Below are 71724 nucleotides of genomic sequence, written 5' to 3'. Positions count from 1 at the left end.
AGCAAGACAGCTCCCCCAGAAGCACTGTCCTCTGGGCCTCCTCGTACAAAACTGATTCATCCGTTCATCCATCATGCAATAACCCCAGTCACGTATTACGTAAGCCCAAAGGACGTATGTTGTACGTTGCCTACCCAGAAAGCTAAGGTTTGTAGATTTCTCGGCTTCAACTTGACTGGGGGCAGGAGTGGAGTAGAAATGAATGCCACATTTTTCCAAAGTGAATTGTATTTAAAAACCCACATTATACAACATCTGTGTGAATCAGCCTCCCGGGACTCAATGTAAACGGTTGTTGATATAAATAGATGTGCTTTTAAGCAAAGACAGATGTTCCAGCCCAAAATGTTAAGAAAACACATAAAATGGTTAAGTTCAAAGGCATCTTGGCTTCCATCTGTTTTCCCCCAATAGGTGAATCTATGACAGCAAAGGAATGGAAGAGAGAATCTTATGTCCTGTGCCATGGAAATAGACGTGTGAACAGCATACAGTCAAGACCAGCGTCCAATAGCCCGTGTCCTGGTAAGTTCTTACACATTCTCATGGTATTCGTTCATTTACTTGAAGAACATTCCAGAGGCCTCCTGGATGCCGACTGCCCCAGAGTGTTATTTCAGGGAGCACTAAGCGGGAGGCATTGGGAATAAGTCATTGGGAATTTGGGGGTCAGTCGTGCTGACGTCCGTGGAGGAAGAAGTTAGGTTTCTGAAGTCAGAGCAGCCATAGGACCACAGTCCTCCCTGGGAAGAGGCCTGCCTCTTCTCTCTCAGCAGGAACCCGAGATCGGGATACCGATACAGGAATTCCCATTTCAGTGGGGAGGGAACAGTCTCAGTGAGCCTGTCAAGACAACTGAAACCAGGCAGAAAAGGTCATTTATAAATAGAGCAATTCACATTTTTTGCGTGTCCGGCATGGTGCTAGGAAGCATTTTCACATGCATTCATTCCCTTGCTGAATGTGAGTGATGCAGTAAAGCATTTAAGACTCTGAAGGAATTAGAGATGGAGACAAGTGTGGGTTTTGACCATACTACCCTTTATATGGTAAAAAAAAAAAAAAAAAAAAATGCTATCGGACTCTGCAAAGCAGTTTCCCTTTCTTCCAGGAGTGTGTGGCAAAGATCGTTGCCTTTGGAGCTCTGCCCCACCCCGCCCCCGCCCCCGCCCCCCGAAGGAAGCTGTGACTGCTTTGTAGGGGGCTGAGCAATGAGATGGGAGGGCCAGGGGGGTGAAACTGCCTGGAAAGCTGCCCACGGGTCATCTTTGGCAATCCCCTCCCTGCCCAGCCAGTGGACACAGGAGGGAGGGTTGGTGCCTTGAGGGCCTGGCAGCCTTGCTGACCTCATTCAGGTGTGGTCACACTGGCTGACTGAGGTTTAAGGTAGAAAAGGCCCACTTTTTTCCCTTTGTCATGGAACCAAATGACCTGGAACTTGGTTCTTAGTTAAACTGTAAGGAAAGAAAGACAAAACAAAGTCCCAGTTACTAGGTATGGATATTCTTTTTCAGATTCTTTTCCACTACATCTTATTATAGGGTATTGAATATAGTTCCCTGTTTTATACAGTAGGTCCTTGTTGGTTATGTATTTCATATATAGTAATGTGTAACATGTTAGTCCCAAACTCCTAAGTTATCCATCCCTTCCTTCCATTTTGGTAATCATAAGTTTGCTTTCTATGTCTGTGAGCCTATTTTTCTTTTGTATACAAGTTTATTTATATCATATTTTAGATTTCACCTATAAGTGATATCATATATTTGTCTTTTTAATTTATTTTTAATTGGAGGATAATTTCTATATAAACTTGTCTTGGTTTCTGCTATACAACAACAGAATAAACCATGAGACATATATATATATATCTTCCCTCTTGAGCCTCCTTCCCATGAATGGATAAAGAAGTTGTGGTACGTATATAGAGTGGAATATTACTCAGCCATAAAAAGACCAAATGTGACTCAGTTGAACTGAGGCATGTTTCTCTTTCTGACTTACCTTACTTAGTATGATAATCTCTAGGCCCATCCATGTTGCTGCAAATGGCATTATTTTATTCTTTTTATGGCTGAGTAATATTCTGTTGTATTTATAATACTCCATTGTATACCCATCCTAACTCGAATATACTTAGGATATGTATGTCTGACTCTTCGTGACTCTACGGACTGTAGCCTACCAGGCTCCTCTGTCCGTGGGATTCTCCAGGCAAGAATGCTGGAGTGGGTTGCCATGTCCTCCTCCAGGGGATCTTCCTGACCCAGGGACTGAACCCATGTTCCATGTCTCCTGCATTGGCAAGCGGGTTCTTCACCACTGGGGGCACCTAGGAAACCCTCCATTGTTTCTATGTACCACATTCTCTTTATCCATTCCTCTATCAATGGACAGTTAGGTTGCTTTCATACCTTGGCTATTTCCAATTGTGCTGCAATGAATTTTGTTCAGGTCTATGCCCAAGAGTAGGATTATTGGATCCTATGGTGGTTCTATTTTAAGTTCTGTTTTCCATAGAGACTGCACCAATTTAGATTCCCACTGACAGTGTAGGAGGGTTCCCTCTTCTCCACACCTTCTCCAGCGTTTATTGTTTGTCAACTTTTGAATGATGGCCGTTCTGACCAGGGTGAGGTGATAACTCACTGTACTTTTGATTTGCAATTCTCTGATAATTAATGATGTTGAGCATCTTTTTGTGTGTCTGTTGGCTATCTATGTCTTCTTTAGAGAAGTGTCTACTTAGGTCTTTGCCCAGGCATTATTATTTATAGAAAATTACCTCTAGATTGTGTGCACAAGCTGGACAGATTGTTGGGAGTTGCAAGAACATCTTTGCTGTGTTGATACAGTACCATCACCAGTCAGTGGCATATAGATTTGGTCTCTTTGTCCCCAGACATCTGTGAGTATTGGGATAAACTGTCATACTAGTCAAACATTCAGATGTGGCCACAGGTGCTGCCTGATCTGTGCAGACGTGCTGTAGTAGGAGTGGACCAGGCGAGACGTTCACATCCATGTCCTCAGGAGGACACATTTCCCGGCCACCCGTGAAGTCAGGTTGGCCATTCTACCAGGTTCTGGCCAGCAGAAGGTGGGCAGAAGGTCTGGGAGTTACCTGCAGGCTTGGCCATAACACTCCCTGCGTGGTCTCTGATGCACACTCCTTTTCCATCATGACCCTGGAGGTAAGGCGTGAAGATGATGGCTTCACAGGATGTAAGGAGACTGGATCCCTGGGCTCCCACTTGGAGGCAGCTCCCAGGAGAGCTTCCCAGGGGGCATCTGACTGTGGAGGAGGGAAAAGAGATCTTTATGATGTTAAGACACTGAGGTTTGGAGACGCTTACAGCAGCTAGCATTCATTAAGAGCATTTATTATCCTGATGCTTGCATCTAGGTCTAGGAAGCATAGATAGATGCTGCCAAGCAGTATGCTTATAAGTAACTTCTTTTTCAGATTTTTTCCTGATCAGGCTTGTGGTTCAACTCAGTCCCAAAGGATTCCATATGGGAAGAGGAAGAGAATGGGAAGTGAAAGGAGTGAGGTGGTGCTTACTCCAGACCCAATTCACATAAATTCCTAGAACAAAAGGGTCATTCATTTCATTCCCTGATTTTAAGCAAAGCTACACCCTGGTCACCCTTGAGGGGCAGTCTGTTAACCTAGTCTTAAAGAAAGCCAAGCCTGAGAGTCCACAGCCCACCCTAGTAATTCGGTGACTCAAAACTCGGGGACCAAGGGGTTCATTTTAAGAGCCAACCCAAGCCTCTTGGCAGCCATGCCTTGTTCCCATTCATTCTGTTCAATGACGGATAGCCTGTTGCTCACAGTTTCCACACTATATGTCTTCATTTCTTTGCTTACTGACATCGCATGAATGCCTCGTGGCTCTTTCCTCATTAGGTAAAATAATGTGTTGGTCTGAAATTTATTGAATCCAACCAGCCAATGATTGAACCTCAGTCTCTGCCCTCAAGGAGATAAGACACGGGCATAAAAGAGCTGACAGGGTCTTATTATGCTTACTGACACTGCTTCTACTTTGTCCCCTTCTGTTTGCCATGAAGTGATGGGACCCAGTGCCATGATCTTAGTTTCCTGAATGTTGAGTTTTAAGCAGGTTTTTCACTCTCCTCTTTCAACTCTGAATATTCATTGGAAGGACTGATGCTGAAGCTGAAGCTCCAAAACTTTGGCCACCTAATGAGAAGAGCTGACTCATTGGAAAAGAGCCTGATGTTGGGAAAGACTGAGGGCAGGAGGAGAAGGGGTTGACAGAGGATGAGATGGTTAGATAGAATCACCGACTTAATGGACATGAATTTTAACAAACTCCAGGACAGAGTGGAGGACAGGGAAGCTTGGTGTGTTATAGTCCATGGGGTCACAAAGAGCTGGACACAACTTAGTGACTGAACAACAGCAACATGGTTATGTTAACAATGAGTGGGAGGGATCTCCCCACTCATGGGGAAGAAGAGATGGGGTACAATCTCCTTCCCCAAAGAGGCGGGCTTCCAGAGGCCCTAAAAGATGGTGAGAACATGGAAAAGTCAAGAGACAGGTAAGGAAGTTATGAGAAAATTTGGAGGCCAGGGTAAGCATGGGGTGAGATTGTGAGAACCCCAGCTCAGCTGGAGTGGAAACTTGCATTGGGGACTAGCAGGGAAGAGGCTCAAGGGAAAGAAAAATGAGATCTGGTCTTGGAAGGTGTGGTTGGTAGAAAAATGGCCCCCTCAAGGGTTGTTGTAGTTCAGTTGCTCATTTGTGTCTAACTCTTTGTGACCTCATGGACTGCAGCACGCCAGGCTTCCCTGTCCTTCACCATCTCCCAGAGCTTGCTCAAACTCATGTCCATTGAGTTGGTGATGCCATCCAAACATCTCATCCTCTGTCATCCCCTTCTCCTCCCGCTCTCAATCTTTCCCAGCATCAGGGTCTTTTCCAATAAGCTGGCTCCTCATACCAGGTGGCCAAAATATTGGAGCTTCAGTTTTAGCATCAGTCCCTCCACTGAATATTCAGGGTTGATTTCCTTAAGGATTGACTGGTTTGATCTCCTTGTAGTCCATGGGACTCTCAAGAGTCTTTTCCAGCACCACAGTTCAAAAGCATAAATTCTTTGGCACTCAGCCTTCTTTATGGTCCAACTCTCACATCCATACATGATGACTGGAAAAACCATAGCCTGACTATACGGACCTTTGTCAGCAAAGTAATGTCTTCAAGGGTGTCCAAGTCCTAATCCCCAAAATTATGAATGTTACCTTACAAAAGGGACTCTTATAAAAGTGATTAAGTTAAAGACCTTGAAATGGAGAGATTATGCTAGATTAACCAGGTGGAATCTAAATGCAATCACAGAAGTCTTTGTAAGAGGTAGGCAGGAATCTCTGACTCAGAGAAGGACAAATCATAGCAAGAGACAGGTCAGATAAAGAGAATTCAAGGTGTTCTGCTTGAAGACAGGGGAGGGGCCACTAGCCAGGGAATGTGGGTGACACATAGAAGCTGAAAAAAAAACCAAGAGATAGATTCTCTGCTCGAGCCTCCACTCGGAAGGCAGCCCTGCAGACACCTCGATTTTAGGTCTTCTGACCTCTGGAACTGTGAAAGAATAGATGTGTGTTGTTTTGAGCCACTTACTTTGCAGTAATTTTTTACACTAGGTGTAGGAAATGGATACACAGGACTTTAAATCTGAGGCGGGTGAGACATTAACCTGGAAAACAATCAAAGGCTTGGACTTGGAAGGTATGACATCATTATCCTACATATGTACCTCGCAGGAGGTCTCTGTAAGCACCACAAAAACAGGTCCTTGCCTGTACTGGTCTCCAAGGACCCCTGTGTGGAGAACAGGGCCTGCGCACAAATGAAACCCAGGGTTTTCTGGGTGGATGACAACATATATAAGAAAGGCTATAGAGTCTCTAGGAAGTTCTCATGCCCTCCCGCCTGAACTATTTCACCATCCACCTCGGCAGTCACTTGGCCTTTGACCTTGTCTCCGTTCCAACCTGCAGCCGTGTTGACCCTCCGGTACAAGTTCTGGTCCTGTTGTTTTCATTCAAATAAAATTTAAATTCTTTCAGAGACTCGCAGACTTAGAGAATGAGCTTATGCTTGCCAGGGAGGGGGCAGGGGGAGGAGATATTTAGGGAGTTTGGGATGGACATGTACACGCTGCTATATTTAAAATGGATAACCAACAAGGACCTACTGTATAACATACTGAACTCTGTTCAATGATACGTGACAGCCTGGATCGGAGGGGCGTGTGAGGGAGAATGGATACATGTAGGTGTATGGCTGAGTGCCTCCGTTGTTCACCTGAAACCATCATGACATTGTTAACTGGCTATACCCCAATACAAAATAAAAAGGTTTAAAAAATAAAAAAATTAAATTTCAAATATTATTTAAAGTGCCCTATAACATGGCCTCAGATTGTCCCCAGGAGCCGAAACATCTGCACCCACTCAGTTTCCTTTCTGCAAGAATATAATTTCACTGTTTTTCTGCCCTCCCTAACAGGACTGTACCATCCCATTGTACCCTAGAAAGTAAAAGTTACTAACTTTATCTGGAGCTTCCCAGAAAAATCCATTTAAATAAACATCAAACTATTCAACTCTTTAATAGATAGTATCAATGATTATTTATTCTCCAAGGCTCTTTTGAGTATCCTGTTTTAAAACCCTCATCTTGCCATTCATATTCACCCTAAGCCATTATTTCCCGATCCTTATTTCATAATGAAGCTTCCTCCCAGGTTGAAATACCTGCCAAACCTCCAAAACTTTGTAGACATCCAAACTGGACCTTACCCATCAAAAACACCACTTGGACTCTGTCAGGATTATTTGCAAAGAATAGAACAGAAACCATAAGAGAACTTGGCTCTAGGACTGATTTATCCACTAGGCATCTGGAGCTTGAACATTTAGCCCATAACTTTTACAGGGGCCTGTGAAAATGTTTGAAAGCCTGGATGAGAAATTAGGAAATCAAAATGTCTTTGTTGAACGACTGCAAACTGTAATCTATCTCAATTCACCAATTGTTGAATTTTAAATAGGTACAAATTCCACTATGTTTAAAAAAATTTGTAAGGTTGATTTTCTCAGTTTACCAGAATTCTTAAGTATGCACAATAGATTAAATTAGCTACTTGTAGCCAACTCATTTTGAAAGTAGTGTTATTTTTAAAAATTCTTCTCAAGTTATTTTACATTCAAGAAACATTTAAGATGGGAAATAGGTGCATTTTAATGCATGTGATATAATGCACTGCAGTTTCTTCAAAAGGGAGGGAGACTATTAAAACAGGTCTGCTGGTAGATAAACAAGGACCTACTGTGTGGCACAGGGAACTATATTCAATACCTTATAATAGCCTATAATGGAAAAGAATCTGAAAAAGAATATACATATGAATACATACATATATGTTGTGTGTATGTATGTGTATGTAACTGAATCACTTTGCTGAGCACCTGAAAATCAAGTATACTTTAATAAAAAATAAAGATAAATGTAAAAGAAAACAAAAAAAAAAAGATCTGTTAGTTATGGGGCAGAAAGGAATAACAGCATGGCTGACAGAATAAGGACTTGTAATAATAACTGTGATTATTAATAATAACCACCACTTATCATGTACCATCAATTCCTTCCATTTTTAAAAAAAGTGACTTGATATTTACATAACATACATTAGCCATTTTAGTCTACAACACAGTGGCATTGAATACATTCACTAAATGTTGAGCTACCACCACCTGTCTCTAGTTTCAAGTCTTTTTCATCACCCCAGAAAAATACCCCATCAAATGATAACTCCCCCTTCACCCTTCCCCCCACCACCCAGTAACCACTGATTGCTCTCTTTCTCTCTGCATTCGCCATTTCATAGGAATGAAATCATACAATATGTGACCTTTTGTGTCTGGCTTCTTTTTTACAATAAAAACAACATGGGTTTGAACTGTGCAGGTCCAATTATACCAGAAGTTTTTTTTCCAACCATAAATACAAGAGTGCCACAGATCCTTGGTCAATTGAATCCATGGATGTAGAAATGTGGGTAACAGGGAAACATAGATATGAACAACATCATATAAAGAAGGCCAACTATAAGTTACACTTTAATTTTCAAGTCCACAGGGGGTCAGCCCCTTTAACCTCCACATTGTTCAATGGTCAACTGTATTTTCATCACCTCAGCAAAACTTGGTTCCTATTATTTATCACCTCATTATCCCTCCAGTCCCCTCACTCTTAAGCAACCACTAGTCTATATTCTGCCTCTATACAATTGCCTATTCTGGACATTTCATATAAATAAAATCATGCAATATGGGATCTTTTGTAACGGGTTCTTTCACTTAACATAATATTTCCAAGGTTCATCTACGTTGTAGTACTTCATCCCTTTTTATGACTGAATGATGTTCCATTGTGTGTATATATCACAATCTGTTTATCATCTGTTAATGGACATTTGGGTTATTTTCATCTTTTGACTATGATGAGTAAAGTTGCTATAAACATTCATGTTCATGTCTCTGTGTGGACGTACATTTTCATTTCTCTGGGTCCATGCCTAGGAGTGGAATTGCTGGTTAATACAGTAACTCTTTATTTAACCATTTGAAGAATGATTCCTTTCATCTTCACAATAGTAATATGCTGCTGCTGCTGCAGCTGCTAAGTCGCATCAGTCATGTCTGACTCTGTGAGACCCCATAGATGGCAGCCCACCAGGCTTCCCCATCTCTGGGATTCTCCAGGCAAGAACACTGGAGTGGGTTGCCATTTCCTTTTCCAATGCATGAAAGTGAAAAGTGAAAGTGAAGTCGCTCGGTCGTGTCTGATTCTTAGCGACCCCATGGACTGTAGCCTACCAGGCTCCTCCGTTGACAGGATTTTCCAGGCAAGAGTACTGGAGTGGGTCACCAGTGCCTTCTCCAAATGGCAATATGAAGAACTGGAAATAGGTATGATCACGTGCCCAAGGTGACACACCAGTAAGACGTAAGGCCATAATTTAAAATTGGATCAACCTGAGTCTAAGGCCCCTGCCCTTCCACTCCCCTGAGACTCTTTCTTATCAGTACACAAGAGAAAGATTACCGTGGGAGGAACTCATGAGTCATGCACAGGGCAGGACTGGAAGGAAAAACTGGCAAGTATTTGAGCTGCCCAGGTGTGTCCTGAATGCAGCAGGCAAATGTGGATGGAGGGCAGATCCTGGAGCATGCTCAGAGTCAGGATGGTAGTCAAAGCCAGGTAGCCAGGGTTAGATGAGTTTTAAGGACAATGTGGCCAACACATGTCATTAGGGTCCTTTAGGGACTAGGGTAATAGTGGTGGCCAAGAAGGGCCAGGTTCAAGAACCCATACTGGGGAACAGACCTGAGAAAAATGAGCAGCCCCATGGGCTTCCTACATTACTTTAATGATTAGATTAACAGTCTTACTGCAAAAGATACATGAATAAAACACAGACAAATATAAAAGAAGCAACAGTAACCCCCATAGTCACAGCCACAGTGGGGGCAGCAATTAAGGAAACTAAATAAAGTTGAAAAATCTGTGTGACCAGCCAGAGAAAATTTGTGAACCTGTTGAGATATGTGGACTCTCACCCATGTGCACACAAAATTTTGCAATGTCAGGGGTCCCACTGATTTCTTTGAAGATCTAACCTGCCAACTGGGATCCCAAGTTTATTTATGTTGCTGTTTTTCCTCTTGTATATTAAGATAGATATTTAATTCATTCATTTTCAGCGTTTTCCCCCTTCAAATATGAGCATCCAAAGCTATGACTGTGCTTCTAACTTCTGCTTTAGCTGCATCCCCAATGTTTTAATATTTAGTATATTCCTCATCATTCAGTTGCAAATATTTTCTAACTTTCATTATGATTTCTTCTTTGACCTTTTGATTTGGTTATCTATTGCTGCACTGAAAAAAAATTTAGTCGCTTAAAACAGCAATCATTATATTTCCTCTCATGAGTTTGTGGGTCATGAATTTGGGCAACTTTCAGCTAGATGACTCTTTTGCTCCCCTAAGTGTTGACTGAGGTAACTGGTGATATTCAGGTGGTAAACGGACTTATCTGGAGGGTCCAAGACAGCCTCCCTCACATGTTTTGCATCTTGAGAGGCCTTTGTAGGCTCAGGGTGAGACTGGTGTGTCCACACCAGTACTCTTGGGATGTCTGGACTAATTCAAGTGGGCTCAGGGTTCCTAGAAAGAATGATCCAGGAGGAGGAAAGCTGCCAGTCTAAGATTCAGACCTGGAATCTGGCACAGCACCACCTCAGCCATATTCTGTGGCTCAAAGCAGCCCCAGAGACCTCCCAGATTCACTGGAAGGGACACAGACCCTGCCTCTGGTTGGGAGAAATGGCAAGGAATTTCTGGTCATCTCTCTGGGCTGAATTGTGTCCCTCTAAATTCATATGTTGAAACTCTAACCTCTAGTACCTCATTTTGGAGATAGATTCTTTAAAGAGGTAATTGGGTTAAAATAGGGTCATTATTTTTTAAAAGACCCTGATGCTGGGAAAGATCGAAGGCAGGAGGAGAAGGGGACAACAGAGGATGAGGTGGTTGGATGGCATCACCGACTTGATGGACATTCACCAACTTGAGTTTGAGTTAAGTCTGGGAGTTGCTGATGGACAGGGAGGCCTGGCGTGCTGCAGTCTACGGGGTCGCAGAGAGTTGGAGGTTCAAGAGCGAGGGGGTGTATGTATCCTCATGGCTGATTCACTGTTGTACAGCAGAAACAAACTATTACACAACACTATAAAGAGATTATCCTCCAACTGAAAATAAAGTTAAAAATAGGGTCAATAGGGTGGTCCTTAATTCAATTTGGTCGGTGTCCTTTTTCCTTCTTAACTTAGTTTGCAAGTTTAATGCATGTTTAGAAGAACAGAATTTCTAAGTAGGTCAACCAAACCTTACGGTACGGCTGACTTACAATTATCCTGGGAAAAGTTGTCCAGACAGATCACACTATACTGCTTGTTACTTTACACAGAAAGTGTATAGCGTATAAAATCTATATTTTATATAGTGTAATTTTTTTGGCTGGTGTCCTTTTAAGAACAGGGGATTAGTACACAGACACATAGCCAAAAAGGTGACCAGGTGAAGATACAGAAAGAAGACAACTATTTCCCAGCCAAGGAGAGCAACCTCAGGAAACACCAAACTTGCCAACACGTTGATGTTGGACTTCTGGCCTTCAGAATTGTTAGAAAACAAATTATTGCTGTTGTTTGGGTTTCTTTCTTTTTTTTTTTTTTTTTAAGAAACCTAAGGAACTGTTAGAAATAACACCGGAACAACACTAACAGGTAAAGTAATACCAATTATATAGAAAGCAGTTCTAGCAACAGGAATCATCCTATTAATAAACTGTGACATTCTGAAGCAGAATTCCCCTCCCATCAAGTTCTAACAAATATAGTTATGACAGCTGATACAAAGAGAATAGCTAACAAAGATGGCAGCATCAGGCTGAAGCCCATAGGGGAAGTTTAAAAAGAACCGGCAACAAGCGTAGGAAGACAAGGACTTTTTCCCCATGTATTCAAATATATTCAGGATTTTGACTCAGTAGGAGCAGTGACTAACTGCTTTGTTTTTCTTGAGAATTAGGTCATAACAAGAGGGTTACATGATCTAGCTTCTAGGAAGAAAAGTTGTGAATTCCTCAAATTAATGCCAGGAGACATCGTCTCTCCTTTCTGGCAATTCTGAAGGAAAGTACAGACAGCTGTTTTTGTTGATACTCAATGTGAAATCTAGCTTAGAATCATGGTGCTCATTCTACATAATAATAATTATTCCTCTGCTGTTTTGAACTATAGCTCCCTTTAAAGACATAAGGAAGGATCTTCCATATACTTATATGTGTTATCTAATTTAATCTTCTCAACATGTTTACATTTTGTTTTTATTATTGTACTTCTTATGAGAAATGTAAAGCTCAAAAAGGCTAAGTTCTTTAGCAACCCTAAATACTCATTGGAAGGACTGATGTTGAAGCTGAAGTTCCAGTACTTTGGCCACCTGATGCGAATAGTCGACTCTTTGGAAAAGACCCTGATGTTAGGAAAGATTGAGGGCAAGAGGGGAAGGGGAAAACAGAGGGTGAGATGGTTGGATGGCATCACCGACTCAGGGGACATGAGTCTGAGCAAGCTCTGGGAGATGGTGAAGGACAGGGAAGCCTGGCATGCTGCAGTTCATGGGGTTGCAGAGTCGGGCACTTAGCGACTGAACAATGGGGTCATCTGCCTATTTAGTGGTCGAGCAGAGGGGAAAGTCTAAGTTAGTTGAAATTCTAGGATTGTCAGTAGCAAAATCAACTCTGGGTAACTCAAGCAAAATAATACATGTAGTAGTCAGGGTTTTCTGGAGAAACAAAACCATTAGGATATACAGTTATAAGTTATAAGGGGAGATCTCTTAAGGGAATTGACTCACACAATTCTTATATTCCCAATTCATATGGGCTGAGAGTCCCACAATATATCATCTACAAGCTGACAAACCAGAAAAGCCCATGGTATAATTTGGTCTGAAGTCCAGAAGTTCTGATGTCCAAGGATAGGAGAGATGGATGTGCCAGCTCAAGAAGAGAGAATTTCCCTTCCCTCTGTTCTATTAGGGCCCTTAGTGGATTGGATGATGCCTGCCCATATTGGTGAAGGAGAACCTCAGTCACTCTACTGAATCAACACTAATCTCTTCCAGAAACACCCTCACAGACACACTCAGAAATAATGTTTTATCAGCTATCTAGGCATTCCTTTGCCCAGTCAAGTTGACCCACAAGATTATGTATATAAATAAAAGAAAATGCATATTGATTAAACTAACTATCCAGTGAAAGGGTGTAGGAAAGGATAAATTTTTGATGCTTAAGCCACTGAGTTTGTGGTGAAAACCATAGCAGATAAGAATACCATCTTTGATCTTAGGATTGTTAGTCACTCAGTTGTGTTTGACCCTTTGTGACCCCAAGGACCATAGTCCTCCAGGATCCTCCATCCATGGGATTTCCCAGGCAAGAATACTGGAGTGGGTTCCCATTTCCTTCTCCAGGGGATCTTCCTGACCTAGGGAGGTAACCCAGGTCTCCTGCGTTGCAGGCAGCTTCTTTTCCATCTGAGCCACCTCTGGGCATCTATAAATTATGTGTAACTATGTTTCTTCAACTCCAATTATCCAGCCTGTAAAAGTAACCACGCCATATTTCAAGGCTGCACTTGCCTTCTGAGATGGCCCACACAGTTTGTGGAGTGTGTCTCTGTCTAAATAAATCCACTTCTTACCTATCACTTTGTCTCTCACTGAATTCTTTCTGTGATGAGACATCAAGAAACCAAGCTTCATTAAGTCCTGAGACCAGGTATGTGATCTCAGTTGGAAGACCGTGGGTTTTGGCTGGGTTTGAGTCCTGGCAATGTGGGTTCAAGTCCCAGTCTGAGGGGAATGGTTTCAGGTTTGTGGTCCTTCTATACCTGCTGGGTCAGGCAAAGGGACTCAAGAGAGGCCAACTTCCTTGCTACTGCCAGTTAGAAATAGTCTTTGCTTTTCTCACTCCGACAGTTTTTGTTTATTTTCCACACACATTTAGCTGTTTTGATTATTTTAATCACCAACTTTCAGTTGTTTTTTAACATGTAATGAAGTCTGCTATTTCTCAACAGATGGTTTTTTCCCTCACCAATTTCCACAATGAAGAATTTGCTCTCAACATGGACTCAGCAAAACTTCTTTGCATCTCCACTCCCCTTACCTCACAGCCCTCTTCTAACTTGGCTTCCTGACAACAGGCATCCCCCCTTCACCTGTTCTCTATATAGTGGCCACAAAGATGCTCCTAGAATGAGAATTTGCTCACCTCACTGCCTTGACCCACCACCTCCAGCCCAGTCCCCACCTCTGAACTTCTTATTGTGTACTTAGGAGACAACAGCTAAGTCTACACGGATTTCATTGTGTTGTGTATAAATCTGTGTTAATTCCCCTGAGAAAGGTGAGAGCTTCAAAAGGTGAAATTGACAGGATCATGGCTGTTTCTGCATAATAGCTGATGGTACCATCTGAAGCCAGGAATGGAGCACTGAGCCAAGTGCTGGCGTTCAGATTCGCCTCCCTGGCTCCCAAAATCTGACACGATGGGAACTCGAAGAAAGATGTCACAGTGTAACCAAAGTCAGACCTCCCTGGGAGGGAGGCCTGTCAATGGGCATTGCTCATGCTTCTGGGGAAAAGGCCAGGATGAAGAATCTGCCTGTAGGAAATGGAACTAATATTCAGAACATGCTGGTGGTGCTTACACTGGTTAGGGGAGGAATGGGGATGGAGCAAGGTGGCCTTGAAATTTGCTAAAGTTCCTTTCTGCTGTTGTAGCTACCCTGAGCATATCTTTCACCACCCACTGCCAGAAGCCTTCCTGGGTCACTTTGCTCAGAATGGAACCTTGTCTGAGGTCAGGGGGCTTCCCAGCTGGCACCAGGGGTAAAAAACTTGCCTGCCAATGCAGGAGACATAAGAGATGAAGGTTTGATCCCTGGGTCAGGAAGATCCCCTGGAGGAGGGCATGGCAACCCACTCCAGTATTCTTGCCTGGAGAATCCCACGGACAGAGGAGCCTGGCGGGCTATAGTCCATATGGTAGCAGAAGAGTCAAACATGACTGAGGTGACTTAGCACACACTCGCTGAGATCAGGAAGGTCCTTCCTGTGAGGTGACACTAAGGATGAGACCTGCAGGAAGGGTCCTGGTTAGAAAGGAAAACTCTTGTCCAGGATTTCCAGCTTTACTGACCAAATGGCTGCAGGGTTCTGGTCTACCACTTCCTGTCTGAAATCGTAGATAGAAAACGTTTAAATGTAAGGGATTAATTTGGCATATTAACTTGAGTGTGCGTTAGTCAAATTTAGTTCTCCAGGAAAAAGACAGAGGAACTTCTCTCTGGAAGTTATCAGCCCAATCAAGTCCTTAGAGAGGAAGGCTTTCAGGACTGTAATTCTTTTTCACCCAGTGGCTTACATTGGGCATGCCAGAAACATCACTCATTGCTAACCAAGCAGCAGGTTAAATCAAAATAGTTTCTATTTACACAACTTCAAGAACGCCTTCCGAGAAGGATGAAACAGGCTTTGTTCAAAGTATTCGCTCCAGCTGGCTCTGTGCAAACATTGTCTCATTAATCTTCCCCAGGACAGTAAAGGGAAGCTCAGAGTTGCTTTTTATAAGTGAGAAACAGGCTGAGTGCCTGAGTGGCTACCCATAGCCTGGGGGCTGTAATCTCTCATTTAAAACAGTAGGTTGATTCACACCATTGTCTAATACAATTAAAGTGAACACTTAAAAAATCATTTCTGAGTAGGACAGAACAAAGACCAGAAAAGAATACTTTATGGTTTCTTCTCAGTTTCCCATGTTTATTATGTCCTACTAGATTCTCAAATTTCTGTCAATCTAATAGGTTCTCAAATTAGAGAAGTAAACAGTCCTACAAAAGCATAAAATCCTACAAGAGCATAAAATCGCAATGAGGTATCATGTCCCTCAACAAGAAAAAAAGTCCTCCATCTTTAAAAAGTCTACAAATGATAAATGCTGGAAATGGTGTGGAGAAAAAAGAGCCCTCTTACCATTGATGGAAATGTAAATTGGTACAGCCACTACAGAGAACAGTATAGAAGTTCCTTAAGGCACTAAAAGTAGGGTTCCCGAATGATCCTACCATCATTGGGCACATATCTGGAGAAAACCACCATTTGGAAAGATACATGCACCCCAATGCTCATTGCAGCATTATTTACAATACCCAGGACATGGAAGCAACCTAAATGTCCATCAACACGAACAGATAAAGATGTGAGACATGTATACAATGGAATATTACTCAACCACAAAAAAAGAATGAAATAGCACCATTTGCGGCAACATGAATGGACCTAGAGATGATCAAAGTGAAGTGAGTCACACAGGTGAAACCGAGCAGGACTCCGGGGGGCCCCTGGGCACAGAAGCCTTCCTGCGTCTCCCATTCCTGGTTTGTAGGGAACAGATTCCAGCCTCCATGACCTTCCCTGAGTTCTGAAGGGCAGATTTCAACAGCTGCTCATCAGGGAAGGGAAGGTAGGGAGAAACAAGGAGGAAGCAACCAAGAGTCAACAGTGCAGACTTGGGGCAGGTCCTGGCTCTACCCCACGGGATACACATAATGCTATCTTTGAGGTATTTACATATCTAAACCCCCCAACAAATGAAAGATGTAGCATTCTTCGTTCCGGAGAAGAGCACCTGAAGTCAGAGTAGAGGAACTAGAGAAACACATCAAGGGATTATTTGAGGCCAGATTAAGGAGTGCAGGCCCTGTACACACCCTAATCTTACCAACAACCTTGAACCATCGCTGCAAAACGGGTCAGCAAATCCTCCCCGGTAGGATACACGGTTTAGAGGGGCACAAGCCTGTTGTGTTCCCCTTTGTCTGGCAAAGCAACAAAGCTCTTCTTCTCTACTTCACCTAACACTCTGTCTCCAAGATTCTATTTGGCACCAATGCACAGAGGCTGAGTTTTTGGCATCAAGGAGAAACACAAACATCATATGATATTGCTTATATGTGGAATATTTTTTAAAAAAAAATAGACAAATGAAATTATTTACAAAACAGAAAAAGGCTCATAGACATAGAACACAAACACAGTTACCAAAGGAGAAGGTTGAAGTGGTAGGGGTAAATTAGGAGTTTGGGATTAATGTATACACACGTCTAGATGTAAAACAGGTAACCAATAAGAACGTACTGTATAGCACAAGGAACTATACTTAATATTTTATAATAACCTATAAGTGAAAAGAATCTGAAAAAAATAGATGTTTGTATCAATATATTTATCACTCAATCACTGAGCTGGTGACACTAACATATAGTAAATCAACTGTGTGTGTGTGTGTGTGTGTGTGTGTGTGTGTGTGAGTCACTCAGTCATGTTTGACTGTTTGTGACCCCCATGGACTGTAGCCCCCCAGGCTCCTCTGTCCCTCGAATTATCCAGGCAAGAATACTGGAGTGGGTTGCTCTGCCCTCCTCCAGGGGATCTTCCCGATCCAGGGATCAAACCCAGATCTCCCACATTGCAGGCAGACTCCTTATCATCTGAGCCACCAAGGAACTCCCAACTATACTTCAATTAAAAAGTCACAGAGAGAAAGAGAGAAAAGCATAAAATCAAATCATTTGTAGATGCAGTGCAATCAATGAAAGCATTTGTGTTTCCTGCACAGATTGGGCCAAAACACTGTAGCCTGGTCTACAGACTTGGTGATAGATAGGTAGGTGGATAGATGATAGATATCAATAGTCAGGGTGGCTACCACCCCGCACAACACCGCTGAGGCAGGTGCTATGATCTCCATGTTACAGCTAAGACCCAGAGATGGTCAGCACCTAGCCTAAGTTCACACAGTTAGGAAATGACAGAGCTAAGATCTGATCCACGGCAGGATCTAATCCACGTTGTCCAGCTGCCTCTCAAGATAGACCCAAAACAGAACTCAAGCTCTGTATCATGGGAACAGGGACTGGGTTGCTACCAAATTGAACCACACTCTAGTGCACTGCAGACTAAAACATACACTCTCAAAAAATAAATCAATACATATTAAAAAATAAGCCAGCCTTTGGCGTATTAAAAGTGGCTGTTCTGGGGCCACAACTATTTCTTTTAAAGCTGGGTCCTAAAATTCAGTTTTTATCGGTTTCAAATCCCACATGTGGCAGTTTAAGCCTGCTCAATTAATGAGTTAAACAAGGAGGCCATCAGCCTGATACAGCTTCATGAAATGGCAGCTTCATAAGTAAACTAGAACCTCAGCCTGTAGATGCCTCAAGGTTCTGAAATCTAAAGCTAAGGACAACCAGTCAGAGACAGTCAGCGTTGCCTCTACCTACAACCAACCAGTGGTTCCCCATCTCTGTCTCCACAGGTACCCTCTATGTACATGTCTTTCTTCTCTGGGGCCTGTGGGTGAAGGGCTGCTAACCATTTCCAGTTGGGTCCTGCCCAATTTGAATAGATTTTTGCTTAAAGAAACTAAAAAAAATTCAATGTGCCTTATTTCATCTTTCAAAGTATATCCCAAAGGTATATGTTAAAAAAAGATTAAAGAGACGATTTTGGAGGAAGATGTGGGAGGAATTGGGAGATTGGGATTGACATATATACACTATAGATGCTCATGCTCAGTGGCTTCAGCTGTGTCTAACTCTTTGTGACTCTCTGGACTGTAGCCCACCAGGCTCCTCTGTCCGTGGAATTTCCCAGGCAAAAATACTGGAGTGGGTCACCATTTCCTACTCCAGGGAGTCTTCCCCACCCAGGAATCGAACTGGTGTCTCCTACGTTGGTAGGCGGGGTCTTTACTGCCGAGACAACAGGGAAGGTCATACACTACCAATATTATGTATAAAATAGATAACTAATGAGAAAGTGAAGTCGCTCAGTCATGTCTGACTTTTTGTGACCCCATGAACTGTAGCCTACCAGGCTTCTCCATCCATGGGATTTTCCAGGCAAGTGTACTGGAGTGGTTTGCCATTGGTACTGGAGTATAGCTCAGGAAACTCTACTCAATGCTCTGCAGTGAGCTAAATGGGAAGGAAATTCAGCAAAAGAGGGGATATATGTATACACGTATAGCTGATTCACTTTGCTGTGTGGCAGAAACGAACACAACAATGTAAAGCCGCTATACTCCTATGAAATTAAAAAAAAGGGAAAGAAGATAACTTAGATGATACAAGCACATTTATTTAACACTTTGTGAAGCAGACAGTCTCCATTAGGAAAATGACAAAATGGGACAAAAGGCAGGAGGCTTGTACATAAGAACGAATGAAAGCCAAGGACCTGAGTGTAGAACCCAGTGTGGGCTTGGCGCTGGGGAGTGGCTGACTTGAGACACCGTGTTTCTGGTCAAGCAGTGCATTTACAAGGCCACCAGGCTTATCTGTTTCCACGTGCTGACATGGTCCCCACTGCCGCCCCCCGCCCAACAACCACAGCATCTCCATCTGGGGCCTGGTTATTTCAACAATTCCGAAAGCTACAGAGTTCAGCAGTCAGCTTGGGCCTCCCGGCGAGGGGTTTGGAGGTTCCAGTGGGACTCACGTTATCTTCCCCTGTGAGGGCCAAGCCAGATGCCTGGGAGCACAGCCGGGTTATGGTCTCTGCGTAACTTTCCTGAAGTTTTTCCTGAAATTCCTGCTCATCCTTTTATCAAGATGGGAATTTTCTTATAAACTTTATAGGTTAGTGACTTTGTAATACATTTATTTTTTCTACTGCAATCTGTCCCTGACATTCATTCAGTAAATATTTATGTGTATGTATGTATGTGCTCAGTCGCGCAGTGTTTTCCAACTCTTTGCGGCCTAGTGGACTACAGCCCGGCAGACTTCTCTGTCCATGGAGTTTTCCGGGCAAGAATACTGGAGTGGGTTGCCACTTACTGCTGACCCAGATCTTCCTGAACCAGATATTGAACCCGCGTCTCTTCCTTTTCTTGCATTGGCAGGCAGATTCTTAGTGCCCCCTGGGAAGACCGAGAGTAAATACTTACTGACCATCTCCTACCTGCTGTGGAGAAGGAAGTGATAACTCACTCCAATATTCTTGCCTGGAGAATCCCACAGACAGAGGAGCCTGACGGGCTACAATCCATGGGGTTGAAAAGAGTCAGAAATAACTAAAGTGATTCAGCATGCACGCATCTGACGGGTGAATTGATGCAGGGAGAAACAGGAACAAGCATCTTTAAGAAGCCTACATGTTCTCATTCACCGTATTATACCACTGGGAAAAACCTAGTGTATCTGACTTGGTATATCTAGAGTGTTCTTATGAAAATGCTAAATTCAGTAAGGGGTCTGAGCCCTTAGGATACACGGAAGATGGGCATTAACTTTGTCAAACAAAAACAAAAGCAAAGCTTCTCATCTTACATATCCCCACAATACTGAACCAATGCAGGAAGCCTGACGTCAGGGTATTAGATGAGTGTCTCCAATCATAGGTGATACAGATGAGTGAATGTCACCTATGAGAATGTCCAGTTCTTGGGGACTTCCTTGGTTGTCCAGTGGTTAAGAATCTGCCATCCAATGCAGTGGATGCTGGTTCAATTTCTGGTCAAAGAGCTAAGATCCCACGTTCAGTGGGGCAGCTAAGCCTAGGCGTCACAACTATCGAACCCATGGGCCCTGGAGCCCATTAACCACAGCAAGTGGTTGAGCCACAACTAGAGAAAGCCCAGAGCCACAGTGAAGACCCAACACAGCCCAAAACAAGTCCAGAGACATAAGCATATTTAAAGGCCATGTCAATAGAAATAAGCCAATGGCTCTTTAAACCACTAATATTTAACATTAGCATTAAACATAGTGTAAAATTAGTTATATATTCTAACTTTCAGCTAGGTCATTTCTCTAGTTTATAGCAATGACTTTTTTTTTAAGTTGTTATTCATATCGAGTCCTCTCACAAGACAGTAATTACAGGCCCAGATTTTCTCCATCTATGCTTAATTATAGTACAGCTTTAAAAGCACGCTTCCCTGATGGCTCAGTGGGTAAGGAATCCGCCTGCAATGACAGGAGACACAGGAGATTCAGGTTCGATCCCTGGGTTGGGAAGATTCCCTGGAGGAGGAAATGACAACCCACTCTAGTATTCTTGCCTGGAGAATCCTGAGCAGAGGAGTCTGGCGGGCTACAGTCCACAGGGTCACAAAGAGTCAGACACGACTGAGAGACTGAATTTAGTTTTTTCAGTTTAATCTTTTACAAGCAAAGTGCTGAAAATTTGAAAAGGGAAACGTGAAAATGAGTTATTTTGTAGAGTACAGTGCATTAAATGTCACCCTAAACTTACTCCAAAGTCTCAGTCAACATGGTAAATATTTACCAATTCAAATTTATGATGGCTGTAAAAGTCTTATCAACCAAATTATTTTATTATATCAAAAAATGTCCAAAGGAAAACAAGGAAGTCAAATCTTAAAATGTAGGTCCTTAGTCAAAGCTGTTTGTTGAAAGAATAAACTTCAAATCTCTGGAGCTGCTCTTCCTAATTCTAATAACAACTCATTTCTTTCTCTTGCAGTGCCCCCTTCCCCTGTCCCCAGAAGCCCCTCTACCTTGTCCCCATGTGGCTGATTTTACGTTTTACAGTCTAAAAGGGGGAAAGACCACCCTGAGAGACCAGAAAGGTCATGGATGAACATAACAGGTCTTGTGCACCAGCTTAGAGATCCAATTCCCTGGACCCCAATCAGCTGGTGCAGGGGTCAGGGGGCTACAGGGACACCACCTTCCCTCCAGGTGGTGAAGTCTTTGCTTGCACAATCCCTGGTGGGCTCATCGAGTGAAGGACACCATATGGACTTTTCTGTTTCATTTCTGTTTGTGTCATCCGTCTTTGATGGAGTTCAGTGACTCACTCCCAACGCAGTCAGGACTTTCTACATCTTGATAACACCTAGATGACTAATGCCTGCAACACTGGGGGAGCTCAGAGAAGGCACTCTTTGTTCAGACCACACTCAGTCCAAGGGCCTGTCCTTCCAGGAATCGAAATCAAATGGTGACAATTAGCAGCTATGTCTCCACAGTCCCTGAATGACAGGAGCTGACCCATTCACACTAGCTGGCTGTGATTAAGCTGACTTGGGGCCTCCTGGGACTGATGTTGAGGTGTGTCAAATGCATCTGTCCAGGACAAAGATGCCCTTCTAAGTGTGACCAGCTGACACAGAGCAGCTCATTACCTCTCCTCCTTCCATCAAGATTCGGCTTAAACCACCTCTGTTCCACTCATCAAAGGGAATAATTACTGTTAATGTAATGACTCTTCTTATTGTACACAAGTCTACACCTAAAATACACAAGCCTTTCAGAAAGCACAAAGGGACATTGTGCAAACCAGGGCCCAGTGAGATGGATGGACTAGTAAACATGCCCTTGACAGATGCGCTCCGAGGGCCTGTATGGCTGACCTTGGGCTGTGGGTGGCCATTGCATTGGTACTGTATTTATTTCAAAAGTTGTGCCTTCATTTTGAGAGTGATTAAGTACCTAGACATTTGCATTGCGTTAAAGTGACCAAGCAACAAATAAACCTTCTGCTGGGAGAGAATCTCGGACTCAGGTAAGAAGTTGTGCATCCCGTCCTCAGTAAGAGCTACTGATCAGCTGTGAGACCTCAGAAACTCACACTGGGACCCTGTTTTCTCATCTGAAATGAGACTGGAAGACACCTGAGTGGTGGTTCTCAAAGTGTGCTCCAGGGTGGCTATGGGCCCCTGAGCCTTTTTCCCGGCATCTGTGAAGTCAAAATTTATGTAGATAGTTGTTTATTTCACTCTCAATCTTTCACAATTGTCTAATAGAGCTTTTCAAAGGCTTCATGATATGTGATATCGTAAGGGATTGAATTCAGAAGCAGATGAGAAAGTCCAACTGTCTTCTGTTAAGCCAAACATTAAGAAGATTCTCAAAAATGTAAAACAATTGTGTGTTTCACACTAGTTTTTTGTTGCTTTAGAACATAGAGCCGTCTTTTATTAAGAAATGTGATTCAAATGATCATATAATAGGTTTACTGTCATTTTAAAATAAATACATACTTTAACACTTTTCCACTTTGATTTTTAATATGCTAAAAATGTATAGGACCCACATAAATGAGAAATTTTAGAATGTAAAGGTGTCCTGAGACAAGATTTGACACCCAGTGCACTAGATCTTAGTGGGCCTTTGTCTCTCACAATTCGGGTTTCCTTGCCTCTCTGTCCTTTCTTTTCTCTTTACCCATCATGCACTTATCGTCATTTTATTTATTTGTATATTTTTTTGCTGCCCCACATGTGGGATCTCAGTTCTCTGACCAGGGATCAAACCTGCACCCCCTGCATTGGAAGCCCAAGAGTCTTAACCAGTGGACCATCAGGGAAGTCCTGCACTTTAGGTCATTTTAATTACTAAACACTTCACTTCCTTGTTATGCTTCTTATTTGTCATGTGTATTCCCTTGCTCTTACATAAACTTCATGAGGACTGAGATATTTGTCAATTTTGTTCATTAGTGTATCCCAAGTTGGGGATCCCTAAAACTGGGGCTAGCACATGGCAAGCATCTGATAAACATTTCTGGATGGGAAGAAGAGGGGAGGGAAAGAAGGGGTAATAACCCTTCCAGTGTCTGTGTAGTTGATGAGGCAGGTGGCACTATCTCTGTTTTATGGGAGAAACTTGGGCATCAGAAGTGAAGGGCCCTACTTAAGACACCATGGTGGTTGGCAAAGCCCAAACTTCTTATCATCACTTCTTCTGTCCCAGGGCTCTATAATCTGATCCTGGAAAGCAGCTCCTTCCCCAGTAGAACCCAGGGGTATCTGAGCCCCCTGGACTTGATATTCACAGAGAGCCTGAGTCCCACTGACCCTGAAAGATGCTCGGGTCCCCAGGAGAGAACTCAGAGCCTTTTGGAAGAGGTCAGCAGGAAGGCTTGGATCCACGCAGTGTGAACGGATCCAGGCCCTGAAATCTACCGAGAGCCTTCGTGTTCAGGGCAGTGACACTGGCCAGGCCCCATTCACCAGCCCTGGCATGTTTCCAGTTATGCAGAATATGCCCTCTGAGGACCACCCATGGCTTTGGTTCCTAGTAAGTCCATGACTCAGTAACCACAGCCACAGACCAGGCCTGGTTGCCTCTTCTGGAAACCTCTGGGAAGGAAGGGGTGGTCTTGCAACCAGCCAGCCAGGATCCTGATACCCACTGAACTGGTGGAGCCCATTTCAACCTCAGCCTCTCCAGCCTGCAAGTGCCTGCCTGTGACCCCTGTAAAAGATCCTGGTGCTCCCTTCACCCAAGGAGGTTCGGTGGAAGGGGACTCTCTGGGAACATAAGGAAGTTTAGTGTCTCTGGGGAGAACCATTGGCAAACCAATGACAAAACTGACCATTACAGCCCAGGAATTAAGATCCAGGAGTCGTCTTAGAGATCCAGTGAGGGTACTATAAGGACTGTGTGCAAAATAGCAGAGTTCTCATGACCCAATTACTTCCTAAGTTGCCCACCTCCAAATACTATCTCACGGGGGACTGGGTTATGAATCTGGGGGCCACACAAACACTCAGACCATAGAGATGATGATTCAGAAAGCCCTCAGTGCATTTCAGTTTACTCCCCTCTGTCTTTCCCTACTCTTGGCTGGACCTTGAGTCTCATGGGGTAGGTGGGAGGGTTAGTGGGAGAGGAGGCTGGCAGTGCAAACAAAAGTCATGCCAAGCTGTTTAGGTTTCATTTCAAGAGCAGTGCTCCAATACTTTGGCCACCTAATGTGAAGAGTTGACTCATTGGAAAAGACTGGGAAAGACTGAGGGCAGAAGGAGAAGAGGCCGGCAGAAGATGAGATAGTTGGATGGCATCACCAGCTCAACAGACATGAGTCTGAGCAAACTCCAGGAGATGGTGAAAGACAGGCAAGGCGGGTGTGCTGCAGTCCACGGGGTCGAAAAGAGTCAGACACGACTTTGTGACTGAGCAGCAATAAAAGCAGTGCATATCATACATTAGCACACCTATATGGAATCTTGGGAAATGGTATAGATTAACTTATTTGCAAAGCAGAAATAGAGACACAGACATAGAAAACAAACGTCTGGCTCTCAAGGGGGTAGGAGCTACCTTGGTGACTCAATGGTAAAGAAGCTGCCTGCAATGCAGGAGACGAGGGCTCAAGATGTGGGTTCCATCCCTGGGTCTGGAAGATCCCCTGGAGGACGAAAGGGCAACCCGCTCCAGTATTCTTGCCTAGAAAATCCCATGGGTAGAGAAGCCTTGGAAGCTACTGTCCCTGGGGTTGCAAGAGTTGGACACGACTTAACAACAAACCCACCACCACCAAGGGTGGGGACACGGGGGAGGCAGGGATTGGGAGACTGGTATTGGCTTGTATGTCCTAGGTATAAAATAGATAACCAATGAGAACCGACTGTAGAGCTCAAGGGACTCCACTCAATGCTCTGTGGTAACCTGAATGGGGAGAAAATAAAAAAAAAAGAAAGGATATATGTATATGTACAACGGATTCACTTTGCTGTATGGAAGAAACTAAAATAACATTGGAAAGTAACTATACTAAAATAAAGCCGAGAGAGAGAGCAGAGCAGGGGAACAACATAATCAGACCAACAGGTTAGGAAGCACATCACTTTGGGCTGCCTGGTGTAGTACTGGCCGAGACGAAGGAATCAGAGGGAGGGCACCTGATTGGGAATGATCTGGCTGATGCTATGGTGCTCATCCCTGTTAGATCAGTAAAAATCAGAAGAAGAGACAGAGAGTTAGGGAAATTTCAGAGCTAGAATCCACAGTTTCAGTTGCAGATTGATTTGGAGAGAGCAAGAGATAGAAGAGGTTGAGGAATATCCCTGGGCAGCTGGAAAATAGCCTGGGGGAGGGACATATCTCAGGATTTATTGACAGTTGAGCCTAAGTCCCAACATCACTGAGCCATCAAAACCACCTTGGACCACCTTCCCTGAGTGTTTTGCCAGGGAAGAGTACATTGCTATCTCATTTTAACTCCTGTATTTGTTGTATCATGCTTCTGACACATTTAAGTGTCCTCATATGTAAAAGAAGAGAATGAAAAAGCCAGCTTAAAACTCAATATTCAAAAAACCTAAGATCATGGCATCCAGTCCCATCACTTCACAGCAAATATATCGGGAAACAATGAAAAAAACTGAGAGACTTTATTTTTCGGGGGCTCCAAAATCACTGCAGATGGTGATTGCAGGCATGAAATTAAAAGACGCTTGCTCCTTGGAAGGAAAGCTATGGCAAACCTAAACAGCATAATAAACAGCAGAGACATTACTTTGCTGACAAAGGTGCTTATGGTCAAAGCTATGGCTTTTGCAGTAGTCATGTATGGATGTGAGAGTTGGACCATAAAAAAGGGCTGAGCTCTGAAGAATTGATGTTTTCGAACTGTGGTGTTGGAAGACTCTTGAGAGTCCCTTCGACAGAAAGGAGATCACACCAGTCAATCCTAAAGAAAGTCACTTCTGAATATTCATTGGAAGGACTGATGCTGAAGCTGAAGCTCCAATACTTCCGCAACCTGATGTGAAGAGCCGACACATTTGAAAAACCCTGATGCTGGAAAAGATTGAAGGCAGGAGGAGAAGGGGACAATAGAGGATGAGATGGTTGGATGGAAACATTGACTCAATGGATGTGAGTTTTGAGCAAACTCTGGTGGATTCTTTACCACTGAGCAGCTAGAATTTCATAAAAGCAGGTTACATTGGTGGGAACTAGTGGACTTACTCAGTTCAGTTCAGTCGCTCAGTCGTGTCCTACTCTGCGACCCCATGGACTGTAGCACACCAGGCCTTCCTGTCCATCACCAACTCTGGGAGTCCATCCAAATTCATGTCCACTGAGTCGGTGATGCCATCCAACCATCTCATCCTGTTGTCCCCTTCTCCTCCCGCCGTCAATCTTTCCCAGCATCAGGGTCTTTTCAAATAAGTCAGTTCTTCACATCACGTGGCCAAAGTGTTGGAGTTTCAGCTTCAACATCAGTCCTTCCAATGAACACCCAGGACTGATCTCCTTTAGGATGGACTGGTTGGATCTCCTTGCAGTCCAAGGGACTCTCAAGAGTCTTCTCCAACACCACAGTTCAAAAGTATCAATTCTTCATTGCTCATCTTTCTTTATAGTCCAACTCTCACATCCATACATGACCACTGGAAAAACCATAGCCGTGACTAGATGAATCTTTGTTTGCAAAGTATTGTCTCTGCTTTTTAATATGCTATCTAGGTTGGTCATAACTTTCCTTCTAAGGAGTAAGCGTCTTTTAATGTCATGGCTGCACTCACCATCTGCAGTGATTTGGAGCCCAAAAAAATAAAGTCTGACACTGTTTCCACTGTTTCCCCATCTATTTCCCATGAAGTGACGGGACCACATGCCATGATCTTAGTTTTCTGAATGTTGAGCTTTAAGCCATCTTTTTCACTCTCCTCTTTCACTTTCATCAAGAGGCTCTTTAGTTCTTTTTCACTTTCTGCCATAAGGGTGGTGTCATCTGCATGTCTGAGGTTATTGATATTTCTCCCAGCAATCTTGATTCCAGCTTACCGGAAAAGCAGAAAAGGCAAGTGTGACAGATCTTATTTGTTCTTCAGTAGGATATTTCACCCAATGTCTTAGATCTTCCCAGGCAGTTATACAAAAAAAGTTAATCATCCCTAGGTTATTGTCACCTAGAGGGAGAGTCCTAGTGACATACCTAGTGACTCTTAGTCACTATTTGTTCAAGGACTTCCTTATCAAGGTAATAGGTGACTCAAAGTTGTTAGTAATGGAAGATACTTTGGATGGGAAGGCTTGGGAGTCATAAAGATCTGAGACAGGAATGGTGCCCTGAATTCAGCCAGATTCAGTCATTGATTCATGCACTGATTTATTCATTCATTCACTGAAGGCATATTCATCAACACTTAGAACACATCAGAGGTTGTCAAAGGTGTTGGGATATAGCAATAAGCAAAACGGACAAGGGTTCTGCTCTCCCTGAGCTTGTGTTTCAGTTTACAGCAGAAGCTCTGTCTTGGAGACCAGAGGTAAAGGAAGGAGGGGAGTCTGGTGCAGAGAAGGACAGGGACCAGGAATATCTCAGGACCCAGCAGTGACCCTGGCCAATCTCCACCAGACCATGGGGCTCCCTATTGGTGTATCTTTAGCTCCTGTCCAGAAGTCTATGGGGCCAGACCAGTTCTCTTCCTGACTCAGGAACAGGGACTGGATCGGATTCTGAAGCTGAGGGGCTCAGAGACCCCAACAAGGAGAAATTAAGAACAGGGGAACCAATGAAAACCTTCTGGTTTTCTTCTAATCTTTGGGCCATTGACCCCTTCACGCCATTATCAACTTGTAATTGATCTGAATTCTAAGCTCTTATTCTTTTTATTTTGATGATTTTTTTCACATGAATAGGAGATGGTGCCTCACCTCTAAGACTGTACTTAAGATTTCAACATGTAGTTATCACCATAAATGCACATTGGCCCCACTGGCTGGAGTGTTCAAGAAAGCAGTTTCATGAGCCTCCATTTCTCGTTTTCTTGTCGAGAAGGTCAGAGATACAAGTCACTGCCTAATTGAACTTTTTTTACTCTTTATCCTATGTTTTCAATGCACTCAAAACTTCCTTACTCCTACTGAGACCCTTCACTTTCTTAGAAAGATTCCCATCCCTTAACTTCAGCCCTGGTGGCTTATTTCTCTTCTTTCAGCATCTTGTCTCAGAAAAAAAGGTTGCATGAGTTTCCTGTGACTTCTGTACCACAAACTCAGTGGCTTGAAAAAGTAGACATTAATTCTCTGACAGGTCTGGTGGCCAGAAGTCCAAGATCAAGGTGTCAGCAACTTCTGTGACTTGGAGCAAGTCATTTAAACTGGAAATAGTACTGCTATCCAAAATAAGTAATTTCATAGGAAGTAAGCCTAGGAAAATCATAAAGTAGTATGTAAACACAAGGTCTGCCACTATTCTGGTTTTCATTGTTTCAGCAATGTACTATAAATGGCCACTGAACAACTAAAAATTGGGCTAACATATGACCCAACAATCCTGCTCCCAGGCATATACTGGACAAAATTCTAATTCAAATAATACATGCACCCTAATGTTCATTGCAGCACTATTTACAATAGCCAAGACAAGGAAGCAGCCTAAATGTCTATCAATACAGGAATGGTTAAAGAAGAGTGGTATATATGCAATGGAATACTACTCAGTCATGAAGAAGAATAAAATAATGCCATTTGCGGCAACATGGATGAACCTAGAGATTACCATACTAAATGAAGTCAGACAGAGAAAGAAGACTATTCACTTTCTATGTGAAATCTTAAAAATGATATAAGTGAACTTATTTACATAACAGAAACAGACTTGCAGGCTGCAAAAAGGAGCTTACGGTTAGCAACAGAGGAAAGATGGGGCATGGGAAAGATAAATTAGAAGTTTGTGATTAATGCCTACACACTACTGTATTTACAATAGATAACCAACAATGGCCTACTCTATAGCACAGGGAGGTCTACTCAATAATCTGTAATAATGTAAATGCTAAAAAATTTGAAAAAGAACAGATATATGTATATGTATTAATATCAATATAAATGAATCAATTTGCTGTTACACCTGAAACTAACTCAACACTGTAAATCAACTAAACTCCAATATAAAATAAAATTTAAAAACATGAACGATTTCACATAATGTATTTATTCCTTTTTATTGGTAAAACTTTTAACAACTGTATCCTTACGTACAAACTAACGTTATACTTGTTCCTCAGAAAGGTGATAAAAATTCCCTGGAATTCCCTGGAATTCATGAGTGTCGTTTACCCAACAAATATTTATTGAGTACCATGTTAGGATTGTTCTGCAGAAAAGTAGTGCCTGAAATTGACACAACCCTGCCCTACTGGAATAGAATTCATGCAGGGGAGAAGAAGAGTTGTTGTTCTGCCGCTCAGTCGTGCCCGACTCTTTGTGACCCTATGGACTGCAGCACGCCAGGCCTCCCTGTCCATCACCAACTCCCAGAGCTTGCTCAGACTCATGTCCTTCAAGGCGGTGATGCCATCCAACCATCTCATTCTCTGTCGTCCCCTTCTCCTCCTGCCTTCAATCTTTCCCAGCATCAGGGTGTTTTCCAATGAGTTGGCCCTTTGCATCAGGTGTCCAAAGTATTGGGGCTTCAGCTTCAGCATCAGTCCTTCCAATGAATATTCAGGGAGGGTGAACAGGGTAAAAAAGGAAAATGTCAAAGGAAAATTACATAACGACAAGGGCTTTAGGGGAAAAAAAAGCCAGGCTGTGTCAGATGAAAAATGGATTAAATTTTAGACGTGGGAAGAGGTTTCCCAGGAGAGGGAGGATCCTGTCTGGTGTTTGGAGGAGGCCAGCTGGTGCCCTGAGGATCAGCAGGACTGGGGCAAGAGGAGAGATCTGAGAGATGGAGGCCTCAGAGTAGGGAGGGGAAGCTGGGGGGGCCTCAAGTTCTTCCTCTGAGTCACCGTGGGCCACTGGAGGGCTTCAGCTGAGGAGAGAAGGTCTGACAGATGTTTTAACAGGATCCCTCCGGCTGCTGTTTTGAGAACAAATACAGTGTTTAAAAGCCTTTAGAAATAAGTATTCAAATGTGCAAGTCATACTGACAAATCATTTTTAAAATGTCAAATTATATATGCAGCCAATTAAGCCAACTATACTCCATTCCCCTTGGGGGCTTGGTGTGCAGTGACTGCAAATGTCGGGTAGTATATGCAGCCTGTTGCTTGTGTGGGTTGCCCTAAGGGACCTTGGAAACAGCCCTTTCCAGGGGACATTTGAGACTGGCCTGCTGGCCTCAATCTTGGCTGCAGACAGGTATGCACGGTGCCTTTGGAAAGCCCCAGGGCACAGTGGCCAGGGTCCACACTGGCCAAATCATAAAGTCCACCCACATCAAGCTGCAGAACAAGGAGCATGTGACTGAGGCCCTCTGCAAGGCCAAGTTCAAGTTCCCTGGCTGACGGGAGGTCCACATCTCCAAGAAGCAGGAATTTGCTAAGATTAACATGGATGAACCTGAAAACATGATGGCAGAAAAGCGGCTCATCCCAGATGGCCAAGGGGTCAAAGTGAAAAGTGAAGTCTCTGAGTCAGACACGACGACTCTTTGCACCCCCGAGGACTGTGGCCTGCCAGGCTACCCCCTCCATGGGGTTTTCCACTCAAGAGTACTGGAGTGGGTTGCCACTTTCTTCTCCAGGGGATCTTCCCGACCCAGGGATTGAACCCGGGCCTACCCGCATTATAGGCAGACACTTTACCATCTGAGCCACCAGGAAAGATCTGAGGGGTCAAATACATCCTTAATTATGGCCCCTCAGACCAATGGTGGGCCTGCACTCATGAGAGCCTTGGTGCTTTCCCCTGCTCACTCACGCTCACCACTAAATCCTACTTCCCTGTCAAAATAAAATGTCAAATTATGCCAACTCTACCTCAATAAAACTGAAACGAATGAGTGAGTGAATGAATGAATAAAAGGTCAATTTTTTTTTAATTAAACCAGATCAGGTGGTTCTTGTGGGGAAATAGTTTACTTGTTGTTCTATACAAACACCAAAGTTGAGGGTGAAAATAAAGGAACAAGACACAGTCAGCTAGTTTCCTCAAATATTCTTCTCCCTCATTATTGAGTGTGTTCAAGCTCAAAGAGGGAAGGGCTTCCTTGATCTCCTCCTCTCTCCCCAACGAGGAAGACACAGCTGTTCCTGGGGTGGCCCACTGCTGGGACAGCCACCGTGGGAGAAGGGCAGAGGAGACCTGAACGCAGCCCTGTGACGGACCGTCTGGCACAGGCTGGGGCACCTCCTACCCAACTGGCTTTCTGTCTTCCTCTGCCACTCAGGCTGGTCCAGGAAAAGAGCATCACCAGTCAGCCCTCTCTAGGCGTTAAAGATGCTATAAGACTCAATCACAGGCCAGATGTTTCACAGATAGCTGCCAACAGAAACCAAACGATTGGATATAATAAAATATATTTTGGCCATAAAGAAAAACGAAATGCTGACACAGGTTACAACCTGGATGATCCTTGAGAAGAGTAGGCTGAGTGAAAGAAGCCAATCACAAAAGATTCTTGCTCCTTGGAAGAAAAGCTATTATGACATACCCAGACAGTGTATTAAAAAGCAGAGATCGTCACTTCGCTGACAAAGGTCCGTATAGTCAAAGTTATGGTTTTTCCAGTAGTCATGGACAGATGTGAGAGTTGGACCATAAAGAAAGCTGAGCAGTGAAGAATTGATGCTTTCAAACTGTGGTGTTGAAGAAGACTCTTGAGAGTCCCTTAGACTGCAAGGAGATCAAACTAGTCAATCCTAAAGGAAATCAATCCTGAATATTCATTGGAAGGACTGATGCTGAAGCTGAAGCTCCAATACTTTGGCCACCTGATGGGAAGAGCCAACTCATTTGTAAAGATCCTGATGCCAGAAAAGACTGAGGCCAGGAGGAGAAGGGGACAACAGAGGATGAGATGGTTGGATGGCATCACTGACTCAATGGACTTGAGTTTTGAGCAAACTCTGGGAGATAGCTAAGGACAGAGAAGACTTGTGTGCTGCAGTCCATGGGAACCACAAAGAGTGATGGAGCAACTGAACAACCAAACAAAAAATGGTACACTTCTGCTCATGGGAAAAGCCCAGAATAGGCAGGCAGAAAGCAGATTAGTGATTACACAGGGCTAGCAGGGAAGAGAAAGGCTGAAGGGGTGATGGCTAATGGAAACAGAGCTTCTTTCTGAGGTGAGTCCTAAACGTGACTGGGGTGATGGCTGCACATATGTGTGAATATTCCTAAAACCACTGGACCATATACTTTACATGGGTCAATTTTGCAGTATGTGGATTATATCACAATACAGGTGTTTAGGTGAGTTTGTGTAGTATGTAGCTTGAAAAGACCAAGTCAGACTGACACAGAGGCTCTGACCTGCTGCCTTGGGAGCAGGGGGCTGATGGTCACCTGTCTGTTGTGTGTTCTGTGTGATAGAAGTGCCCTCTGGCTCCCTGCATGTGGGGAGTCATGGGAGAAATGTCTCACCAGGGACTGGCTACATAATTTACAGAGCCTTCTGCAAAATGGAGGGAGAAGGCAATGGCATCCACTCCAGTACTCTCACCTGGAAAGTCCCATGGATGGAGGAGCCTGGTAGGCTGCAGTCCATGGGGTCGCTAAGAGTCGGACACGACTGAGCGGCTTCACTTTCACTTTTCACTTTCTGCATTGGAGAAGGAAATGGCAACCCACTCCAGTGTTCTTGCCTGGAGAATCCCAGAGACGGGGGAGCCTGGTGGGCTGCCGTCTATGGGGTCGCACAGAGTCAGACACGACTGACGTGACTTAGCAGCAGCAGCTGCTGCAAAATGGAAAAGAGCCTCTTATGGAATTCCCTGGCAGTCCAGTGGTTAGGACTTTGCCCTTTCATAGATGAGACCACAGGTCAGTTCCTGGTGGGGAAACTAAGATCCCACAATTCTCAGGGCATGACCAAAAAAATAAATAAATAAATAAAATGAAAATGTAATTTTATAAAAAATGTAAAAATTTTAAAGTATTAAGAATTTCATGAACGCAACTGGGACCTGGTCCCCTCATTGTCCTTTTTTCCAGGTGTGGTGGTGGGGAAGGGGCATGTCCCTGCGAGTCATCTCTGCTTTGTTTTAATAAGGGGACAAATACAGGACTGTTTCTTTGCTCAGAGAGCTGGGGCACCTCCTGCAGAATTCCGTGAGAACCTTCCAGAAGATGAGCCCTGGGGTTCTTTCCCTTGACAGCTGAGAGTGGTGGGTGGTCTCGCCTCTTCACCCTCAACCAGAACCAAAGAGGCAAGTTCAAGGTGACAAGTCTGGCATTTAGAGGTAAAGCCAGCATTAGCTGTAATGAGAAGAGGTGATTTACATAATGACTATAAACCAGAGACACTAACAACTCCATGGGTCTGAAATAGACATAGACACCGGAATTCATAAAAGTAAAGAAACGAGGGAAAACGTCTTGCAGCAATTGGAAGGCCATTCCTCAAAAGTACGTGAAACAAGAGGGAAGGAGGCAGGGCACAACCTTTAAAAGAAAGGCATACCAGTTGAGGATATGACCTAAACTGGCCAGAGTCATCTATATCCAAGATGGAGGCAGACTCACCTTCTAATGGGGGCCCTGGCCTCAGTATATGCTCATTGTAGTACACTGCTGCTGTTTAGTTGCCAAGCCGTGTTTGACTCTTTGCAACCCCATGGACTGTAGACTGCCTGGCTCCTCTGTCCGTGGGATTTCCCAAGCAAGAATACTGCAGTGGGTTGCCATTTCCTTCTCCAGGGGATCTTCCCAACCCAGGGATCAAACCCAACTCTCCTGCATTATAGGAGAGTCTTTACCATCTGAGCCAGCAGGGAAGATAATGCATTACCATAAGCTAAATGACACACCCACAGGTACCCTGACAGTTCCAAGGCTGATCATAAAAGGCCAAAAAGTGGGTGGTGGCCCAATTCCTGGAAATCTCCTCTCCTTCTCCAAAGTAGTTGGAATAATCTTCCCGCTCATTAGCCTATGAATTTTCCCAGCCCATAAAACTAACCACCCCATATCTCAGCGCCTCTGGCCTTCTGAGATGACCCACACTCTGTCTGTGGAATGTGTTTCTCCTGGGGCTATTTTTGCCTTTTAGATGGACCGAATTCTGTCTATGGAATGTGTATCTCTCTCAATAAATTCACTTCTTACCTATCATTTTGGCTTTCATGGAATTCCTTCCGTGCTAACACATAAAGAACCTGAGCCTCATTAAGTCCTGGGACCAGGTGTGTGATCTCAACTAAAGGGGTTCAAATTCTAATCTAGGTTTTGATTGGGTTCGAGTCCCAGCCTGAGGGGAGCAGTTTCAAATGGACATAACATAAATACCCGGTTTTAATAATTATTCACGTGTTGCTTCTGTCACATTCCTGGGCTTTAAAATGCTAATCCAGGTTTTACATTGTCACCAAAAGCGGCAACGTAAATTAGCCTTCCTAAATCGCTGGCTGGACTGGCGGGTGCAGCAGTGACTAACTCTTCGTTTGTGTGAAGACTAGCAGCTCGGTGTCCAGTTTGCAAGATAAATAGTCAGGCTGAGGCTCAAAGCATCATTCAGTCCAGCGTGTACTGTGGGAATCATTTTGTGATTCAGAACACACACACACAACTCTGAAATCCTATATCTCCTCAGATCTGACTCACACTGCAGACACATTTATTTAGGGATTATCAATTCTTCAGAATACAACGGGTCCCTCTTACTATTTTTGTTGCTCAGACTTGCCTAGAGCCTGTCATCATGCAGCTTAATATCACAGTGGATTTTGAAGGCGGCTCATATACTCTGAGAGTACTGCCTTATAAGGAAATATGACTGCGTCAGGGAGGCAGCGGGGGCAGCTGGCCTGGACTGGGGCCCCAGGTCCACCAGGAAACAGTCCTAGGACCTAGGACCAACAGCAAGAAATTGATCGTCCGTAGGCTTCAGTTTCCTTATAAAGAACAGAAGTTGGTTTCACTTATTAACTGTCATTTTTTTTCAAATTTTAAAATTCAGTATTTATTCCTTGATATCCTGCCACCAAAGGCCAGAGAATTACAGTGAAACTATGAGTGCCTATGGACGGCATTGGTCTTGACCGTATTCCTTGCTATGAGTCAAGATCCTGCTTAGAATGTAGAACTGGGCAGTCATTAGACGTGGCTGAAGGGGATGGTGGGATCAACCCTTGTAGGATCAGGGGGGCTCTGGCTTGTTTGTCACAACCTTGTATGTGCCAGGCATTGTTCTAAGAGTTCAAGAAACTTTAACTCATATAATCGTCCGGCGGCCCTAGGAGAAAAGCATGACTATGATGCAAATGATGGAGAAGGAAACTGAGGCCCAGACAGTTTATGTAGCTTACCAGGGTTGCAGCTGGACAGCTAATGAAAGGCTGAGCTGGGACTGGACCTCAGGGAGACTGGCCCAGCAAAGGATAAGATCACGGGCTTGCTCTATCTAGTTGTCCTGCCTTCATGCCCACAGGGATCAATCACAAGGGACCAATTTTTGGGCTCCAAAATCACTGCAGATGGTGATTGCAGCCATGAAATTAAAAGACGTTTACTCCTTGGAAGGAAAGTTATGACCAACCTAAATAGTATATTAAAAAGCAGAGACATTACTTTGCTGACAAAGGTCCGTCTAGTCAAGGCTGTGGTTTTTCCAGTGGTCATGTATGGATGTGAGAGTTGGACTGGGAAGAAAGCTGAAGAATTGATGCTTTTGAACTGTGGTGTTGGAGAAGACTCTTGAGAGTCCCTTGGACTGCAAGGAGATCCAACCAGTCCATCCTAAAGGAAATCAGTCCTGGGTGTTCGTTGGAAGGACTTATGCTGAAGCTGAAACTCCAGTACTTTGGCTACCTCATTCGAAGAGCTGACTCATTGGAAAAGACCCTGATGCTGGGAGGGATTGGGGGCAGGAGGAGAAGGGGATGACAGAGGATGAGATGGCTGGATGGCATCACTGACTTGATGGACATGAGTTTGAGTAAACTCTGGGAGTTGGTAATGGACAGGGAGGCCTGGCGTGCTGCGATTCATGGGGTCGCAAAGAGTTGGACATGACTGAGCGACTGAACTGAACTGAATTGACTAAAGAGAAGTACAGAAGCAAGTTACCTGCTCTCGAATAGTGCGGGACCACACTGGGGGTCGAGTGGTGCTGCAAGGGTGCTGGATCACCCCAGGCTGGCCTGGATTCTGGGAACCCGTGTCAGCAAATGGGCATGAAGAGAGGACAACTGCATGGTATACACATCGTGTGCCTAGCTGCTGTGTGAGGTGAGGGGAGATGGGGGCGCTTTAAAATGTAATTTCATCTGTTCCTTTTTATTTATTTATTTATTTATTTATTTTTTCAGTGGGTTTTGTCATACACTGATATGAATCCGCCATAGATTTACACGATGGGGAATACGTGTACATCTGTTCCTTTTTAAAATTGTTTTTCACTTATTTTTGGTTGTGCTGGGTCTCCAGCGCTTTGCACAGGCCTTTCTAGTTGCGGTGAGCAGGGGCTACCCTACTTTCGGTTCAGGGACTTCTCAGAGCGGTGGCTTCTGTTGCAGAGCAGGGCTCTAGAGGACAAGCTCAGTAGTTGAGGTGCATGGGCTTAGTTGCTCCACAGGATATGGAATCTTCCGAGACCAGAGATGGGACCCATGTCCACTCCATTGGCAGGTGGACTCTTAACCACTGGAGCACCAGGAAGTCCTCATCTGTTCCTTGACCCTAACATGTATCAGTAGAATAACTCCTGCCAGACATGACCCAGTGACTGCAAGGTGAATGGTCAGTAAAGGAAACATAAGTGGTAGAATACTAATGAATTTTTTTCAGTCACTCAGTCGTGTCTGACTCTTTGCGACCCCCTGAACTACAGCACACCAGGCCTCCCTGTCCTTCACAATCCCCCAGAGTTTGCTCAAACTCATGGCCATTGAATCAGTGATGCCACTGAACCATCTAATCCTCTGTCATCACCTTCTCCTCCTGCCCTCAATCTTTCCCAGGATCAGGGTCTTTTCCAATGAGTTGGCTCTTCACATCAGGTGGCCAAAGTATTGGCACTTCAGCTTCAATATCAGTCCTTCCAATGAATATTCAGGGTTGATTTCCTTTAGGATGGACTTGGATCTCCTTATAGTCCAAGGGACTCTCAAAAGTCTCCAACACCATAGTTTGAAAGCATCAATTCTTTGGCACTCAGCTTTCTTCATGGTCCAACTCTCACATCTGTACATGACTACTGAAAAAAACACAGCTTTGACTAGGCAGACCTTTGTCCACAAAGTGAATGAATGAATTAAATTATATCTATCTCTAAGTGCATTTTGTCCTCCACTGCCTACCCCCTTCTAGGATTTCCAAAGTCTTGCATTTGTGTATGGTATTTGCAGAACTGTGGACTTCATTTTTACTTCTCCAAGAGCAGGGACTAAGCCTTTACTCATCTGTCTTCTCAGCAGCTGACACTGTGTTTGCTGAATGAATAAATGATATACCTCAGACCACATGACGTCTGTTTAGCTTGCAGCTGGAAACCACTTCAAACTGTATATTGCCTATTGATTAAGATTTCAAGGTAAATACTGACATGTTTCTAAGGAAGTGTTTTTGTTGTGGTGGTTTTTACAGGATGACTTGGTAAGCTAATCATTTTAAATAATTACGTCTGGATTCTAAGGAACTCTATGTGCATTCTACTCTCTAGAAATTTAGTATTTATAATGCATTCATTCCGCTATAATTCCTCTTTCTTCCTGTCTTCAATGAGCTTCCTTCTTTCTTAAAGGAAGAGTTAAGGCTGTTCCTACACTCAGTTTGACATGGTGTATCTGGTCATTTCAGCCCAAGCACATCCCAACTTTTAATTTCCTTCTAACGCCTTTGACTTTTGATCTTGAAGCACAAGGGTCATACTTTTATTGGGTTTAATTCACTGGAAAACCCGATGTTCCTTATGAATCAAGCCATAATAGTCAATGAATAATCACAGGCTGCAGCCATGCTGGGTTTTAGTTCTGCTGAGTAGCTAGGAAACCAACTAATAACTGGAAGGTAAAAACTGTTAGGAACCCCGGTACGGCCCCAGAACCAGGATAAGCCATTTAATTACGGGCCGGTGACCCAGCCAAGCACAGAGGCGGTTAGTTACTGAGTAGGACCCAGGGTGAGGGGGCTGCTTGGCTGAGCCCAGGGCTCCTGGGAAGAGGAGCAGGGAGGGGCAGAGGTCTGGGTGGGAGTCAAGAGTCCAAGGTGTGTGTAACCTGAGCTTCCTTTCCTTCTCTCAGCTGCTGTACTTTTTCCAGCTCTGCACTTATGCTCCTGCCTAGATTACTTTCTATAAGTTTTCATGTATTTATATCTGAGAGGGTAGGAATGATTTTTTTTTCATATATTGATGTACATATTTTAAAGGATTTTTCATAAAATGCTCCCAGAGGGGAGCTTGGAAAAAGACACGCATTAGCTACATCATTTTGAACCTCTCTCTACCAGGTGCTGGACAAATTTGCAAATTTGGCTCTGTGTTGAGCTCCCATCACAGCTTTATGACATAGGTGGCATAATCACCCTTGCTTCTATACAGCTGAGAACCGCCCCAAGGTTTAGCCAGTTGGAGCACAGGGAAATATGGTTGTCGTGAGCAGACTGTCTTCAAAATCCTGTGACCCTTCTTTTGATGTCCTTCTGCTCAGGTGTGCTGGAAACGTCCCTCCTCTCTGAGCCCTTCAAGGAAGAAAGAGGTCTTCCCAAAGATCACTGGGTCTCAGGGGCCCAGGGGCCCCTGATCACCTAGCACTGATACCCATGGACATGGGAGCAGCTGCTATGGACAAGGCAGCCCCACCCCGGGCAACTGAACTTGACCTAATGGCTGTCTTTTCCAAGTTTCTCAGATGCTTTCAGTAGCCTAGGGGGAAAATCCCTCTATTAGCTGAAACTGCAGCCTGAATGAGTCAGTATTTTCTGGTATAGTTGAAAAAAAAAAAGGTAGCATACTCTTCATGTCTCCATGGTAACATATTATGGATCTGTATACCACTTATGAAATTCCTTCCTGATCTATCTATCTATGATTTCTGATCCAGGCTTGAATGTACACGGAGAAACCATTAGAATCAATTCAATCTGCTGAAAATATCAAACGTTTTTGCTCCTGGTGGTTTGAGCTGGATAGACCCAGCCTCTGACCTATGCAATGGTGATTCCTAGAGACCCTCAGGTACCTGAAAACATTAAGGTGCAATACTATCTCAATTATCTGAACAACTCCTGGGTTCAGGGTTGCCATGGAAACCGGGAACCTTGGCAACAGAGAAGTGAGGCCCGTCTCCCTCTCCCTTCACAGCACTGCGGTCTCTGAGATGCACCAACTTCCAGTCCCTGGCCTTGCCTAAGCTGAGCTATTTTATTCTACACCCACCTTTGGGAATCTATTCCACCAAAATATTGAGAATCTGATCTGAATCGGAAATGTGCACATTTCTAGCCAGAGACTCAAGTATTTCCTGCTAAAAATGGAAATGGGAGGTACTGGTGACAGTTTTTACCATAGCTGGAAGTCAGATAAGCTGGAGTTTCAACCCTGAATTTCCCATTTATACGTCTTCTGACTGGGCAAGTTATTTGCCCTAAGGGTCAATTCTCTCATATTTAAAGTGAGGACAATGAGGCCTTGGAGAATTATCCCGGAGGATTAGTCCAGGCGCAAGAGGTAAAGAACCCGCTTGCCAATGCAATGTAAGAGATGCCGGTTCAATCCCTGGGTTCAAAGATCCCCTGGGGGAGGAAATGGCTACGCACTCCAGCGTTCTTGCCTGGAGTACTCCATGGACAGAGGAGCCTGGCGGGCTACAGTCCATGGGATCACAAAGAGTCTGCACGACTGAAATAACTTATCACAGTCCAGGGAAGCCGAGCCAAGGCTGGTTATCACCAAGGCACCGCTCAACTCTAGGGGCGCCACTCACACGAGGCTGCAGGATTGGGGCGGGGGGGCTTCCCGGAGCAGGGGAACTCCGTGACCGATCGAGGGTCCACTTCCTACCTTTGTCATCTCAGCGTGTTTCACGACAGAACGCTCAGAATAAAAACGATCGGAAATCATAAGTCCATAAGCGGGTCCAAGAATGGGGCTAGAATGAGTCCCCCGGTGGACCAAGACCCGCGGCCACTCGGTGGCACCAGCGCTAGCTAGCTACTCCGGTCCTGCCAGGGCACCTTTGGGGGTTAAAGCGGCGGATCCGGGAAAGAAATATAAGAAAGATTTGTCCTGAGCTCCTGGGACACACACTGCCCGGGGCGCCGGACGTCGGAGGTCCAGGCCCGCAGCGACCCTAGGAGATCAGCCGCCGAGCGACAGCAGGCGCCGGGCGAGGTCCTGCCGGGCAGGTCCGGCTCCGCCCCTGGTTCCGTGCTCCTCCCCTCCCCTCCGCCCCTCCTCTCCGCGCGCAGGCTCCCCGCCGGGCCCCCTCCTCCGCCCCTCCTCCTCCTCTCTCCCTTCCCCCTCCGCCCCTCCTCCTGTCCCGATGTCCCCTCCCTCCTCCCTCCTCCCTCCTCCCCCCGATACCCCGGCTCCAGAAGAGCGCGCGGCGGAGGGGACCGGCCGGTTACTTCCTCCGGCGGCGGCGCAGAGCGCGGTGCAGCCACAACCGGATCGCCCCGAGCCCGCCCGCCGTCCCCGGCCCGCCCCGGCCTCCCGGATCTCTCCGAGCCCGCCCGCTGTCCCTGGTCCGCCCCGGCCAACCCCGAGCGCCCGGAGCCCTCCCGCCCCCCGCGGCCTCCCCGAGCGCCCCACTCGCGCGCCCGCGCCCGCGCGCTTGCCGGCTAGCACCGAGGAAGCCTGGGCCCCGAGCCCCCGGCGGCCCTGCCGGAAGCGGCGAGGTAAGAGCGGGGTCGGGCCGGGCGGGGTGGCCCGGGTCCGGCTGGGGTCGGCGGGCGGGGAGCGCCCTCCGGCGCCCACTTCTCTCCCAGGGAACCCAGGAACCGAGTTGGGGACGCGGGTGGCGCCCCAGATCCCCGGGGCGCAGCTGGGGTGCAGGCAGGGTGGCGACTATTCGTGGAATTCTGGGGTCGCGCGTCCAGTATCGGTCCGCTTGGGGCTCTTGTTCCCGGGGTGGCCGAGTGGCTTTGGGGGTAGGTGGGTGGGCGGCGAGCAGGGTTCGGGGTGGGCCTGGCCGTGACCCGCGGAGCCGGCTCCGAACTTGGGCCGCGGGGCCTGGGGTCGCCGAGGCGGCTGGGGCGGGCGGGGCGCGCCGGCTCGTTTCACTTGCTTTTGTTTTAAAAGGAAACGCGGGCGTGAAGGCGGGGGTGGCTCCTGCCGGTGGGCGCCCGGCAAACCTGATTTCGCCAGGGGGCTTGGGGGACGCGAGAGAAGGTGTCTGAGGGGCCCTGGCGCGCCCCGGTTTGCCGGTGACTTACCGGAGGGCGCCCGGCCCGGGAAGATCCGGGGCGCCTGGAACACCTGGGGGACTGCGGCTCCCACCCCCGCTCCCGGTCACCTGCGCTGTCGCGTCCGGGGCCCGGCCAGGGCGGCAGGCGACCGGGGCGCGGGGAGGGTCCGGCGGCTCTACGGAGACCCCCGCGGGCTCCCCAGGACCTCTGCATTCGGGCCCCTCGGTGCTGGGAGGTGAACGTGGGGAGAATGTCGGAAATGGGGGTATGGTGCGAAAGGCTGCCTCTATTTTTTCGATCTTACAGCATGTTGGACGAAGGGGTAACAGCATTTGTGCGTATATGGCTTTTTTTTTTAAGCACTCAAGACTTTTGTGTTGGCCTGTATTCAATTGTAGGGTATCCTAAAATAGTATTTGACCTACAGTTTATTTAGGAAGTAAAGAAATGAGCAGCCCCCATTGGAGATAGGGGTAATTTATTTTAATTTACCGGTAAGAGATTCATCTTGTTCCGTGCAGTGGAAGCGCCTGTGCGCTGTCTGCCATCCCACACCGCCACCAATCCGAGAGATAAATCTCTAAGTTAAGGTTTATTAAAATTCTGAATAATATCATAGTACAGTAAACTAGCGCACTGTGTGTCCCGAAGGGAAATAGTCAAACACTCATTTCTGGGATTAGTCATTCCTCTCCCTAAATTGATAGCTTTCAAACGAAACAGAAAACCAATCTTCAACAGTGCGCTTAGGGTTTGATTTTTTTTTTCTTTTTCAATTTGTCTAAATGCAAACCTGTGCTCTAATCTCGCAGAAGCAATCACTTGTTCCCATAAGGGTACTGTTGTTGGGCAAGTTCTACTTGTTTTAAAATTGAACATGACTGCCATTTACCCATTTTTTTCCTGTTGTTTCTCAAGAGCAGCGATCAATAGGGCAACCACAAAAAGACCTGAATGTGAAACTGACTTATGTGGACTGATTTGGCCTGTCTGCTATCTTCACAAGCCGTGTTGAGTAGAACTGTTGTTTAGAGGCTAAGTCCCGTCTCACTCTCTGCAACCCCATGAACTGTGGCCCGCCAGGTTCCTCTGTCCATGGGATTCTCCAGGCAAGAGTACTGGAGTAGGTTGCCATCTGCTTCTCCGGGGGGATCTTCCAAACCCAGGGATTGAACCTGGGTCTCCTGCGTTGGCAAACAGATTCTTTACCACTGAGCCACCTGGGAACCTGTTGAGTAAAACAGAGGAACTTAAATTTGATTAGTTAGGTGTTTGCCAGAAACCATTGGTAGAGCACTTTGACTGTACATGGTTTTTACTAAACAAATTAAAAACCGGACAACACAAGAATTCTGTTCCGCAGCTGGTAATTACAGCTCTTTATATGGGAGTGGTAGATTGCCTTTCCTCTCAGAATTTGTACTCAAAAACCAGGCGGGCTGCTCCGTGGCTTTCCACATCTATTCTCGGCCCATCTCCATGAAACTCAAGAATGTGGAATAAAGTCTGCAAGTCAGGAGAAGGAGATGGGTAACTGATGACATCCAAGATGTCCTTTCATTTTGATCTCCTGTTTTGAGGCTTGCTGATGTCATCAACAGGTGACAGGGCTTTGTTCATGCAGATCAGCGACATAAAGCTCTCACATTAAGGAGCATTTTGCATCTGAAAAGTCGAGAGCAGGAGCCTAGTCTAATGGTATCTGTGTGTGTTCTCTGCTCTTTACTGCTGGGAGGAGGGTCCAGGCCTCACCATTCAGGGGATCCTGGCTCAAGGCAGAGCTCAGGAGGTCGGGCCATACTCCCAAGGGGATTTGGTCTGCTCTATGCCCCTGAGCCCCCCCACCCCCACCCCCGCAGTAGCCCTGTGATCCTGGGCAAAGTCCTGGGGTGTGTGGGGGGGGGTGTCTCTGTAGCCTCTCTGTCAGATGGCTTAACATCTACCTCTCAGGGATGTCAGATTGTTGAGTAAGGTGGCAAGGTGTGGTCCCCCAGCTCAGGCTTAGCCCTTCGCAAGTAGGAACCTACCAGGCCAGTGGTCATCCATACTGTATATTGATTTTTGATTGTTTGTGGATGACGGGATTCACCAAGTGGGGATTCTGAGCAGACGCAGTCCCTTTTGATCCTGGACAACACCCTCTCCCTACCCCCCATTATTTACTGTCAGACCTTTTCAGCCTGCACTGGCCACCCTGATGATGACCTGCCTTCAGAGATTTTTAACAACTCCCCCCACCCCCGGTGCCTCCGGGGGGCTTCCCAGGTGGCTTGGTGGTAAAGCATCTGCCTGCCAATGCCGGAGATACGGGTTCCATCCCTGGGTTGGGAAGATCCCCTGGAGTAGGAAATGGCAGCCCACTCCAGGATTCTGGCCTGGAAAATTCCATGGACAGAGGAGCCTGGCGGGCTCCAGTCCACGGGGTCATGGAGCCTGACATGACTGAGCGTGCACACACACCCCCCACACACACCCCGTGCCTTTGGCCTCCCCTGTGGCAGGGACTGTCCTCCCACACTGCCTTTCTAGCCAGGGGGTGTGTGTGTCTCTATGCTGACTCCTTAGCGGGTCTGGTTTAGCCATAATGTTGACCATAAAGAGAAAACAAGAAAAGACAAACTCGAATTAAGTAGTTACAGGAAAATATGCTGTTTTCCTCTGCTAGTCAGCCTTATCCATTGCACAATGTTTTAATTACTCAGAGTTTTGGTTGAAACAGGTAGCAGCACCCAGTGGAAACCTCAGAATGGGCAGTGAGAGGTACCCGTGAAGTTTCCTATTCTAGACTTCCAGTTCCCTGTCCTGAAGCCAGGAGGGTGGGCTTTCCCAGGGTATTTGAAAATCAGCTTCAGCTGCTCTGTTTTTTTCATCTAATGCTCTGGCAGGGATTATCTAAGTGCTTTTCTCAGGTACTAATATTTAACCTACCCTGGCAAACAGTAACGTTTTAGGGCCCCAGATAGGTTTTCAGTTGATTACAGCAAATCACAGGTCACTTAGGGAACTGTCCAATTGCAGGTCACACATGTAGCTCTTAAGTTTTCTAATAGCCACAGTTAAATACCGTGAAGTAGACGAAATTAATTTCAGTTAACCTAACACATTCAGAATATTATGTAAACACGCAGTAAACACAAGAGTCAGTACTGAGATAGTTGACTTTGCGCTGTGAAATCTTTGAAATCGAGGGCAAGCACATCTGAGTCCGCCCTAGTCCCCAGGACCAAGCGCTCAGGAGTCACTCGTGGTTACCACGCTGGTCAGCGTAGGTCCAAGGTAAAAGCCCAGGCCATCCAAGCAAGTAAGGCAGGTCCGCAGTCGGAATTACTTAACTCTTGAAGAAACGCACAGCTGAGCAGCCCACAAATGCAGTATTTTGAGCTTGTGTGCTCCACACTGGAGAATCTGAGATAATGCAGGAGGGTTTGATCTCAAGCCGAGGTTCTTCCTTTTTCTGTGCTTCCTGAGCTTGGAGAGGGGAGGGGGCCTCCGAGGCGGGTCTTCCAGCGGGCTTTCCAGGATTTGGATCTGCCCAGGAGCGGCTGTGGCGGCTGGCCCTGGAGTTCCCAGGTTGAGCTGACTGCCCCTTGCAACGCAGGAGGTGGTCCACGGCCCAGCAGCCGGCCCACAGCCCCCAACAGCTCCTACACCCCGAGCTGACCTTGAAATTGGCGATGAAAAACAGGTCCTCCCCACGCCTGTCCTGGAAGGACCCAGGCCCCCAGCTTTGCTGTGCCAGCCAGCCGGAAGGCAGCTTTATCTGTGTGCCTCAGATCCTAAGGGAATTCTGCAGGCGGCATTATCATTTAATTCCTTGAGTAGCATCACCTTTGTGAGAAGAATTCCTGGCATTCGGTTCTGAATGACCTGTTAAGGCTGGAGCACTTGAGCTGAGGTGTGGATGTGGACTTAACAATCAACTTGGTTTGTTTGTTGCTTCTTTCAACTCTTAATTTTTCTTTCTTCTTTTTTAAAGATGAATGATTTTGGAATCAAGAACATGGACCAGGTGGCCCCTGTGGCCAGCAATTACAGAGGGACACTCAAGGTGAGTGAACAAGTCTTAATAGAAACTTAAAAAATTGGAAAACTCAGTTTCTAGGAGGGAAAAAACAGTTGGGTCCCAGGAGACCGGTTCTAGCTGTGAGACTGGTTGTGTGACTCTGGACTGTTTGCTTAATCTCTCTGGGTCTCAGTGTTTTCATCTGTTAAATGGGTTTTCTGGTGTGTGTTTGACTTATCCTCCAAGACATGAAGGAAACCACTCAGTTTGTGGATGGTGAGGCCTTGGTAGTTGATTTCTGAGGCTCCTACCAGGTGGAATGTTCTATAAATTTTCAAGAGAAGAGAACTGGAGGAGGTATCTGTTCTATCCACCCAGGAAGTTTCCTCAAGTAGTGGAAAGAGCTGAAAGAGCTTAGAGGAGGCAGGCAGGCCCAATTATTGGCTGCTGTTCCTGCTCCCAACAGAAGGGTCAGTGCCTGTGGGGTTCAGGCAGTCTGTCCTTCCTGGGACAACTGCGGCTGTTTAAAAACAAAGAGAAAATCAGATTAAACAGCCTCCTCCCTGGTAATAAACATTTCATGGAGCTTCTATCTCACTCCCTTTTGGGAACATTCTTTAGCAACACAAACTGATGATTTGCCATTTGCCTTCTCCAAATGTGACAGAGAGATTTGATTTTTTTTTTTTTTTAAGTGTTCTGTGGTAAAGATGTCTCAGAAGCAGTGGTTTTAGATTGGTAGTGTTTTGTACAATATTGTGTCTCTGGCATGTTCCGCTTTTCTCTATCGTTAGGAGGTTGTTTGTCTGATCAAACCCCAGGAGGCAAAAACTGACATAGGTCTTTCCAGAGTATCATGAAACTGATCAAATTTCAAGCCAGTGAGGTTTTTGTTGTTGTTCAGTCTGGTCAGGCGTTTTCATTGTGGCCTGGCAGAAACCATATAAGAAATTACAGTAATATTAAGTTTGAAATGACACCTCTAGAGAAAATTTCTCCCATAAACTTGAAGAGCTTATGCCTGTGTGATTTCTGGGCTTGGAGAAGAAACCGCTCTTGCTGAAACTGATGTGTTGAAATACCCAGCGGGAATTTATCTTGTCTTGTGGTTTCTTGGTTTTAAAAACAGAACAGAAAGGCAGTCAGGAAAGGAAAGGCACTTCTTAGTCACCTGGGCCATGCTTTATTGTTCAGTTGCTTAGTCCTGTAGGACTCTTTGCAACCCCTTGGACTGCCTCACGCCAGGCTTCCACGCCAGGAATTTAAAAAATCTATTGGGTATGTCACCAAAATTAGCATTGCTATAAGCTATTTTATAAGTCGAGATGAGTATTTCACACGTGCATGATTGGCCTCTACCTGCCCCCCGCCCCCCTGTAGGTCTTGGGCAGTTGGGTATCCCTGCTTTGGGTTTTTTGGGGGGCTGGATGCCAACATCACTGGGTCAAGCTCCAGCTTCTGCCTACCCTCTTATGTCATGCGTCATTCACTGTTTGGCATTTCTAAACAGAAAACACACCAACCATTGGATCTGTAAATGTGTTACACACTTTTGACTCAACAAATGGGTCACTGTATTACACATGACATGGGTCCAGCTTATGTTGGAAAAATATAGCCGTTCTTCACGTTTTTCTTCCACAAGTTAGGCAATGATGAATCAGGCCTTTGTCTGTTACTTACAAATGAGTCTTACAGTACAGGCTGTTCCATTTGTATTTGAAATTCTCACAGCTCCAGGCTTATCTTTCTGTGTGTGTCTCTTCTCCTAAATTGTAGGTAGTTTAACTTTAAATCTGTTTTCTTTGGAAATCTTTCCCCTTCATAGGTGATGGGAGGCAATGAAGGAGTGACCTTTTCAATACACTACATTTTTACAAAATTAAATCTTAAGGAATGTTCTCATACGTATTTTGTTTGATTTTTTTCTTTCCCTGCCTTTTGTCTTAACTGCAGTGAGCTGAAGCTCTTTTGCCAAGAATCATTTTTTTGGTTTCTTTTTTCTCCCCCCCCTTATTAATTTTCCTTCTATATTGAAGTATAAATATAGTAGGGCTTCATTGGGGGTGCAGTGGTAAAGAATCTGCCTGCCAAGGCAGGAGAGGCAGGAGACACAGGTTTGATCCCTGGGTCTGGAAGTTCCTCTGGAGGGGGACATGGCAACCCACTTCAGTATTCTTGCTTGGAAAATTCCATGGACAGGTGCCTGGAGGGCTACAGTCCATGGGGTTGCAAAAAGTAAGACACAATTACCTGTACACACACATAGTTGATGTACATTGTTGTTAATTCCTATTATACAGCAAAGTCGTTTGGTTATACATATATATATATATATATATATATATATATATATTTACACATACATACATAGCTATACATGTATATTTTAAAAAATATTCTTTTCCATTATGATTTATCACAGTTTTAATTAGGGGATAATTTTTCATTGTTGTGTTAGTTTCTGCTTACAACAGCATGAGAGTCATTTTCCTTATGCTCACGGCCGGCGTGTCTCACCCGTTTAGCTGAGAAGGGCCAGGTGTTTGGAGTGAGGTGGTCTCTTGAGTCCCTCCAGGCACTGTTCTAAGACTCTCTTGGTTTTAGGTTTGTTTGCTTAACTTATACATTTAACTTGATCAGGCCATTAAAAGTAAATTCCCGGTCATTCTGATTCTGTGGTTGATGACAGGCAGACCTTGATAGACTGCACTTTGCTATGCTGAGTTTTTTACAAATTGAAGGCTTCTGCTAACCCTGCAGCCTGGCATTGATTGGCACCATTTTCCCAACAGCATTTGATCAGTTCATGTCTCTGTGTCACATTTTGGGAATCTTCGACATAGTTTAAACCCTCTGCTAGCAAAAAGATTACAAAGACTCAGATGATGGTTAGTATTTTTTAATTAAGGTATGTGCACGGTTTTTAGACATCATGCTGTTGCACATGTAATAGTGTAAGAGTAACTTTTATATGTATTGGGAAGCCAGGAAATTTGTGTGACTTTCTTTGCTGTGATAGTCACTTTATTTCGGTGGTCTGGAACCAAGCCTGCAGCGTCTCCAAGGTGTGCCTGTAAGAGATCCTTTGGGTCACTTGGATCTTCTCAGAAGTCTGCTCAGAGTACCGACTGGTTGATTCCATGCGTGGCTTTATAAACTGGCAAATTGAATCAGGGTGTCTTGGTGAGGCTGCCCATGGACCACTTTTAAAACAGGTCATTAACTAAGTGTAAATGCCAGCGTTTCTGTTTTCTTTCCCTCTTGCCTTTGCAGCGCCAGGCCGCCTTTGACACCTTTGATGGGTCCCTGCTCGCGGTTTTCCCCTCCCTAAATGAAGAGCAAACACTGCAGGAAGTGCCAACCGGCTTGGATTCGATTTCTCATGGTAATTGGTTACTCAGACTTGATGAATTGAGCGTGATGTCCCTAAGGATCTCAGTGCGTAGATGACCCTTCGTAAGGGATGCCTGTTGATGTCTTGAATCTTTGTATGAAAAGTCAGGCAGAGGCTGGGATCTGGGAGAAAACAGTTCTTTTTTTATGCAGCTGGTGACTCTGAAGTCCTCACCCGCCAGATGCACCCCAGGGAGAGGAGGCGCCCTGCTGGGGGCAAACCGCAGGGGGCCCTGAGCGGCTTCTTAGGCTGCCCCAACTCTGCAGCCAGCCCAGGCCCCATCTCCCAGCCCCCTCTGTGATGCAGACCAGTGGACCTCAGAGTGCACCCCACCTTTTCATCCTAGGTTCATGTCCCTAGCTTAGATCTCCCCCTGCCACCACCAGTTTTGGGGCAGCAAAGTATTCCTGCTCGTCTTTACCCATCTGCCTTCGTGCCTGCAGTTCTTCATATCAGTGTTCATTCTTTTGAAAGGAATAGCACATCAGGTGACGCCTCTGTGATTACTATGATAGAGTTGTTAGCGGGAGACATTCCAGAGATGACTTTGTCATATGAAGTCAGTGCTAAAGAATACAGCCCAGAAAATTAATTAAAACACGTGTGCTTGCATAAGCATGCTGTCACGTGACCATCATTCATCATTCTTGAAATTGCTGAGGAAATGCAGAGAAGGTTGTTTTTCAAACAAATTGACATCCCAGGTGCTAAGTACTGTGTGTTCCTGTGACATCTGCTGTCTCTTTGCAGCTTAGTTTAATGGATGGAAGTCGCTTCCAGATTAGCCATTTACAACCCCTTAAGGCTTTTGGTGAAAAACCATGCAGCTTCCTTGGTTGTCAAAAATGTAAGACTGGCCTGCAAGAGAAGCCTTACCTAGGCGTCGATTGCTACTTTATGAAGTTTGGCAAAAATTCAACTCGAGTTTTACTTTAGTTTTTTTTCAAATAAGGGTAGTTATTAAATTGTAAGAAGTATAGTTACATAATGATTAGAATAATACATGTATTATTAAATTATAATATATTTTCTCAGTTTCATTCAGAAACCATTTTGGTTCATATTAATATTTACCCTCCTCTGGGGAGTGATGCTGAAGACTGAGGATGCTCATTGTTCTTCCGTAGGAGCTAAGACTCCCTCCCCGCCCCACCCCCCATCCGTTCTCCCTGTGTTGTGGCCAGCTGGAAGTTAACGTCCCCGTGGGGTTTGTTTTTCAGACTCAGCCAACTGCGAGTTGCCGCTGCTGACCCCATGCAGCAAGGCTGTGATGAGTCAAGCCTTAAAAGCCACCTTCAGTGGCTTCAAAAAGGAGCAGCGCCGGCTGGGGATCCCGAAGAGTAAGTGCTGCTTCTTGGAGCCGCGTTCTGCCCTGCGCTGTGCTAGACCGGGGCGTCGGGCCGCCATAGCTTGAGATGGCATCATTTCAAGCATGCGCCTAGGGTGTCTTGCAAAGAGGGGCAGAGCTCTCATGAAGCCGAGCCAGTTTTTATTTCGAAACCCACCCCGCTGAACACTTCTTCCAGCACTGCTGTTAGCCCCTCAGCATCGTCCTGGGTGTCTGCTGGCTCATCACTTTGAGCCCTGGTGCCCATCGGGGCTCTGCAGGTAAGTCGGGAGTGCGTCTGGCCTCACCGCCTTGCTTTTCTCCCTTCCCTGCTAGATCCCTGGCTGTGGACTGAGCAACAGGTATGTCAGTGGCTTCTCTGGGCCACCAACGAGTTCAGTCTGGTGGACGTGAACCTGCAGAGGTTCGGCATGACGGGACAGGTGCTCTGTAACCTTGGCAAGGAGCGCTTTCTGGAGCTGGCGCCCGACTTTGTGGGCGATATTCTCTGGGAGCATCTGGAGCAGATGATCAAAGGTACCTGTGAGCGACAGGGCGATTGTGGTGGGAAAGAGTGATGGGGGAGCTGTGGATGCTAACTGTCGGGTCAGCGATTCAGTGATGGAGGGCAGACGGACCGAAAATGGCATTGGCACGAGTCGGCGCCAGGGTGGTGATTATAGATTTTGATTCCACTTAAGCACGTGTGTGGGGAGCATTAGCCACAAGGCGGGAGCCTTCGTCACCAAGGTGTTCAGCATTGCCAGACCTCATGAATCGGAGGCATACATGTGGCTCTGATGTCAGGGAGCTGGGATGCCCGTGTTTGGAGGCTCACTTTACAGAGCCTTAAGAAATACGTTGGCCCCAGCCAAAGCAATAAACTGGGAATTTTATAGTTTTTTTTCCCTAAGACCAGATGGGATCCCACAAAGACTTTTTGTTTTGTGTTTATAAACAAATGTAGAAGTAATTGATGTACATTTTACACACTTGAAATATTGTACAGAAACTGGCCTTCAAGCAAAAGAACTCTTATGTAGAAAATGTTGATTTAGACCTAAAAAGAGCGTTGAGAGTAGTGTTAAAAATACATGAAACCTCACTGGCATGACGCCCTCCCCATGAGCACAGGCCTCTTGCAAAGTATCTCCTTCATCCCTCTCCAGAAGAGAAGAGGAAACAGGAGCAAGTGCCTCGTGCAGAGCCCCAATTCCTGTTTCATGGATGTGAAATGCCCAGGATGCTATAGAATCACCCTGTATCTAGCTGTGCACAAACTGTAGTTATATGTGTTCAGTGTTCTGCTGTCCTCAGCCAGCCTTCAGGAGGAAGAGCAAGGCTTACAGAAGGCTGCTCTTTCAGATGGAAGCAGCGCTCAACGTACCCTGTGTCAAGATGAATGGGAAACCATCCCAATACACATTTTGGATAAAAGAAAAAAAAAGTACATTGAGTTAAAAAAGCAAAACATAGGACTCCTTCAAGTTAAAAATATAAGAAAATAAGCCTGTTGGTAGAGTTCAGAGAAAATTTCTCATTCAATTGATTTTTAAACTCTGAGTTTCAACGTCTATTACATACTCAGCATCAGGGCCTCCCGACCAGTTCTTTGTAGTTATGGCTTCTGAGGGGAAGGAAAACCTAAGGACCCTTAAATTTTCCCTGAACCTGGACAAGTCTGATCTGACAAGTTTTTGTTTGAATCTGTTTGTTGGCATGTTGGACCCATTTTGCCATTTCTCAGTGTGTGTGTCTGGATATGTGGATGTGTGTGTGGTTGTGTGTTTGGAGAAGTAAATTCACACAGAGAATGCTAACCTTTTCCTTTTAAAGTTCTTGGACACGTGTCCCCATTCGGACACCCGTGGCACTGTTTTGACCTCTCTGTAGCTCTTGCCACCCATGGACACACCCTAGGGTTTGAGATGATGGGTCAGAAGCATCATCAGGCAGAGAATCTGTCTAGGTCCCCAATTTGCTGTGTTCCCGGCCCCTGGTGAAGGGGGTACTTCATAAGCATTTAACCCTTTGTGGACTACATGGATGCATTCAATTCAAATTCTAGATCGCTCAAATTATACAATTGAAAATTTAACTTTGCCAATGGCAGCAGTAATTTTAGAAGTCTTTTTCTAGTTATTAGGAAAATATGTTGCTGTCTCTAGTACTTTTAAAAGACATAATGACAGGGAACACCATTGGATTAAGTATGCAGCTAAAATGCATTTCTTTATGCTGGAATAACCGTAGAACAGTAATTCAGAAAGGAACCTTTTTTTCTTGAGTCATTTAAAACTTCTCGATTTGTAATTTTGTGTCTCCTCTGTCAATTTTTCAGAAAACCAAGAAAAGACCGAAGAGCCGTATGAAGAAAATTCGCACCTCAACTCAGTTCCTCATTGGATTAATAGCAATTCGTTAGGTCAGTGCAATGAATTCTGCGCTTAAGAGCTTGGTCCTAAGACTTCCTGTTAGATTCACGAAAAGTTCGAAGCCAGGGTCTAGACCTGCAGTGTCCCACACAGTGATCACACTCACAAGTCCAGGCCACTGGTCACTTGAAGTTGTTGCCGGTCCACATTGAGATGTGCAGTGAGATAAAACTCAGGCCCACCAATCTGAAAGTCTTAGTATAAATGTTTCCTTAATAATTTTTAAAATTATGATTACATGTTGAAATGATAATGGATTTCTTGCATGCATTCGGATCAGTCGTATCTGACTCTCTTGTGACCCTATAGACTGTAGCTCACCAGGCTCCTCTGTCCATGAGATTCTCCAGGCATGAATACTGGAGTGGGTTGCCATTTCCTCCTCCAGGGGATCTTCCCCACCCAGGGACTGAACCCACGACTCGTGTCTCTTGCATTGGCAGGCAGGTTCTTTACCATCTCTTGGGTCAAGTAAAATGTTTGAACTTGTTTTGCCAGCGCCTTTTTAGTTTTCCAGTGGGGCTGTTAGAAAATCTAACATTGCATTGGTGGCTTGTGTTAACCTTTGCATTGGCCAGTGTCGGTCGAGGCAATTTATACTCGAGGGGGCAGAATAGAGTGAGCTGATCGCCGGGGTCAGATCAGTGTAATAGAGAAAGGTGGCAGGTGCAGGAGGTGTGTGAACAGCAATACCCCATTTGCTCTGAACTCGGGATGTTACGGAATTTGGGTTGGTGTTTCTGGTGGTTTGATGCTGGTGAGCGTAGCTTACGGTGGTCCCCTCGGGCGTGGGCAGGGTGACTGGTGATGCTCAGTTATGGGTCATAGGCTGGATGGCAGATCCCTTAGTTGCTCTGGACCTTAGTTTCCTCGGGAGTCGAAAGAGCCAGTGACCCTGTCGTCCTGAGGCTTCCGTGGAAGCACTAGGAATATTCACCTGCAGCATTGCCCTCAGGGTCCAGAGGCTGCAGGCCTTTTGGGAAATTTAGATAAGAGGAGGACTCAGAAAAGCTGCCCGTCAGAGCCTCAGCGTGTCCACTGAGGTCTCGCATGGAGGGCTGGAGTGGGTGGGTCTGCTCGCGTTCCCTCTGGTTGGAGGCGTGTAGGGTATCTGGGTATCACGTCGATGTCTCCTGACAGCTGTGTGGTCTGTGGTCCTGTGTTGTAGGTTTCGGCGTGGAGCAGGCGCCGTACAGCATGCAGACTCAGAGCTACCCTAAAGGCGGCCTCCTGGATGGCCTGTGTCCAGCGTCCTCGGCGCCCAGCACGCTTGGGCCAGAGCAGGACTTCCAGATGTTCCCCAAGGCCCGAATCAGCACCGTCAGCGTCAACTACTGCTCCGTCGGCCAGGACTTCCCAGCCGGCAGCCTAAACCTGCTCTCCAGCGCTTCTGGTAAGACCCAGGCTCCCGAGCGTGCTTCTCGGTGGGGCTGGGGGTATGATTTCCGAGGGCCACGGTCAGACCGTGACCTGAGTTTCTTAATCAGTTGGCCCATGCTTTGCCCCTGGGGGAGGTCAAGGACTGGACTGCCGGGACATGGCCACAGCAGTGATGCTCAGCGAGCTTACTCCTCACGTGCCTCCGGCTCTGATCCGGGGCCTGGGGGTGTCGGGGAACCAGCAGAGTTCCTGCTCCTGTGGCCGGAGTCCTCCACCCACCCAGTGGGCTGTTGGGGGAGGCAGTGTAGGCAGGTGACGGGATGTCTTGGTGGAGATGAAAATGCGTATTCCCAGGTGTCACAGTGATAAAGACTCCGCCTGCAGTACAGGGGACATGAGACTTGGGTTCGATCCCTGGGTGGGGGAAGATCCCCTGGAGGAGGGCATGGCAACCCACTCCAGTATTCTTGCCTGGAGAATCCCACGGACAGAGGAGCCTAGTGGGCTATGGTCCATGGGGTCGCAAAGAGTCGGACATGACTGAGCTACTGAACACACTCGCGAGTGTGCGGTGGACTAAACTCGGGTTGGATTTTTTTCCTTAAATACCCCTGGGTGACCACCACCCAGATTGAGATGGAGAGGGTGCCAGCTCCCCACAAGTCTCCCTCATCCCCCCTCCCAGTCAGTAGCACTCCCCTTACCCCCAGAAGATGCAATTGTCCTGACTTTTCTCATCACTGTCTTTCCCGTTCTTGAACTGGATACAAAGTGTTCTCCTGTTGGGCTTTTGCTCACATTGTGTCTGAGATCCACGCACATTGTGGCCCTTTCCCATGCGGTGTGGCCCTCCGGCTCGGAGCTACACAATGTCTCTGTCCTGCAGTTGATGGGAGAGGCACTTGCCTAGCGTGTTTATTCATAAGGAGCGGGTGGTTCAATGAGAAACCTGAGGGGCTGTGGGCCGGCAGGGCGAACGCCCGGAGGGGTCGGTGGTCGTGCCTGACCTTGCGTCGTCCTGGAGGGGTCAGAGCCCATGCTTGTGTCTGCCAGGGAAACCCAGGGACCACGACTCGGCGGAGACGGGCGGCGACAGCTTCGAGAGCTCGGAGTCGCTGCTGCAGTCCTGGAACAGCCAGTCGTCTCTGCTGGATGTGCAGCGGGTACCCTCCTTCGAGAGCTTCGAGGACGACTGCAGCCAGTCCCTGGGCCTCAGCAAGCCGACCATGTCCTTCAAGGACTACATCCAGGACCGGAGTGACCCGGTGGAGCAGGGCAAACCAGTTATACCCGCGGCCGTGCTGGCTGGCTTCACAGGTGCGTGCACCCGCCTTGTTTACCAAGGGCGTTTCTCGCTGGACCACCTCGTGTTGGCGCTCCAGGTTTAATGCGTGCAGTGTCATCCTTAAGCCAAGCAAGCTGTCTCCCTGCATCCGAAAGAGGCCACATGGACAGGGATGAGCTCAGCGTAGTGGGTGAGAATCCCCAGGCTGCTCCCTTATCTGGTCGGTCCTGGCCAGTCCCCAAAAGGAGAGGAGAACAGCGGGGGACACGGACCCTGGAGGCTGAAGCTCTGACTCAGCCACGCCTGGAATTTCAGAGACTGTAGCCTGGCCAGGGGAAGGGGCACAGAGCCGGGTTCTAATAACACAGGGACTGTTTACCTTCTTCTGCTTCTCAAATCCATCTTATTTTGAAGGTTTGGGTAACAGCTATTCTAGGCGGGGACAAATATTAAAGCTGTTTTTAGAACCAGATATTTCCAGTACTTTAGCAAAAATATGAGGATTTTTTTTTTTGGATTGCTTTCTGTGTCCTTCAGTGTGCTTTTTTTTTTTTTTTCCCCATAGTTTGACCGTATGGAGCCACTGGGGATTTAAAAAAATACCTGCTTTTAAAAATCCAATAGGCTAAAATAAGAATACACAGGCATCCCGTTTCTTTTCTGTCCTGTAAAACAAACAGCCATGGAAATTACTCAGAGTGGAAATGGCTGTCATTTTCATACATGGGCGTGAGGGCCTGATCTGAAGGGAAACAGCCATAGTGTGGGTGGGCTTTTGTTTTAACGTTAGTGACCATCCGTTGTCTTGCCAGCTCTGTGGTTGACAAGGAACATACTGGGACCCCAGGGCAGCCTGGCACGGCTGGTATTGACCCATTTCACAGACAGGGAAATGGGCTCGGAGGATGCTGGCTGTGGTCACTCAGGTCACAGCTGTACCCACGATGTGGTCACTGTGGCTTGGGGGATGACTCTTGGATGAGCTTGTGATCCAGGGCGGGCGACACGGCCGCTGGGCCCATCTTTTCCCTCTTCATTTCTGAAATATCAATACAGTCATACTTTACAGGGTGATGGCGGTTCTGAATATTAATCGAGAAAAAGTATATGGAGAGCGCTTTGCAAAGCATCTACCTCACCGAACAGGTGTTGAGGCCCTGGCTACTCCCCTAGGTGCCCCAGTGACCTCTCAGTAACCTGAGTCTTGGATCAAGCAATTTAGCCACTGTCATCCGGTCGGAAAGCTACGCGTGGGGTTCCGAGAATGACATGCCTCACCCTGTGTTGAAAGGCCCCTTCTAACACCCCCACCCCTGTCCCACGAGGTATTTCTAGAAATAAACCTTGAAAGTTATTACATAAGGAACAATTAAACAGAGGGAAGGATTTTGATGCCAAGGAGATGCTGGCCCAGAATTTTTTTTTTTTTCCTCCAAAAAGACCAAGCCCAGTGATCAAGGGTCCAGTGATCTCTTTCCCAAGAGCAGGAGAGGCGTGGGGGAAGAAGCCCTCACCTTGGGATCTGGCCTTCTACCATTAAAGCATCCAAGGCTGTCCCCAGCACCCAGCGTCACACCTTCCCCTTGATACCCACTTGATACCACTTGATCTCACAGTTCTTGCTTCAGGAGGGTGACTCTAAAGCCTTGCTGTGTTTAAGAACGTCTAACCCACCCCCTTCTCCCCTGCAGGAAGCGGGCCTATCCAGCTGTGGCAGTTTCTTCTAGAGTTGCTCTCCGACAAGTCCTGCCAGTCATTCATCAGCTGGACGGGGGACGGGTGGGAGTTTAAGCTCGCTGACCCCGACGAGGTATGTCCAGACCTGGGGACTCAAGCCTGGGGTTCTCAAACCCAATCACATCACTTGGGCTTTGCAAACCCAATTCCCCGGGTGCAAGAAACGGGTCCCAAGTATATGCAAATGAGAGCACTTCTTCTGCAGGAGGCATTTCTGGCCCTTTAGGAGCCTTATTGCGATGATACACAGTTTAATATGCTGTACTCAGTGGCCCAGCCGTGTCCGACTCTCTGCAACCCCATGCGCTGTGGCCCACCAGGCTCCTCTGTCCGTGGGGTTCTTGAGGCATGGATTGTGCAGGCGGTATTGTCGGGCTTCCCCGTCTTGCTCTGTCATCGAGCTGAAAGGTGCAAGCTGTAAACTGAGGCACTTGCCTGACCGTCGGAACATGTCGTAGGAAATTTGCCTTTTTCCCTTGTGGGGGGGGCGGATACTGAGCCCCAGGCCTCCGCTGAGGTGGGCGGAGCTGTGCCAGCCTGTCTGGATGAGAAAGCTGAGGGCGGGTCCCCTACCAGCCCGTCACAGTCAGCGCAAGGGGCGCCCTTGGTCTCTGGCACCTGTGGGGTGTGGTGCGTCACCTCCCCGCTAACCCCGGGCGGCAGAGGCATTGAGGAATGCAGACGGTCACGTGGCCTCCGTCCCACTTCAGCGGCTGTGGACGTGGTGGTCTTGGAGTGCGAACCCAGGAGGTGGGGGCACGTAGCCTTTCCTTTGTCTCAGGACCAACCCCTAGGCTCCCAAAGGTTTTCCTGAGGGAGAAGCCTCAGCAGACGGGGCTGTGGGTCGGGGGACCCACCTCCCTCATCTGCCTGTCGCTCCATCCCCAGATAAATAGCCAGGGCTGCAGAGGGGGAAGGCAGACGGCATCTCTGCGTTCCCGTTGGTGCTTCAATAAGCATGCGTCCAAATTGTCATCAGGGGAAAAGGGGTGCTTTTTCTTTCTCTTTTTTTAAGAAAATTAATTTATTTTGATGGGAGGATAAGTTTCTTTACAGTGTTGTGATGAAAAAGGTGTGCTTTTTCTTTCTTTCTTTTTTTAAAAATTATTTTGATGGGAGGATAGTTTTCTTTATTGCGATGGTTTTTTGCCGGGACGAGGGAGACAAGTGTGCTTTTTTTCAATTGCGGAATTAAACGGCACTCTTTCCCATCCCCGCCACAGGTGGCCCGCCGGTGGGGAAAGAGGAAAAACAAGCCCAAGATGAACTACGAGAAGCTCAGCCGGGGTTTGCGCTATTACTACGACAAGAATATCATCCACAAGACGTCGGGGAAGCGCTACGTGTACCGCTTCGTGTGTGACCTGCAGAACTTACTGGGCTTCACGCCCGAGGAACTGCACGCCATCCTGGGCGTCCAGCCGGACACGGAAGACTGAGCCCGCCCCGGCCGGGAGCGGGGCCGTCGAGACTCGTCGCAGGACCCTGAAAGGCCGGACCGGCGCATCCGGCACGCCTCTTGGAAGCAGTGGCCTTACTCCATCGGACACCGCGGTTCTTCGCTAAAGGCAGCACGGTTTCTCACTTCTGAAAGCCTGCTGCCGGGAACCCGCCACTTAATGATGCTATTCCATTCGAATGGCCCAGGAAGAAGCTTGAGGCCCCCGTCCTAGCCCTGACCGGGCTGTGTGGTGACAGGATCGTTCAGGCTGTTGGGTCTTCTCAAAGGAGCGAGCGTGTCACGGACGCACACTTGTTGGATTTTTTCTTTTGCCTTTTTGCAGCCAGGAATCACACAAGAGCTCTCTTTGGTTCTGAGGGGGAGCAGGGGGCAAAGACACATGATGTTTCAGAAGTTAGTTTGTATATATGACTGTAACCTTGTAATTGTTATCAGAGTCCCCTAACAGACCTATTTAACAGAAATTGTATATTGTAATTTAAAATAATTATATAACTGTATGTGAAAATAGGAATGCAGATGGCATTTTGCTACGTTCGCTGGTTTTCAAGAGCACTGACTGGCGTCCTTTTGCAAACATTTAATCTGCCGGAGCAGATTAAGAGAAGTTGTAAAGTGTGTATTATTTACATTTAATATGCCTACAGGAATAAGGTCTAAGAAGGTTCATTCCTGTTTTTTGTTTTGTTTTGCCTGGGTTATTATCTATGGCAAGGACTTTGTACATTTGGGAATTTTTATAAGAAACTTAATGTTATTATCTGGGGGCCTCTCCTGGCCTCTCTGCTTCTCCTTTAATTGTAATGTAAAAGCTATAAAGCAGTATTTTTCTTGACAGATGGCATATGTTTTCCATTTCTATGCATGCCTTGAAATAAGTTTATATACAAAACTTACTTTATTTTTTAGTTCAACTGTGTTTCCCCCAGCGACTCACCTCCCCTGACCAGGCATTTCCTTCCCGAGCCCCACCCCCACGCCCCAAATTATGCTGTATGATTAAAATAGGAATACTATTTTTGGAAATATGTGACTCCTTTTCAGAGATCAGGAGGGATTTATGTAGCAGCTATTTTTACTGCAAAAGTAATTCACTGGAAAAAAATAATTAATTTGTAAGAAAGTTTTATTTTTACTGCAGCGCCTAAAGTACAGAGCTGAAGGTGCAGGGGGAGGGGAGGCTTAATTAATGAACCTCTCGGACATGAGTGAAGCCTGATTTTGTCCCATCTTCTTTACCTGTGGAGTCTCAGGTTTTCCGGACACCAAGCTGCTCCTTTCTGTTGGGTGTCCACAGTTTTTATTTTCTTGCACACAGAAAGCCCAGAGGCAAAGAGGGTCAGCAAGATGGGAAAGAGAAGGTGTTGGGGTCGTTCATGTGAAGAAAACGTCTTCATTGTGATGGAGACTTTTGTAGTCCTTTCGAAGGAACCCCTGGTTCAGCCTGTATTCCTGGCTTTTGTAAACGATCACGTTGGTTTCCAAGTCAGACAGTCTTCACTAGCATTGTAGGGGGACCAGTGGTGAGGTCTTTGAAGACAAATCCTCCATGTGATGAGACGAGGGGAACTGGGTGGTAGGGTGAGCAGAGGAGAGCCAGAAGGGGGACCATTGCCTCTTGTACCCACACAAGACCGTTTGCAGTATCGCTAAGCACAGGATGTTCTTCTCAAGCAAGACCTGTTTATCTGCCGGACAGCTGTTTATAACATCAACAGACAAGCGGCTGTTGAAAAAAATCGGCCATCCGCTCGCTCGTTTTATATGGGCTTTGACCGCATGAATTTGCCAGTATTTGTCTGTTTTTATCCACAGAGTTGGCAATTTTACATGGCTCGACCCAAGAGTCATGGAAAATCAAACCCATGGTAAACCTTTGGCATGATAATAAACAGGACTTATCTATCAAAGTTTTGTAATCTGGCCTTTTCTTTCTCAAATAATAAAGTATTTTGTTTACATCAATCCCTCCTTTTAAGAGCCTTCATGCCTCGCCCCTCTGCCTCCCTCCCCCAGCGCGGAGGCGGTGGGTTCAGAGCACTGGGCCGCCCCTCGGTGACTCAGCCACTTCAGGTCACAGCCCCTGTGAACTGACTTTAGGCACCCCTCCCCCAGCAAATCAGGACCAGGCTGGAACCAACTGTGAACCTTCCTGAAGCAATTCCCAAAAAGTGTTCCTTAAAGAGAAAGGTTTTCAAGGAGAGATTAGAAAGATTCGGGTATCTTATCTTCAACTGGGCTTTGGCAGTGTTCACAGAAGAGACTTCAGGATGCTTCTGTTGAGAATATTAGGATAGCGACATCCCTGATGGTCCAGTGGTTAAGTCTCTGCTTCCAGTGCAGCGGGTGTGGGTTTGACCCTTAGTCAGGAAACTAACATCCCACATGCTGCATGGAACGACCAAAACCCCAAATAAACAGGTTTTAAAAAATAAAAGAAAAAAGAACCTTAGGATTGGAAGCCCAAGGACTTTTGTAACTGAGGCCTCGACTCCCCTGGAGTTCTGACATAACCAAGATGAGGGTGGTGGTCCTGGGATGCCTGAGCACAAACTCATTCTTGGACCTCCTTTCCACTCTCCAGAATTAGTGAAGATTCCAGAACCTTAGAGGGATTATATCCAAGGTGTGCTGGAGCTGGCTCGCCGTGGGCTAACCCAAGCTGATGGTGTGGGCCTCTCCCCAATGCTGCATCAGTGAGGTATTGGTAGCTGGGACTTGGTTGGGATGAAAGCAGTTATACACCACCAAAATTAGCATCTGGGATGTCCTCAGTGGTGCAGTGGATAAGAATCCCCCTGCCATGGCAGTGGACACGGGTTTGATCCCTGGTCCCAGGAAGATTCCACACACCTCAGGGTAATTAAGCCGGTGTCTCACAGCTCAGCCTGCACGCTGCAATCACCAAAGCCCACGCACTCCAGGTTGAGGGTAACCCCTGACTGCTGCAACTAGAGAGAGCCTCGGTGTAGCAACCAAGACCCACCCAGTGAAGCTAAAAATAAATATACACTTATTTAAACAAAATATCAGCATCTGCTACAAATTAGGGCTCCCCACCAACCCTTTTAAGGGAGCTTAAATATGTTTAACAGCACATCACTGATCATCAATGTTAACTATATTAGAAATTAAAGAAAATTTTAAAATACGACTCAACATTTCTGAAATAACAACTGATATTAACATTTTTATGAAAAATAACTTTCCAAAAAAGGAACAATGGCATTGTTTTATGTGTTTTCTAATCTCTTTGATGTCTGATTTAATGAAAAAGAGCTGAATTCACATGCTGGCTTCTGCATCAATCTGTTATGATACACTTTAAAGAAACTCAGGCCTCACACAAATCTGTAATTGGAATAGGGAACATGTTTCAAAGCTGTTTCAGACAACTGGATGTTGTTTTATTCTATACTTAAGCTGACGCATGGTAGTTTCTTAAACATTAATTGCAGTTGGAATATGAAGCTATATCAATAAACTTGTCAATAGTGAAATTCTGTTGGTCCGTCTTGCACTTTGAATGAGTCTTTTTACCCATGTGTGATTTTGTAACATTCATTAGTCATTGGAAAATACTGCCTCAAAATGTTGACTCATTTCAACATACACTTTAAAATGATCACATTAGTTAGTATCCCCACCAATTTCACCAGAAAAGTCCCAGGAAGCTATCAAGCTCCCAGTGGTAGACATAAATTTTCAAAATTTCAGATTTTCACCTGAGAGCTCAAATTTTACCATCAGCAACAAATAAGCTGTTGTTCTTTTGGTACTGACCGACAGGCTCCTTTAATTTTCCTTTGGGGAAATGCTTGTCAAAAACGCAAATCTGAATAAACATCATTTGTCAGTTGTTCTTTCAAAGAACTGATGGTGCTTATGTATGAAGTAGTTAGTTTAGCTTGCAACTCAAGTACATTCCTCAACTGCATTTCCCAAGACAACAGAATAACCTCAGTAGCACCAGATCTTCTGTATATTTTCCATGTTGTTAACCAGAAACTAAAAAGATGTATCTTTACTTATTAAGAAAATTAATTTTTACTGCTTATTCAAGAACATTTTTAAAGGAAACTGGTGCTTTTCCCCTGTAAGTCCATGATGAAAAAATGCTAGGATGGTTTAGTGCTAAGATTTCAAGGGTTTTAAGCACCATCAGTGCAAGTGTCAACACAGTAAAAAAGAAAGAAAGAAAGAAAAATGAATGTTTTAATGTTATTATAAATATCATTTTGATCCTGAGGATCCCCCTGAGAGGGTGTTGTCTGTGGACCTCACTTTGAGAACTATTCTAGAAAGCGGAGAAACTCACCCAGAACAAAAGAGCTGGAACTGGGGCAGTGAGGGTGTGCAGGGAGGGAACATTTTTCTTTTGTCTCTCTGTGTCCATGCTTACAATCTTACCCTTTCACAGCCAGTTTAGATGAAGCATATTTCATTTAAAGCAAAAAGAATGGTCTGATGTCTCCATGACAAGGAAAATTTCTTTCATGCAGGCTGAACTGGATCTTTTCAAAATCTTTCTATCAGCACCACTCTTCTTTTCCTTGTCCCACTCAAATTCCCAACCTTTTTAAAAAATGTATATATTATCACGATTTTTCAAAAAACAATGTTTTTCCTAACATAGTCAGATCTGAGGTCATAAAGAGATGAGGTGTCTGCGGTCCATATTCCAGCTTTTCCCTAAGGTGGATAAGAAGCAGAACTAGGAGCTGCCCTTAGGGCCCCCCGTCCCTGAGTCCTGGCTACTCCTTGCATGAGGGGCCAGACAGCCCCATGTGGCGAGCGCTCAGAGGGTGGGGATGGGAGCTTGGTGGCCGTGGGAGTCCCAGGATGTGGCACCAGAGGACATGGGCAGGGCCCAAGGGTGGGGCAGGGTGGGCTGTTCCATCACCTCTTTGGAAACATCGAGCAAGCTGGCCGTGGGCTTTTTGTGCTTAGGCGCTAAACCTCGAGTTACCACTCTCATCCAGCTTTTGGGGCACTGGTGTGTGATCCTGGCTGCATGACTTATTCCATGCCTCAGTTTCCCCCCCATAAAGTGGGGGAGTGGGTGGATGACCCACCTTTGGTTTAGGGCTGAGGGAAGTCGGTGGCCTGGAGGTTCCACGGAAGGCATGAGCAAAGCCTTCCAGCAGGAGTTCTGCAAAGAACAGATGGCTTTTGACAGCCAGGCTGTGTTTCCAGAAGCAGTGTAGGTTCAGAGTTCAGCGATAAAGCTGACACTGAGCAGAACCGGGACTCAGACCCAGGTCTTCTGTTTCCTGATGCCGCTCCCTTGCCAAGATAACCAGACCGAGTTTTGTTGATGTCGTTGAAACTGCTACCCAGGACTCCCCAGGCTTCTGTGACTGCCCTTGGCTTTGAATTGTAGATGACCCAGGAGCCTCCAACCAGAGCATGCAGAGTCCTCGGACACACAGCAGTTGACAGCAGCTCAGTCCTCTGAGCAGATGAGAGAGTCCCATAACCTGGGCCAGATGTTAACCTGCCTTTTCTGTAAGAACACGACAGAAGGGTGAGACTCAAACAGGCAAGGAGGAAACCCCTTATTGTGTAAACTCATTTGCAATTCCTGGGCAAGGTTAGAACATGTGATGATGCCTGGGACCTAACTTTAGGGGAGAGACCATTTTTGGTCATAGCTGGTGTGTTGACACCTTTGCTACTGGAAATGGCATGGCCTTTGTCCACGTGCTATGAGTAACTGACCCCTCCTGCTTGCCAAACTCGTGTTCGGATGGCAAAACAGCCTGAGGTTGCCACATTGGATCCCCGCCAGTTGTTCGTGTGCCTATGGCTTCCTATGCTGTGTACATATAACCAGGGCTTAGCACGCACCTGTGTGTGTGCGCGGCAGGGAGCCAGTGAGGCTGATTCAAGGTGGACCCATGGCCTGGGCAGGCTGGAAGGACAGAGACAGTAATGGAGGGAAAAGGGTAAATAGAAAATGAACAAAAATATTGTGTATCAGCCAGGATTCATCTCCATGTAAAGCCCTTCAGAAACAATTTTATCATTTGTGGGTAAACTCCACCAAATAAGCTCTGGAAGAGGTCATTCATCATCACAATGCAAATAGGACTGGGTCTCACCACTTTGCACTGACTTGCTCTTGTGCTCTGACCCCCAAGGTTCGCTGTAGGGCCAGGTGCACCTAGACGGCCCAGGTCCAAGCTGAGATCAGCTGTTTGCACCTCCCCCAGGGCCTGTGTAGGTGATTAGATCACTCTCTATCTCAGAGCACTTGGGGAGAACTGTTTCCTGGAACCTGGCTGGCCTCCCCTCCCCCGCCTAACTGACCAGCCCTGGTTGTCAGGCACCTGTTTACCTTGGAGACGGAACACTTCGCAGGGTTCTGAGTGGTCAGTTGAGGCCCCTGGATCTCAGAGGCAGAGCAGTGGAGCCCTCGCAGACATGGAGAGCCTGCTGCCTGCCCTGGGGCCCGCCTTCCAGCTGATGCTGCAGCATCTATGGGGCACTCTGCTGGTGGTTTCTGAGAGCTGGACACACGTCTCGGGTCTCCCTGAGTTTCCCTGGGAGATCCTGGCATGTGCTGTGGTGCTGGTTGTCACCGTAAAGAGATGGCACGGTTTCAGAAGTGTGAAGCTGCGAGGGAAAAGGTCTTCTGCCCGTGAGGAAGTCTGCGGGAAGTGTAGTGAGGATGTTGGGCCACGGGCTCAGGCTGATGGAGACCTCAAGGCGCCTCGGGTGGAGGCCAGCCCTCCCGCCTTACAGACCTTGTGCTTGTTGGCGATGAACACAGACCTGAGCGGGTCCTCGTTTCAGGACTTGGCGGACTTCCTGGAGAACATGTGGCACGGCCGGTCTTCTCCACTTTCCCAAGTTACTGATGGAAAACACACCTTACAAGCATCAGAGGATGATGGAGAACAACCTCGGAAGAAAGAAATGAGTGATTTGAACAACAATGTTGATTTTCCAGAAAGTCCAGAACCGTCTGACCAAGAAATCGAGAGAGAAGAGCAGCGAGTCCAAGAAAAGGAAGGGCTGGGAGGAGGCCTGGAGCCGCCCGAGGCCCGCAAGGAGCGGGTCCTGGAAGACAGGGTCAACCGACTAAGATCCACAGCCGAACACCTGCTGACCACCCTCCCCTCCCCTGAGCTCCTTGGAGACCGCCGGGGTGACGGGGCCCCAGACGTCCAGCAAAAGAAGGAAGCAGAAAACGGCCATCCCCCTGTCCAGGGGCCAGAGGCTGACCCGCAGGGCGTCAATGACGATGCTGACGGCGGGGTGTCCCTGCCACGTGCCGAAGGGGAACAGCAAGCGACAGCCAGACACCCGAGGGGAGATCAGCAAGGGAGGGAAGAGCTTCCAGGACGAACCACAAGCCTCCACATTGAGGAAGCGTCCCTGCGGTGTGAAAATTCACGGCTCGACTGTGAGATCCAGCTGCTGAAGCGGAAGCTCCAAGGCCTGCCTGATTTACATGACAGCTGCGTGATGGAGCTTCACAGAAGACTGTTCGCGGAGGAAGCGCGCTGCTTGGAGTCGAAGAAACAGCTCTTCAGCGTGTGTAGAGAGCTGAACTCCGAGTGTCAGATCCGCAACCTCTCCAAGAAGATAGCTGGAGACGCGCAAAGAGCTGGAGAGAACCGCTGCCTTCCATCAGCAGGAGGTGCGCGTCTGCGAGGAAAGAGCTCAGCAAAGCTGGGAGGCGGCCGTGCGGATGGAGAGAGAGCTCAGCGCGCTGGCCCGAGAGAACGCCCGCCTCCGGCAGGTGCTGGCGCAGGTCGACTACAACTCCCGGCTCGCCCCGAGGGGCCTTCATGCTCCACCTGCAGCCCACCGGGGCCCGGAGGGGTCGGGGGAGCCCCTGGGTCACGTGACCCCCTGGGGAGGAGGAGGGTCCCGCCGTGAGGACTCAGGGACCCGCGGTCACCTGCAGCCGTGACTCAGCTCAGCACAGCCCGGCCGGACACTCACGACCAGGACTCAACATCAGCGTGTGTTTTTCCTTTTTAAAGTAATTTTGATGTTTTATCTTTTTAGTTTAGCTTCTATTACATGATAGATTTTTATTCATATAGATGGTGCATTATAATTTGTAAGATTTTTTTTTCCAAATAAAGTTTTATTTAATACATTTCTGAGGAATAACTTATTTGTATGTCTTGCACCCTCTAGAATAAGTTAGTATAAATTCTAGAATAAGTTAGTATAAATAATGTATTTTAAGTCAAAAGTCACAGTTCCTTAAGCCGTCATTGAATTTTAACATAGAGATGTTTGAAATAATAAAGACCATGTCTGTAGGCTATGAACGGTTATTAGAAATTGATACAGGTAATCTAAAATTTGCCCCAATAAACTGGATTGGTTTTAAAGCACAATGCAAAAAACAAAAAACAAAAAAACAAACCCACAAATACACTATCCCTGAAACTTCATTATTTTTATCAAATGGTCTAAATTCATTAAATCATTTAAGAGGAGTTGACATTTTGCACTCATTTTCGGTATGTTTTATTGTATTTTCAGGCTTCCCCCAGTGGTTCAGCAGTAAAGCATCTACCTACAATGCAGGAGACACAGGAGATGTGGGTTTGATCCCTGGGTCGGGAAGATCCCCTGGAGAAGGAAATGGCAACCCACTCCAGTACTCTTGCCTGAAGAATCCCATGGACAGAAGAGCCTGGTGGGCCACAGTCCATGGGGTCACAAAAAGAGACACAGCTGAAGCGACTGAGCACGCACACATGTACTTCCTGCTGTTGAGACATTTCTCTGTTTTATGAAGTGAAAAGTTTCTGATTGGTGTCAGTCCCATACACACATGTACACACACATACACACATATACACAGACACACAAAGACTACGATGCAGGTATAAGACAACATTGTTATTCCAGCACCTAGGGGAAAGCATACAGGAAAAGGAAAAAAAATTAGTTAAAAAAGGAAAAATTAAAATCACACTTTCTCATGAACCTAGCTCAGGGATGCCTCAGCTTTGGGTCTGCCACCTGCCACCTCACTGGACCACAGCTTGATCATCCCCTCTAAGTCAATGCACCGAGGCAGGCTCCCCACCAGACTTTCTGGATTTGAGTTTCAACTCTGCCACTTGCTGGCTTTGGGTCCTGGGGAAACTTATCCACTTGGTGAACCTCAATCTTTCCATCTGTAAATGGGACGCTTCTTCATACCTACCTCACAGTGTAGTTGTGGGGAGTCTCTTAACTCTCGTAGGGCTCAGCGTGCAGAGCTGGCACTTAGGACCTGCTGTGACTCCCAGGGGAAGGCTGGTGGAGATCAGGGGCCCCCTCTCAGAATCCTATTTCTAGACACACAAAGTTCAGAGGATGACAAATGAAACCAATTGTGGTACCCTGGATTATAGTTGTGGAAAAGTGATCTACACTTCTTTCTAAGCATTTTGTAGAATAAGATCACTATTCTAACCTATCACTAGGTCTCCTAACTAGTTACTACAATTTCGAAGCAGTATTTCAAGATTTCACAGCCGCATCCATGTGGGATGAAATATGTGTCATTTAGATTGACGACCCCGTCAGAGGTGCAGCTAATGCTGCTGTAATGTGTGGCCTCCATTCAATTAATGAAGGAAATGCTGCATTTTAGTTAGAAGCCAGTGAACATTAAACATTTTGTGGTTTTTTTTGGTTGTTGTTGTTTAATGTTCACTGGCTTTCAACTAAAATGCAGCATTTCCTTCATTAATTGAATTCAAGTTCAAGTTCATCCAACTTCAACTTCATTCAAGTTCATTAATGAGCCCTGAAAAATCAAATCTCTGGGTTCTCTGCGGCTCCATCCCAGGACCTCAGACTGTCAAGGGAGGAGCAGAGGTTGCTGGCCACCCAGAGAGCTGTGTATGCAGCGTGAGTGGGCTGTGGATGATCTATGGAGGAAGGGGACCTCCGGGAACTATGGGGACTGTGGAGGGTGTGAGATAGTCACCATGGTGACCTTCTCACCATCCCGTGTCCTCCCCTCCCATGTTCACCTGACACTTCTGCTTCCAGAATGCACGTCCTGAGATGCCCTTCCTTCAGGACATGGTCCCGGGCTAGTTTTCCTGCCTGTTTGCAGAGTGACAAAATTGATAGACACACTCGGTGCTCATGCTAAGTTGAAGAGCATCTCCCCAAATTCATGTCCACCTGGAGCCTCAGGAGACCTTATTGGAAATAGGATCTTTGCAGATGTCATTAGTCGAGATGAGGTGGCACTGGGTTAGGGCTGGCGCCTCATCCTGGGTAACTGAGGTTCTTACAGAAGGGCAAACAGACAGACTCATGGGGAGGAAGCCACATGAAGACAGAGGCAGAGCTTGGGAGGGTGCGGCCACCAGGCGCTGGGAGAGAGGCCTGGAAGCGCCTTTGCTCAGGACTTCAGAAGGAACCAGCCCTGCCCGACACCTTGATTCAGACTTCCGGTCTCCTGAACTTGGGGGAGAACACATTTCTGTTCTTTTCAGCCTTTCAGTTTGTTACAGCACCCACTGTAGACCAATACAGTGCAGCCAGATACTTCAAAATATACACCTTGCAAAAACTCGAAGCTGGGATTCGGTTAGCCGGAACCTGCAGTAATATTAAATATGTATGTATGTCTGATATCCACACCTCATACTTTTAACAGAAAAATAACATACACATACATCCTTAAATATTTTAAAAATAACCTTCCAGGCAAAGTGCTGGGATTGACACTGATTCATCATGAATTCCGCCAGGGACCTTGAGTTCACAGTTCGCATCTGCGTGTAATTCTGTAAACGCTCCATGAAAACAAATTCCATTCTGTTTTCTGTGCTGGCTCCTGGAGTGGGGGCGGGGTGTCTCTGTTGCAAGAAGGGTAGGAAGGAAAGGTGTGGAGAGGCAGGCCCGCCACACCTGTGACCCCCATCATGCAGTCAGTTCACTTTAGTTGCTCAGTCGTGTCCAACTCTTTGTGACCCCCTGCACGCCAGGCCTCCCTGTCCATCACCAACTCCTGGAGTTTACCCAAACTCATGTCCATCGAGTCGGTGATGCCATCCAACCATCTCATCCTCTGTCATCCCCGTCTCCTCCCACCCTCAATCTTTCCCATCGTCAGGGTCTTTTCCAATGAGTCAGTTCTTCGCATCAGGTGGCCAAAGTATTGGAGCTTCAGCTTCATCAGTCCTTCCAATGAACACCCAGGACTGATCTCATGTTTTCACAAAGGGTGCCTTGTCGATGCTTGCTCACAGTCTGTCCCACTGAGTTTCCTGCGTGGCCCTTCGCCTCCCTCAGGGGTGAGCGCGGAGGCGGCGCGAAGTCAAACCCCCAGGAACAGGCGTTCAGGGCCCCGCCGAGCCTCAAGCCCCGTTACCTGAGCGGCTGCGAGGTGCTCCACCTGTGCGGTGTTGGGGGCGGTACCCGGGCGGGCGGGCCCCGGCTGAGTCCACCCCTCTGCCCTCCACAAGCCCTGAAACCTGGGGAAATTTCCGAGTCTTTCCTGGGGACTGTCGGAGAGCAGCACAAGTCCCAGCCCCTAACGGGAAACGTTCACCTGATTGGAGACCCAAAGGAGCCGCCTTGGCGTTCCCTCCTTCACACGTCCTGCGTCTGCTGGCATCCTGTGCACCATGCGGGCGAGGACTCTTTACTTGGCCGAAGTATGATGGGGATCCCCAGTGTTTGGTCCTTAAGGCGGGGCTTGGGTTCACCTAGAAAGACCGCCAGGACCCTGGTGGGACCAGCGGACCCTGGGGTGGCATCTCCGCCTTCCGGTGAGCAGGATGGGTCTCCATCACCACCAGTCAGCCCATGTCCCCGGTCTCCGCAGTGGGAGTCGCACACACACACCCCCAAGGGGTGTCACCTCAAAACACGCCGACCTCAGGGATCAGCCCGGGGCCAGGTGAGCCCACAGTTAGTGTCCTGGGCTTTGGTGGGAGGGGATGGGGAGCAAAATGAGTTTCTAGGAAGGACTTCAGTACATTCTGGAATGTTAATCCTCTTCAGGGCCAAGTTTAGAAGGTGTTATGGTTTCACTTCATTTGGTAGCGGTCGGCTGCTGGCGTTAAGGTTCAAGTCCAAAGGATTCCCGGTCTTTTTTTCTTTCTTTCTGTTTTTCTTTTTTATTGAGATACAACACTTCCACTGCAGGGGTTTGAATCTTTGGGGTCCCATTCAGGGACCTTCAACATATACTTCCAGCATGTGATACCTTCCCCAGCAACATGCAGAACATTCTAAGTCCCAGTGGGCCCTCGACGTGAACAACCAATCCCCATCAATAATCCCCAACCTGCTCTATAGACCCGCAGCCACATGTTACTAAACTTCCTGCGGGTGGATTCACACAGTACATACCCTGGGATCTGCCTTCTCGAATCTGCACTGTGTCTGTGATGTGTCCTTGCCTCTATAATAGCTTTTTTATTGCCGTGTACCATCCATCCCATTATGTGAATATACCACATTGATTCACCTTGGGCCCACAACTGATGACCATTTGGTTGGTTCATGCTTGGGGCTATGGTACCTAAAGATGTCATGAGCATTCTCACAGGTGTCTCTCAGTGCCCTGAGTCTTCACCTCTCTTGAGTCCCAGGAATCACTGGTCACGGAGGCACGTGTGTTTATCTGTAGTGGATACAGCAGAACTGTTTCCAAAATGGTACCAGTCTGAACTTCCGCCATGAGTGCTGAAGCCAGGAGCCCCAGTTACCCCATCATTGTCACAGCGGTCAGGCTCTGGGGTTTTCCCCTTTCTAATGGGTGCATAAGGGTGTCTTACTGTGGGTTTGGTTTAACATCTTCCTCTTGGCTAATAACGTTCGGCACCTTTTCATATGCTTATTGGACTCGGATTTCTTGCAGCGGTCCCCAACCTTTTTGGCACAACCTTTTTGTGGAAGACAATTTTTCCCCGGACTAGGGTGAGAGGTGGTGGTTTGGGGATGATTCAA

At 46.4% G+C, this 71724-nt stretch overlaps 1 protein-coding gene and 1 pseudogene across 1 annotated transcript; both read left to right on the top strand.

The window, feature by feature from the left end:
- Positions 1-30423: 30423 nt before the first annotated feature.
- Positions 30424-30550, top strand: LOC133074297 (small nucleolar RNA SNORA70; annotated as a pseudogene).
- A 10591-nt stretch (positions 30551-41141) lies between these two features.
- On the top strand, positions 41142-60747 carry ETS2 (ETS proto-oncogene 2, transcription factor). The gene is made up of 10 exons (XM_061167301.1): positions 41142-41246; positions 45733-45804; positions 49036-49147; positions 50377-50496; positions 50820-51020; positions 52825-52908; positions 54087-54311; positions 55352-55615; positions 57275-57393; positions 58544-60747. Exons 2-10 carry the CDS (start codon positions 45733-45735, stop codon positions 58757-58759), a joined length of 1413 nt encoding a protein of 470 aa, XP_061023284.1. The 5' UTR covers positions 41142-41246; the 3' UTR covers positions 58760-60747.
- Positions 60748-71724: the final 10977 nt, after the last annotated feature.

This window comes from Dama dama, chromosome 19, assembly GCF_033118175.1.
Source record: "Dama dama isolate Ldn47 chromosome 19, ASM3311817v1, whole genome shotgun sequence".
Lineage (NCBI taxonomy): Eukaryota > Metazoa > Chordata > Mammalia > Artiodactyla > Cervidae > Dama > Dama dama.
The sequence above is the reverse complement of the archived record's forward strand: the minus strand, read 5'-3'. Positions and strand labels throughout refer to the sequence as shown.

Excerpts from the sequence above, each read along its gene's own strand:
- ETS2 (XM_061167301.1), top strand. The coding sequence starts at position 45,733 with ATGAATGATTTTGGAATCAAGAACATGGACCAGGTGGCCCCTGTGGCC. Across the intron at positions 54,312-55,351 it reads CCTGCTCTCCAGCGCTTCTG|GGAAACCCAGGGACCACGAC; the intron begins GTAAGACCCAGG and ends TGTGTCTGCCAG. Across the intron at positions 55,616-57,274 it reads CGTGCTGGCTGGCTTCACAG|GAAGCGGGCCTATCCAGCTG; the intron begins GTGCGTGCACCC and ends TCTCCCCTGCAG.